Source organism: Rosa rugosa, chromosome 1 (genome assembly GCF_958449725.1).
Source record: "Rosa rugosa chromosome 1, drRosRugo1.1, whole genome shotgun sequence".
Taxonomy (NCBI): domain Eukaryota; kingdom Viridiplantae; phylum Streptophyta; class Magnoliopsida; order Rosales; family Rosaceae; genus Rosa; species Rosa rugosa.
Window position 1 is genome coordinate 32,817,544 of NC_084820.1, and position 69,216 is coordinate 32,886,759.

The window sequence follows — 69,216 nt, forward strand, 5'->3', positions numbered from 1 at the left end:
CCATTGTGGCAGATTGGCAGGAGAATGCCATGCGAAGCACTTTGAAGAAAATTTCAGATTTTAGCAGCGAGGTGGCCTGGTGTAACACAGTTGTCCGTCTGAGTTCAATTCTCAGTATCATGAGAAGCACTGCCACTGCCCACAAGGAGTCTGTATCACAAGTTTACTACCAATGTGAGTACAAGATTACTGTCTTCTTCTACTTTTTGTACTTGCATTTTCTGGCATTGCTCTTTTGTGTTCAATGGTAATACATCTTTAGCCAGGTTGTCCAGTTCTTTTGGCAATTACTGATATGAGGATGTCTTCCTCATTTTGTAGGCAATCAGCTCACTTTTGCACAGGTTGCATTTGGTTTAGAAGATCTTACCTCAGCATACAGGAATATCAGAAGTATCAAACATCCACAATATAGGAAATTCTTGATTTCGTCAATGACATCTGCCGACCACCTCTTCCTTTCTAGTCTGAGAATTTCTTTGTTTGATAATAAGTTAAGAATGTAGCATTCTTATTAAAGAGAGGTCAATTGCTAAATAAGGTTCTCTGTGATATACCTTTTACATTACAAATGATATTTAGTCTCGGGTAATGGGTATGTCCTAGGTAAATTGGTAAATCAAATTTGTTGGTCCAAAAAAATTCCTAGTCTTATTATAAAGGAATTTTTTTACAAGTCTTCGACTGGAGGGCAGTGAAGAAGTATAGCTTTCTTGGTAATGACTAATGGCCCAGTTTCTATCCATTCATTCTTAAAAAATGGTAATACCACTAGCTGGCTGTGGTTTCGGACTTTCTCGACTTTGGATAAGAAACAAGAAACTTGACACATCACGTAACCGACCAATGTGGTTGCTTGTTTCTATCAAAGCCAACAGGCATTTCTTCTTCAAGCGTGCCTGTACTGTGTGAAGCATTCTTATATAAATATCGACCATACCTTACCTAGTTCTTAACTTCAAAACAATCCCAAGTTTCAGAACAATATCTCACTCTCTAATTTCGGGAAGTACTTGAAGTTGAAGATTTCTCTATCTTTGATCTATACTTGTTGGAGATTTCGAGTCATGTCTGCGCTGGTGGAGATGTGGAGTAATGAGACCAAGGAGCAGAGCCAGAAGGATCAAACCCTTTCGTCGAATGCCTCGGCCTCATCAAGCACTAATGTTGGGGTTAACCAAGCGAAAGGAAGGATGAACTCGTCAACCTTGTTAGCTCCTGTTTTCGACAGAGTCGTGCGTGTCAACTCACTTTTGACACACTATTCGTCTGAAGCCTCAGTTTCCATGCTTCTAGAGTGGTTTAAGGGCTAAACGATGGGTACGTAGTTGTGTCAATTTATTTCTTGAGCTTTTTGCTTATTATCTTTTTCTTTGCTTGACTTTCAAATCAATGACAGTGCTAAGGTTTGTAACAATGAAAGTACATGTGGTAAATTTAAGACCCCATAGGACGTCTCAGTACGTGTACGTGATATTGTCGAATTATTGACTTGAGAAAACCATTCCGAACTGTGTAATTAAGCCAACACTAGCAAAAAATCTAACAAACAATTAAGCTAGCTAATTACTCGAATTATACAACTTCACTTGACAGAAAACAACAGTGTTGAGATAAGAAAAGTAAGGCAGAGGGGACCCAATGGTACATGGGAACGGGGAAAAAAAAGTTTGCAGCCATTCTTGACTTAGCTAATGTGAACGCTCATATGTATTCACACTGAAGTTTCCACTGATGTTCGGATGTTCCAGTGACTCGATTAGTTTCGTTGAAGGTAACAGGAAACTGCTCTGCACATTGCCAATCAAAAACCATCCTCCTGCAATCAAACCATCCTAAATACTTTCAATTCAGCCTCCTCACTCATCCTCCTGCAATCAAACACCATCGATCGATCTGCGCTGGTCCCTTCTTGGCCTGGTGGCCTTTGCTTTATTTGTGAAAATTACTAGGTCCAAGGATCAACCGGCATCACCAAACAACAAGAACAACATGGATATGAGCAAACCTCAATTCGGAGCCTCTTCCTCTTCTTCTTCTTCCAACCATTCATGCACATATGATGTTTTTCTGAGCTTCAGAGGTGCGGATACGCGCAACACTTTCACAGGCCATTTGTACAGCAATTTGGATAACAAGGGAATTGACACTTTCATAGATGATGGGCTTCCGAAAGGAGAAGATATATCACAAGAGCTTCTCGAATTAATTGAGAGATCAAAGATTTCCGTAGTTGTATTTTCTGCCAACTATGCATCTTCAAAGTGGTGCTTGGATGAACTTGTCAAGATCATTCAATGCAAAGAATCCAAGCACCAAATCGTTTACCCAATTTTCTACAAGGTAGATCCGTCGGAGATACGATACCAGAAGGGCCACGTTGGTGAGGCAATTGCTCGCCTTAGCAAACACAAGGATAACTTAGAGAAGGTGGAGAATTGGAAGGCAGCTCTTAGAAAAGCGGCAACTTTGTCTGGGTGGCCCATCTCGGATGGAGGGTACGTATTGCTCTATCTCAAGCATCTCAACTTTATAATGCAGATTTTAACATTCAACCATTAATAGATAGTTAACTTAATTAACAGATTACATAATGTTTAATCTTACCCATGCATCAATAGTTTCACTAACTAATGGACTAGAATTAGAGTATAATCTTGAATATGATTTAGTCCATCATTGATCCGTCCCCAAAAAAACTGAACATGTTGGAAAGTTTAAACTAATTATTTCATATGCATGCTTTTACATTTGCAGGCATGAAGCGAATGTCATTAATGAAATTGTTAAAGAGATATCAACCAAAATAATGAAATGTACCCCGTTAAATGTGGCAAAATATCCTGTTGGAATAGAATCTTGTGTAGAAGACATACGTAAGCAGTACTTACATGTAGGGCAAGACAATCGTCACATGGTAGGGATATGGGGAATTGGTGGAATAGGAAAGTCAACACTTGCAAAAGCTGTTTATAATTCAATTGGCCATGAGTTTGAACATGGCTGTTTCTTGAGTATTGGTAAAGAAGCATCATTTTCAGATGGAGGTCTTGTCCCGCTACAAAACGAATTTCTTTCTAAGATTATAGAGAGGAATCCACCTAAGGTGTTCAATGCTGATGAAGGAATCCGTGTGCTGGAGCAAAAACTACGCCAGAAAAGGGTTCTCTTAGTTCTTGATAATGTGAACCACTTGGATCAGTTAAAAGCACTTGCTGGAGAGTGTGATTGGTTTGGTCCAAGTAGTAGAATTATCATAACAACAAGAGATAAAAATTTGCTACATGCTCATGGATTCAATTCCAATTCAATATATGAGGTCAAGGAATTAAATCATCAAGATGCTTCAAAGCTCTTCAATTTAAATGCCTTCAAAAGTGATATATGTCCGGATGACTTTTTTGAACTTGCAACTGAGGTAATACATTATGCTAAAGGGATTCCATTAGTTTTGGAAGTTTTGGGGTCAGATCTATGTAGTAAAGATAAGGATGAGTGGAGAGATGCATTAGAGTATTACAGGAATTATCCTAACCAAGATGTTCAAAAAACTCTCCAAAGAAGTTACGATGGATTGCATGATAAGATACGAGAAGTTTTTCTTCATATTGCATGTTTCTTTAAATGTTACGAAAAAAGCTATGTGATTGATGTACTACAAAACTGTGACCTAAATCCCACGATTGCTCTCAAAGTCCTCGTAGAAAAGGCCTTAATAAAAATTGAGAAAGACAATAGGATTTGGATGCATGATCTTATAGAGGACATGGGAAAAGAAATTGTTCGGCAAGAGTCCCCTGATGAGATAGGAAAACGCAGTAGACTGTGGCTTTACGAGAATGTTCGCGAGGTCCTTGAGGAAAACACAGTAAGTGATATTTAAAATTATTTAGCTTTATGATATTTAATACATCCTTGCTTATAAATTCTTGAAGAATTTTAGAATTTAATGCAAATATTTATTATGAGAAGAAATTGCTTAATTTGACGCAATTGTTGTTTATTAGGGAACGGATAAAATTAAAGCCATCATGCCGGGAAGCGGAGTTTGGAATTCACAAAAGATACAGTTGAACGGCGGAAGCTTCACAAACTTGAAAAATCTTCAAATTTTTGAAGTCCGTGGTTGGAAACTTGATGGAGAGAGCGTGGATTATCTCTCCAACCAGTTGAGGGTCCTTGACTGGCCTGGTTGTTCATTACGATCGCTGCCAACGAATTTTAATCCGAAGAAACTTGGTATGCTGCGAATGGGTGGTCCCTGCACGACTCCTCTGGGATTGAAATTGAAGGTATTCGAAAGAAAGAATTCGATCGTTTTTTACACATATTATAACTTTATCATTTCAACCTTTTTTTTTTAATTTTAGTTTTTTTATTTCTCTTTCTCCCAAACAGGAAATGCCACACTTGAAATCTATCACATTGTGTGACTGTGATGGTCTAACCAGAATTCCCGACTTGTCTGGATTAACATGCTTAAAGGAGCTGGACCTGGCTCTCTGTAAAGATTTAGTTGAAGTTGACCCTTCGGTTGGCCGTCTCGATAAGCTCGTCTATTTGAGACTCAGCTATTGTAAAAAGCTCCAGAGGTTTCCGAAGGTGATCAACTTGAAATCTTTGGAAACTCTGAATCTCTCGTATTGCCCGCTTGAGTTCTTCCCCGAAATTGAGGGAGACATGAGGTCTTTGAAATACCTGGATCTAAGTGAGACTGCCATCAAAGAGTTACCTTGCTCAGTTGGAAATCTCACTGGCCTTGAATACTTGTCTCTAGGGGGCTGTGATAATCTTACAAATGTACCATCGAGCATTTTCTATGGATTGCAACGTCTGGAGGATCTTGATCTACAGGAGTGCTCTAACCTTGTTACATTTCCAACAAAGTCAGAATCACTTCCTCCACCGGTCTTTTCAACTAACCTCACTTCCAGATTACAAGTTCGTCTGGACTATTGCTACTCGCTTAAAGAAATTTCAGAATTTCCACTAGAAATAGATTTCTTATCTGTGAGTGGTTGTGAGTCATTGAAAAGAATTTCAAAGCTGTCAAATATTTTGGAGGGGAAAGATTCAAAAATGTTCGGCGACTTGTACTTGACTTCCTGCCGGAGACTCCGCGACAATCTGGCTCTGGCCATGAAGAGAACCAAAAAATTGATGAGAGAGGCAGACAAATTGACGGCTCTGTTGAGACTATTTTTCTCTTTTGCGAAATCTGAAGAATTCCAAGTAGAATTTCCTGCAGGAGCTCCGATTCCAAACTGGTTCACCTGCCGTCAGGATGTGAAATTGCATTGGGATGTGAAGGGTCAAGAGCATGAGTTTTGCATTGAACTTCCTCAAAACTTCAATTGGGACAACAAAGGGTTGGCTCTCTGTATTCAATCGGATTCTGATGGCGTCGCTCATTTTGTTTACATCAATGGAATAAAGTTTGAGGAGAGATTAACCGTGGGTTCGCATGAAGTGTGGGTGCATTATATTCCATTCGTTACAGTAAGAAAGAGGTTGAGTGAAAGTGGGATGCCGCAACCTGATATGTTTCGAGTTATGTTTCGTGTTGAAGAATATCTTGTGGGTATTATGGGTATTGAGGCGAGCTGGGGAGTCCACCTGATCGAAGATTTGGAAGGAGAAGGTCGACGATAGTCCAGCTGACTTCCAGCAGGTTCATTATCTTTTTCTTTTTGTGTGTTCTGAGGCTTCTTTTATAGCCTACTATCATTCTCAAAATCAATATCATATTTGAATCAGAAACGCATTCTGTTGTCCAGGTATGCTGATTCTGCTGCCACTGAGGATGACATTCACACACCCGAGTTACAAAACACTTACCTCGGAAGAACTACGTCTTTAAAAGCATGATGCTCAATCATCATAACACAGTGTTAAAGTAGGTTTTCCCTGTCTTTGAGATAATGGCACATGCATATGGTGTATATATATCATATATTGTTTCTAGTTCTGAACTTGCCCATGTGTAGTAGAACAGAACTAGTCTAGGTTGAACACTAAAACTTTTATGAATTTCCTCGACTTACTTCCTTCAGGAGTGTTCAATTTAGAGGAAATGGTCGAGTGAGTCTTTGGAATCAAACCTCGAGAGCATGATCAATGGAGTTGATAAGACCTACACCGAGGGCATCTATGTCTGAATTCCTTGTCTGTTCCAGAGCAGTAAAGACGCACACATTGATCAATATTTCAGAAATAAAAGGCCAGGTACACAAAAGGCCTTACACTTGAGCTGATCTTTTGGTTGAAATCACGTTTTAGCTTGGCTTAATTTAGATCTGCTAGTAACATCCAATAAGTGGGCTGCTTATAAATTGCTCGAGATTGTATTTGGTAATTGGACCTACTCTGCACTCATGTTTGTAGCCTTTGATTTTTGATTGTTTCTTTTTTTTTTTTGTAGGTAAAAATCCTTATCCAATGTCTGTATTAAGTTGAGTTGCGAAGGAACTCGATGCTCCAGATATGGCTGATACAACCGGTAATTGCTTTTTTTGGGTGAATTAGTTAGCTAGTTGCTAATAATGGATTTTATTAACAATGGAACTTTTGTGTGTATTCAGAGCAAGTGGATTATGTACTTCATTAGTAAGCAAGGTTGGGTATACCATGGATTTCATTCAGTTTTTCCATGCATAGTCAGACACACCTCAAGAGGGTTTGTCTCTTTGCAGCTTTGGTAGCACAGTGAATTCCGGTCCTGTTCTCCAGTCAATTGTCACTATCCCATTTGTGAGTGTAATGGATTCTGTTTCACAAGTTTACTTCCAATGTGAGTGCACAGTTGGTCTTTGCTCTGTTTATCTTTAAAAATAATACTGGGGAAGAAAAATTTGCCAACTAAAGGCAGCCTTTGTTCAACCAGGTTTTCCAGACCTTCTGGGTTCTGATGTCTACCTGAAATTAGTTCAGCACGCTTTTCGCTTGTTTTCATTTTCTTTTAGTATAGGAAATAATGTTTGTGAGTTAATTTACCTTTGTTACTGTGAAGTTCTTGATGAATAATCTGATTAAGATTTGAGGAAAACAGCATTTGGGCCTCCTAAGAAGAAGGCAATACATGCCTGTTGCAAGTTTGAGTCATCCTCGATAAAAAGGTTCAAAGGGGTAGAAGAGTTGAGGACAACAGCATGTGGGCCTCTTAAAAATGTCTGCCCAGATTGAGGAGGACATTGATGCAGAAGAGTTGCAGGCGGGTGGAAGCATTTCACCTAGAGCTTATATTGGAACAACTTGGTGATCGATCAACATATAGAAGATGCTGAGGTGAACTGTATATTCCCTTTGAATTAACAATTAGAGATGGTTTATGAGTTGCTATCATCTGATTAATTATGACTAAATTCTTATCTTTATCTATGCTAGTACAGATTTTTAAGGGCCCAGCAAGTGTAGGGTGATATGCTCAACTTGAGGAAGGAATTTTTCTGTTCAACTGTGGTACAGACTTCTCTGTTTATTTTGTAGACAGACTGATCTAATCATTGGGATGCCAAACTGATCGAGATTTAATTAGTTTAGTACTGGGTTCTACTCTACACTCATCTTTGCAACTCTTGATATTTGACAAGGTGAAAATCAGCAATGCTATCGTCTTAAGGCAAGCTAAGATGAATCTAGAGATCTGGTCGAGACAATAATGAGTCACTGAGTTTAGGTAACTTCTTTTTCTAGGAGCTACTAGTGCAGACAATCTTTGCAATATGTATTAAAGGTTGGTCTTATGGGATTTGAATTTTTGAAGGTGCTGTCTCCTAATTACATGCGCGCAATGATCTATGGCTCTATGCAGAATGCATTGTAAAGTTCTTGCAAGAAGATTTTGGATTCTTGGTAGCAGCCTTGCATGGTGTATTACATCCCTACTTTTCCGGTCAGTTCTCAGCATTACCAGAAGCAGTCTGGAAATGCCAACATGGATCCTGCATCGTGCATCTGAATACCAATGTGAGTGCACTGTTTTTCTTTGTTCTGTTGCAGTTTGTCATTGCAATTCTTTCTTCCACAATTACTGTAGGTGTTTGACAGTATATATGTTCAGCAAAGTTGTCCAGTCCTTTTGGCAATTGTTGATTTTTGCTGTCTACCTCATTGTGTAGGCAATCAGTTCGATTTTGCACAGCTGGTGTCTTAGAGAGACCATGATCCTACCTCTGCAGTAGGAATACGAGACCTGCATGACTACTTTATATACTCAATGTACCCCCAAATCTCCAACACAAATTGTCCCAACTGGTGCAAGGTTAACAACTGACAGAATGTTGCAGCTCTGTCTGGAAGAATTGGTGCGGGAGAATATTATGATGGAGTTTAGCAACTGGATCAAAGGTTTTTCTGTAAGCCTTGCTCTTGGTACAATCATGAAAGCTGAAGTCTAGGTTTATTCAAGGGTCTTCTTATTCCAGCTTAGTTAATCTGCAAAGAGCCTATTCTGTGACACTAGCTGGGACATCTCAGTGAGTCATGTCTAGGTACAAGGAAGTTGATGAAACAGCAGATAACTTGCCAAGCTCGAGCATCCTTAGCCATTGATTTGGAACTTTTGGCTAACGAAGTCTTGGATTTGTAAAGACTGGCGTTATGCAATATTGCAAATGCAATGCTAGTTTCTTTCACGCTTCGGTGCCAGACTTCAAAAAGAAAGAAAGAAAAAAGGAATTGCACCATATGTAGTTGAATTTCAGATACTTACAGCTTTGTGTGCCCCATGAACCGTTTTTGGCATGGGAAACTGATTTCTTTCTCTCCCTTCAAAATTTTTAGTTGTATTTTTGTAGTACATTTAGTTTTTATTTTTTTTTAACTCTTCTGTTCTAAGAGTAGTCTCATTTTTCCTTGATCGTTGTTGATCAAGTTTGGGAGCTATCTTTCCTTCATTGTAAGTTTGGATTCAGTTATTCCATCTTCTTGGGCTTGCTCTTTGTCTAAGTCCGGTATCCCAAAACAAAAACAAAAACAAAAAAAAAGAATTAGCACCACCTCACTAAACCTCCGAAGTTGAAACACAGCCGGCTAAAAGAATTACCCCCAGATCAGATGCATATATTTGTAATACCATTTGCTTCTTGTGGTTTTAGAAGTTTCTTGTTGTTACGGCGAGACAAAAAGTGAACATTCTTCTCAAAAACTGACCATTGTAGCTCTGCTTTTTTGTATCAAAAGCTCACAGATATACGTATCAAGTATTATTACAGTCGCACCTTACGAAAGTTCACATCTTTCAAAATATCCGACCTCCAGATCTTCTAAATATCCTTCATTGAAAGACAAAAGAATCCCTTCAAAATATTCCCGTCTAATTTCAGAAGCACTAGCGAGTCAGCCCGCGCCATGCTGCGGGTTTGTTATTTTTCTGAATTTTATACATAATAGAGTAACAATCATAATCCAAAAAGCGTTAGCTGAAGGGTTTAAAACATCATCTGAAGCAGAAAATCAACTAATAGCTCTAGCATACACGGCTGAATCTATTTAAGATTGCCAGCCACGGGGCCAACAAGAAGCAGATTCTAATATGTCACACAAACTCTTACAGTCCAATGTCTCAAAAGGAAACTAAATCAGCGAACTTGACATATATACTACTACCAATGCTATTTGACAACGTTCATAACAGTACATTTAAACATTACTTGACCATATATATGCATAATAACATAAATCCACTCCATTCTTCAGCATTTAGTGGTCTTCAGTCCTAGCAAATGATACTCAATCTCCTGGTTTCAACAAAAGCAAAGCATCAAGGACTGAGGAAATCATGCATTTTATAATTGATTCAACCAAATTGAAGCTACAACGGATGATGGAAAACTAACCTCTTCCTCTTCCTCTTCTTCTAACCTCTCTCTCCATCTTCTTTAGAAACATGTCAGGCTTCAAAATCTGAAAGAACACAGCTTTAAAAGGTCTCAGCCAATCACGCAGCTAGTAGTAACTATTTGATGTACTGGGGCAATTATCATACGTTCATGAAGTTTATTAGATGTCCCTTTTAAGATTGTTCAGAAATCATAAGATTAATTATTCAGTTTGATAGCCACATTCTTTCTAGTACTGCAAACATCAAAACATAAGCATAAGAGTAAAAAGCCACATTTTTTTCTGGTAAGATTCAGCCCCAATTATTCAGTTTCAGTTATTCAATAAAATATGAAAGAAAGAAATACAGTATTATTATTACCTCTATTGCAATAATCCATTGGGAGCAATTTGATCCATATATACCACAACGATCTCCCTGCAAGCATTGAAACATATAAAAATCCAATATTTTTCCCGTTGTTTACAAATGTGAGTAACTAGGGACTTGACTTACAGGACACAGAACACACATGTTCTTCTGAGGTTTGAGTATCAACTGGTTCATACATAGGCAACACGGCTACGTAGGTCTTTCCACAACCAGTTTCCAGATAGACAATTATGTTCTCCTCCAAAGCTTTCATACACAGTTCCAATTGATACCTTCAAAGCCAACGCATAAAAATCAATAAACAATTCAAAAAGACTCCACCTTTACTTCCATTTTCAGTAATCAAATTCCAAATGAACCCAACCCAATATCCAATTAATTGAGCCACACTTTTTGTCAATATCTAGTACCAGCTGTCCAGTGTGAATATAAAGTTCCAAATGATACCAAATCCTATCAGCATGCAATGTATATTCGTTCTCTTTGAACCATTTTGGCCCTTGAAATCAGGCATGACCGGGTTTTGCAACTAAAAGTACCTCCTCCTCATTGCCATAGAGTGGAGCCCAATCAATATGCCCATATCCTGCCCGCAATTAGAAGAATCACAAAAAGACTGAAATTTGATCTCAATTGGGTACAAAATTCAACAATCCTAAGGTTATTTTCTTCAATCTTTGAGAAGATTGAGTAAAAGGGGAAAGGAAAACCTTGATGGCAGCGGCAGCGTCACTGACCAAGCCAGGGCTGGACTGCGAAGTTCCTAAGCCCAAAGAAGGCATCTTAGCTCCGGTTTTCAGAGCAAGAGAGAATTATGAAACTCTGGTAGAGCGAAAGGGAAGAAAAAAATGGGGCGCAGACTGAGGATCGCCTCTTATACCTAGGGGAATGGCATGGGGACTCTGCTACAGGCCTTTCAACTGCATCGGACGATCATTCCAATCTGAAGCCAGTGGTGCACTCCTGTCAACTGAATGCTAAGGAGCTGCAGATAATGCAGGTTGTCCTTTAGCAACGCATAACTTTGAAGCATAGGTCTGCTTCTGGGGCTCTTAAATATGTTCCTCAACAGATGAAGGCAGGTGATCTTGTACAACATTCATTGCACTTTCAAATGAACCGGTTCTGCAGAAGGATCCTCCATGATATACTTAGATTCGACAACCTACGGCAATCTTTGCTCTGCATAGCTATAGTTGTCAACTGGACCATTTCCATTAGCATCAGGCACCACAGTCTCTAGTATGAGTTTCTCTACTCATCATAGAATTAGCCACTGCAAAAGCATGAGTATCATAAAATGATCAGTAAATGGAAAACACTAAATTTTACATTGTTGAAATGAAAGCTCGTCTACTCATCACAAATCAAGTTGCTAAGAACTTGGGAGAAAAAAAATGCCATTTTAACCAAAAATAGCTCAAAAGAGACCAAAAGAAAAAGGCATTGAGGGCTTTTTCTTATGAGACCATAAGCAAGTATGAACATAACAAAACCATAACAGTAACTGAAGCAACTGAATGTTGTGCATTATGAACCCCACCACTAGCAGTAACACTGAGGACTAAAGCAACTGAATGTTGTGCATTATGATCCCCACTACTAACAGTAACATCAAAACCCTTTATATCCCTTCGTATAAAAAATAAATAAATAAATAAACCTTTATTTCCCAATCTATCTAGAGACAGCAATATCAGAGTGCACCGAAACAAATGCATATAACAAATTCCAAGCATCAACAGCCATTTACAGAACTCACATCTTGAGACATTTGAGTAACACTATCTGCCAAGCTTGAAGCCAGCTCTTGTCGGAGAACTCCACTTAATCCAAAGAGGCTCTACACTTCGGAAGCAGCAATTCTCCACGAACCTAAAGCAACCAGACACACAATTCAAATATTCGATCCAAAAACTCCTCCATACATGTAAACACAATCACAATCTTATTGATAAAGAAAAAACCAAAGGCATTCTGAGCTTCTTTGCAACCAGATTATACAAGAAACACAGTAAATTATGAGCAAATTGAACAAAACACATCAAAACTATCAACCCTAATCAAGCTTCAAAGTTGTTAACATCTATATAATTGTTTTCAATCATAGACCCATATCAATTTTCATACTTAATTAAAAGTCGGAAGTTAATTGATACCATAGAAAAAATCAAAATTTCTTACCCAAGGTGGTGTTCTTTGTCAAGCCTCCGATGAATATCTTTCTGCACAAAAAGAATGATGGAGCAAATTGGATCATTCACAAAGAAAATAGTAAAGCACCAACCTTGCCGCATAGCAAACACTATGAGCTGCAATAACCAATGGTAATGCTCTTCAAGACCAACATGGTCAGTGGAGTGGAAATGGAGAAGGAAAAGCTCTTGGCAGAAAACAGAGGCCGTAAGCAATCCAACAACCCCAGATATGATTTGAAACGAGTTAATAAACTCAGCTGAAAGTGTAAACCCTGCAAATATGGCAAGGTGGAGGAACATGGTTGCATGCTCCAAATTATGGAGCTTGAAGGAGAAGTTAAGAAACGGGAAGTCTAGAACTTGCATAATAATTGCAAATACAGAGAAAGATAAGATGAAAATGAGTTCAAGGTGTTTAATTTTGGGAAAAGGGCAGTTCAATGGGTACCAAAACCTTACTCTAAAGTTACTAGGGCCTTTGAGAAAATAAGATCTGATAGTGTTGACGGTGTGCCATAAACCAAGAAGGGTGAGGGCAAAGCCAGGTACTATGTGCCCAATGAATGTGCCCATCGCAAGCTTTTCTCCACAGATCAGGGTTACTGGTACATGATCTGGAGATGCTTAATTCACAATCCCCGAATAAAGCTTAAATACATGAAGCCATTGCAGTGGCACTGAATGCTAAAAGCAGAAAACGTACATTCTGGTAATTTTTCAAAGCATTTGGTGCCTGATGCATGTATTTTCACACACATAATTGCACAAGACGACACTCAGCTATAAGTGACACTCCAAACAATGGATATCCTAAATGGAAGTGTCCCCTGACGAAGAAGATTAATGGTGTTACTGTTACTTTCAACTGTCAAGGCCATTAAATGGAGTTGTTTGGATTCCAGGCTGATTAATTTAATTTGTTTCCTATTATAACTTGGTTTTCTTTTCAAGCATGTAGACTATCCTCGATCTTTAGGAATTAGAGTTCCTGACTCTTCAACGGTGTAAGGACTATAGGAGTGCAAGTAGTGGAGAGTGAAGCTGTTTCAATATATGAGTGTGGCAAATACGATGTTCCCACTTGTTCGCGATATTTCATTATCTCGTGGACTTATTCAACAAAACAATAGTATAGTGATGGTAAAAGTCGTAAGATTCCCGGCATATTACCTTGCCACGAAATGAGTGTACCATAGATGATTGATTTCCGAGTCCAAATCACAATAAGCTAAACTACTTGGCACCTGAAAAAACAAAAAAATTTAAATATTGAGAGCATTATCGTTGAAAAAGTCGGGACAATTAAGAAAGCTGAACTAAAATCACGTTATTGAGTTCATTTTTAATAATGTTAAATTGTTAATGCTTGCATACATCCTTGATCCTAGTTCTTTTTATTGTTGGAAATGTTAGGATTCCCCTGTTTTTACCAGGTGACCATCTGGAGGCAATTAGAAATCATGATTGTCATTGAAATAGTTTAATTTGTTTCAAGTTATAACTTGATTCAGTCAATTTAAAGTAGTCTGACAAGAGTCATATACTCATCGCAATTAATCCAGATTATATTCTTTTTGAAGCAGTTATGTGTTATTAGAGTTAGAACTGAAAGGAAACAACTGACTGGATATGCCTGCTCTAAAGCATGTATCAAGATCTATAAAAGCTATTGAACTACAATTAAATAGCAAAAACACATTTACTGCAGAAAATGGCAGATTCTCCGGTTGTAATTAACTTGGTAAAATTACTGTCTTTATGGAGATTACCTTATTTTCATCAATTCCAATCATATGAAAACTCAAGTATAATGTGTGTACATGGTGTAGCTCAGTGCCAACAAAGAAATAAAGAACTACACAGAAGTGGTTACATAATCTTACAGTAAGACGTTCTGCATAAACCCGATCAGTTCATTCTGAATCAAGTTCAACAATACAATTGAATGCGATAGGTACCTGAGCTGAGCCATTAATAAGGATATTATACGTAATGGCATCAGGAACCATTCCCTTCTCTTCCATTTCTCTAACCATACAATCAGCTTCACTCGCCCTACCTTCCATAAACAATCCATGAATCAACAAATTGTACGTTGACACCGTCGGCATTATACCCTTCTTCACCATCTCATCTCTATAACCGAAAGCCCTGTCCAGGTCACCCTTATTGCAATAACCATCAATCAGGGTGTTATAAGTAACAGCACTCGGAAGCAGCCCAATTTCCAGCATTTTATCAAAAAGACCAGACGCTTCATCAAGCCTTCTCTCCTTACACATCCCACTAATAAGCAATCCATACGTGTAAGAATCCGGCTGAACTCCTCTCCCTTTCATAGCACCAAAAATCATCTGAGCCCCTCCAACTCTGCCTCTCAAACAAAACCCATGAATGATAGTATTATAAGTAACAACAGTAGGCTTAGTCCCCAAAATCTCCATAAACCCAAGAAACTCCTTTGCCTTGTTCAATTTGCCTTCTTTGCACAACACATTAATCATGATGTTAAAAGTACAAACACTGGACTTGATCTTCAACCCAAACATCTCATCATACAAAACCCAAGCCCTCTCGGTTCGATTCAATTTCGAAAACAAACTCAACAATTCATTACAAGTCTCAGTCTTAGGCATAACATTTCCACTCGTCATCAAGTTAAAGCACTCAAAAGCCTCATCGGCACTCTTCAATTCACAGCAAGCACTTACCAGCAAGTCTAAAACGACGCCGCTTTGCGCACTCAAGCACACTCGGGCACGAGCCAGCGAGTCGAAAACGTCTCAGATCGGAGCAATGCCGCTGCCGAGGCATTGGGTTTGGATTTCGAGGCGGGCAAAGTCGACGTGGGATGTGAATTGATGGACAAGGTGAGGGATTTGGTGGAGATGGAAGAGGGTTTGGGAGGTTGGGCGGAAGGTGTTGAATGAAATGGCAGTGAGAAGTTTGGATGGAGTTGAGGAGAGAGTGGTGGGTGATGGGTGGAGAGTCTGGTTCGGTGAGTGAAGAAATAGATTGGGTTGTGAGGAAAATGGGTGTGAGATTTTGGGGTTTAAGGGTCTGAGGGTTTTGGAGTCTGTAAGATTTTGTGAACGGGAGAGTAGAGTAATGAGGATTTGATTGAGGAGATGTGTAGGAAAGGGGGTTTATGGGCTTATGGCTCCATAGAGGTGATTTTTTTATTTTTTTATATTTAGAATACAAAAGTAAGACATCGTTTAATTTTAATTTATGACGTGAATACTAATTGTGAAAGCAGTGTCCATCGATCTTTCAAACATTTAGAACTAAAACTAAATTTGAGAAAAAAAGTTACAAGAAGAAATTGTGATCGCCGATCTTTCATATCATTCGTTGCCAAGTCTTTTTTTGCATTACATTGGAAGAAAATCGAATCCCCACTCCAACGAACTCCTATTCTAGCTTAATTCTAAGCTAATGAAGTACAAATGTCCCAACCAGTTTCACCACCAACCAAAAATGTGAGTTAAGTTCAGACAATCATGGAACAGGTTAGCTTTACTTTATTGATGACAGTTTCAAGAGATGAATTGAAGTCAAATATCTATACAATGTTCACCCATTAGCTTAGCCTTCTTATACTTCAGGGTCATCACTACTCTTTCCACCAGTGTTCTCCTCCAGGATTTCTATTGACTGCTAATCCACAATGATGAAAAAGTTCAGCAATTCCATTTTACATTGAGATCTAAAAACATTTGCAGAAAGTGACTAAAGTGATACCTTTTTTATATTAGCATCATTACATGTATTCAGTAAAAAATATGTCACACAATAAGGTTAATTAAGCTCAATAATGATTATAAGATTGCCCTCAATGTATCTCAAGTCAATTCATTTTCATGTTGAATACAAAAAATCTCACTCCCTACTTGCACGCCTAATATTGAGTTAAAATCTAACAAAACTTTGGACGAATCCTTCCACCACTTGGCCACCTCCATACAAGGCCATCTGCAATACACAAAGCATTCACAGAATCAGTAGTGTGCTTGTAGGTATACCAAAATTTGAACTTGCAGGAAATCTAATGAGTAGTGCACCAATGACCTAATTTATAAGTTTCCCCCGAGAAATAATGACTTCCAGTTTAGTCCCATTCTACATCAGCTTAAATTTTCCCACCAAACTCAATGCTGCAGCACAACTTAAAAGGGAAAAGAAGAAAGAAATGGCTACTTGGAGTGCTGAAAATGCTCACTCTTGCTTTGGTGCTGAAAATGCTTTAACAAATTATAATAATTTTTACCCAAACAACATTCTAAATCATTTTAGTTCTGATGAAGGACTTGGGGAAATGAAATACTGTTATAAAAGAATTCCCTTCCCAGAGTGCAAATCAACTATACTATCTAGCAAACCATCACATATATCGGTTAAAATTTATATCAAGTCCTACTGGCATCTCTAAATTATACCTACTAAAGCAATGCTAGAAGAAAGACTGCACAGAAGCATTACTTAAGTGTGTAATAATTAAGACAAAACACTGATAGTACGACAGAGGTTAGACACATACAATGACAGAAAACAGTTTTCCAGAAACAGGATCAAAGCACAGCTTGGAGGAGTCGGAGCTCATTATCTGCTGTTTCAACAACTCATCTTAGTGATAGTGAAGTTGCCATTCAAATATCCACAATTAATTCCACCCACAATTTCATATCTCGGATTTTGCAAAGTCTGGAGGAGGATGGGCTTGAAATACTGAATGCTTCTTCCTTTGAGTCCTCTGGCGGGAGGGTCGATCTTCTATAATTTACATCTCCAGGTACTCTAGTTTTTGTTTTTCTACTCTCATTTATTTGCTTATACAAACTAATAAGTAATCCAGCGTTTACATTTTTCATAGTTACATTGTCTTCAGGTAGATATGTTCTAGAGGTTGGAATGTGAGAATTTAAGTGAGAAGCTCATGTCCTTCTATGCATGAGAGAAAGTAATTCCAGAGGACTTTCTGATGAATTAATGTGTTATCACATACCACATTGGTGCTTCGTCTATTCACATTGAAGTGAAAAAGCACTTATATATGCAGAGAGAAGTTCATCCTCTACAATACCAACCATTAGCCGTGGCATGAATTCAGAGAGAGAATTATGACCTATTAAGCTATATGATGCAATTATTGCCAGAAAATCTGTTGATTAGTGCTTTTTCTCCAAGAAATTTTGTTGTAACATTGTTACGGAAACTATTAATGATACTGTTAACATTCTTCCGCACAATCTCAATCTTTCATATATCAACCCTGACCTTAAGGTTTCGTTAAGCTAGATTTCTAACAATGGGTCAGATCACAATCTAGTCATCCACAGGCTAAGAAGCACCGATACGGATACGATACGATCGGATACGTGGAAACGGCAAACCTTAAATATAATCAGATACGGGTACGTGAAGGATACGCCAATTAAATAAATAAATAAATAAATAAATATATATATATATATATGGGGTCGTGACCACGTACCCAATTTTAGAACAAAAATTGCCCACTTACTCCAGCAAGAGTTTTTTAACCCCATTTACCCAATCTAACCTCTAGAGACAGTTTTGCCCCTATAATAACTCTTTCCTCTCAGACTCTCTCTCTCACTCTATCTCTCTCTGTGCCGCGCACCACCTCAGGCTCCGGTCTCTCTCTATCTCTCTGCTCCGGCGCACCACACCAGGCTCCGGTCTCTCTCTATCTCTCTATCTCTCTGCTCCGGCGCCCCACCTCAGGCTCCGGGCCACCACCTCCATCCAGTCCCCACTGCCATCAGAAACGATCGTCAACCGTCATAGGTCCCTCAAGCCAGCCCCCAGATCGGAGCTCAACCCCTAAGCGCCGCCGTCACCGAACCAGACTCTCTCTCTCTCTCTCTTACTGCCATGGCTGTTCCGGCACCCCACTTTCAGCTTCAGGCCAACCTCGATCGATCCACCTCCGGCGTCACCAACAACCAAACCACAGATCCACCGATCCAAGGCCCACAGCCACAACTCAGCCCCCAACTCCGATCCGACTCCGAACCCAGGCCGAATCGACTCCGCTCCAACGTGAAACACGCTCCGACGACTCCTCACAGTCCGGTGGGTGCCCAGATCAATTCCTGGGTGCCCAGATGTTTTTTTTTTGTTTTTTTGGTATAATGAGATTTTTTTTATTTTTTTTTTGAATCTGTAATGGTTCATTTGAGGGAAATTATATGATTATTGGAGGGTAATAATATCATTATTGGGGCAATAACATGATTATTAGGAGGCAATAATATGATTATTGGGTGGCAATAATATGATTATTGGGAGACAATAATATGATTATAAATTGATCAATTGTGCCTGTAGTGTATTCATTTAGGTTTTGAGAGTTCATACAATTCACTGGACGACAATAATATGATTATTGGAGGAAATAATATGATTTTTGGGAGGCAATAATATGATTATTGGGGGGCAATAATATGATTACTAGGGGACAATAATATTGTTACTGGGTATTATTAGGGACCGGTAGCCTGATTCCTGTCCCCGGTCGCCGGATTCCGGTCACCGGTCCTCGGAGTCCGAGGCCGGCCACTAGTCACCGGAGTCCGGCAAGGTAACCAACGACTTCTCTCTCTAAGTGAGAAAGAAGGAGAGGGCAAAAAAGTCCCAAAAATAAATAAAAAGAATAAAAAAAGAATTAATTGGGTAATAGGGAAATAATCCCTTAGAGTGTTTTGGGTAAATGGAGTTTTTGAACTCTTCGTTGTGCAAGTGGGCAATTGTTAAGCAGAAATTGAGTAAATGATCATTTCCCCTATATATATATATATAGGGAAAAAAAATGAAACATAAACAAAGTACTAGTTTATGACAATCAAAAATTGAAACATAAACGAAGCGGCTAGAAATTGAAGCTCCAAGCTCCAAGCTTCAACGTCCAAGCGAATCGAAGATGAGGAGAAGTCTTGAGCAGAAAAGATTCCGACTTGCGAAGAAGAGCAGAAGAGCAGAAAAGGTCCGATGAAGCTAGAAGACCAGACGAGCGGCAGAGGAACTCCGAAGCGGCTGAGATTAGGTCCGAAGCGGAAGAGGTCCGACTTGCGAAGAAGACCAGACGAGCAGCAGAGGAACTCCGAAGCGGCTGAGATTAGGTCTCTCTCTCTCGATCTGAGATTAGGACTCTTTTGTTTTTGTTTTTTTTTTTTTCTGTTTTTTTTTCAGGGTAAAAAGTCAGGATTACCCCTACGTATCTGATTTATTTACATTCTTACGTATCCGAATAGGATACGGACGTATCCAAATCAGGAATCCAAAAAAAAAAAAAAAAATTGTGCACTTCTAACAAGTGGACTATCTACTTAAGCAAGCCACTAGTGTAGACAATCTTTGCAACATGTATGAAGGTTGGACACCATGGATTTGAACTTGTGAAGCTACTGCCTTCTATATGTATGAGGCGGATTAATTGAGAATGGGGTTGGTTACACCGGGCAAGGGATTAATTGCTTCAGCAATCCCGTCTCTTTTCGCATCATATCTCCTGATCATTTAAATGAGCAATGGTGATTATTTCATAAGAAATTGGCCGTCAATGTCTAATAGCTGCAGTTGTTGGTGATATCTGGTTCATTAGACCTTGCCTTTCTGCAATGGCCAGCTGTGTCTTTGGTGGAGGATAACTTGAAATTTTTCAAGTGTTATCTCCCTCTAAATTGTGGTGTCTTGGGTGAGATTATGCATGTCGCACGAGAAGTAGTCTCATGTGGAACACTGGAACTCGTGTTGGTTCGTATTTGGTGATTGCTAAGCAGTCTTCCCTGCTTTAATGCCCTATAAAGATGGTACAACTTCGCAGCCACCATTGTGGCAGATTGGCACTTTGGCAGGAGAATGCCATGTGAAGCACTTTGAAGAAAATTTCAGATTTTAGCAGCAAGGTGGCCTGGTGTAACACAGTTGTCCGTCTGAGTTCAATTCTCAGTATCATGAGAAGCACTGCCACTGCCCACAAGGAGTCTGTATCACAAGTTTACTACCAATGTGAGTACATGATTACTGTCTTCTTCTACTTTTTGTACTTGCATTTTCTGGCATTGCTCTTTTGTGTTCAATGGTAATACATCTTTAGCCAGGTTGTCCAGTTCTTTTGGCAATTACTGATATGAGGATGTCTTCCTCATTTTGTAGGCAATCAGCTCACTTTTGCACAGGTTGCATTTGGTTTAGAAGATCTTACCTCAGCATACAGGAATATCAGAAGTATCAAACATCCACAATATAGGAAATTCTTGATTTCGTCAATGACATCTGCCGACCACCTCTTCCTTTCTAGTCTGAGAATTTCTTTGTTTGATAATAAGTTAAGAATGTAGCATTCTTATTAAAGAGAGGTCAATTGCTAAATAAGGTTCTCTGTGATATACCTTTTACATTACAAATGATATTTAGTCTCGGGTAATGGGTATGTCCTAGGTAAATTGGTAAATCAAATTTGTTGGTCCAAAAAAATTCCTAGTCTTATTATAAAGGAATTTTTTTACAAGTCTTCGACTGGAGGGCAGTGAAGAAGTATAACTTTCTTGGTAATGACTAATGACCCAGTTTCTATCCATTCATTCTTAAAAAATGGTAATACCACTAGCTGGCTGTGGTTTCGGACTTTCTCGACTTTGGATAAGAAACAAGAAACTTGACACATCACGTAACCGACCAATGTGGTTGCTTGTTTCTATCAAAGCCAACAGGCATTTCTTCTTCAAGCGTGCCTGTACTGTGTGCATGCTTCTTATATAAATATCGACCATGCCTTACCTAGTTCCTATCTTAAAAACAATCCCAAGTTTCAGAACAATATCTCACTCTCTAATTTCGGGAAGTACTTGAAGTTGAAGATTTCTCTATCTTTGATCTATACTTGTTGGAGATTTCGAGTCATGTCTGCGCTGGTGGAGATGTGGAGTAATGAGACCAAGGAGCAGAGCGAGAAGGATCAAACCCTTTCGTCGAATGCCTCGGCCTCATCAAGCACTAATGTTGGGGTTAATCAAGCCAAAGGAAGGACTCGTTAGCTCCTGTTTTCGACAGAGTCTTGCGTGTCAACTCACTTTTGACACACTATTCGTCTGAAGCCTCAGTTTCCATACTTCTAGAGTGGTTTAAGGGCTAAACGATGGGTAATTGTGTCAATTTATTTCTTCAGCTTTTTGCTTATTATCTTTTTCTTTGCTTGACTTTCAAATCAATGACAATGCTAGGGTTTGTAACAATGAAAGTACATGTGATAAATTTAAGACCCCATAGGACGTCTCAGTACGTGTACGTGATATTGTCGAATTATTGACTTGAGAAAACCATTCACTACTAGCATAAGCCTCATAGGACACTGTTATTTTTCTGTATCTTTTGCTCTAGAGGATATGGATAACCGTATTTAAAATTCATTAGATACGGTGCAGTCACGGAATGAAAAATGGTATTCTCTATTGCAGGCTCCACTAACCAAAAGCCACGCTTATGACTTTGGTGTGTCCATTTTTTCTTTTTTTTAATATTGCATTAGTTTTATTTTATTTTCCTTTTTCTTTTTCCATTTTTCCATTCTTCCTTTTTTAATTTTTTTTATTTTTCCTTTTTTATTGCTTGTCTCCAGATTTTTTTTTTTTGGTATTAATTTCATATTTAGCAAACATTATTCACCGTATTTTTGTGTATTTTGCATACTTGTGTATTTTGTATCAAAATCCGTATATACTGCAGAGAATTTTCAATCGCCAATTCTAGAAAATCACGTCCTCTCCTTCCCTCCTCTCCTTTCTTATATTGAGAGGCCTGATCGAGCAACCAAAACTGATAGCAAAGAACGAGAGATCAAAAACTTATAACAAAGTCTTTCAATTTTCTCCCCGTACATTAGAACCTCTTAATCTCGATCATAAGATATTTAATAGTTGATCACTGCCGATGCTTGTCTTGCACTTCGATATTAACATTGCTGATGTTTCTGCACATTCAACACATATCAATCCGATTTGAAGTGAATAACTGGCTCAAAATCGTTTATAATTATTTTTCATATCTGAAGATGGCTAACTCAATTTGAGTTTGAGTTTGTTCCAATACCTGTTGATGAAGGAGATGCCATAATTCCTTTTGAGCAAAACGAGTGAAGTCAGGCTTGCTCTTCTCTGCAAAACAAAAACAAAAAGAAACTTCAGTAAGTAAAAAGAATAGATTGAAAGAAGAAGAAAGAAGAAAGAACTCTAAGAATACTGGAAATGAAAATCTTAAGTCAAGGAGGTAAAGGAAGAGATGGGGAGTGGTTATCCCCATATTTTGAATGAATCTGATGCATAATCGGATATTAAAGACTGAATATGCGTGAGAGAAAAATTTGGGATTGGATTAAAACTCTCTCTCTCTCTACACCTTATCTACAAGAAAAAGTTATTAATCTTTTCAAAAAAAAAAAAAAAAAGAAGCTATTAATTAATGTAATCTGCAATACGGCTAAAAGAGTTTTAATAACATTAACTTTTTTCTATTTATCTATTAATACAAAAAGCTCTAATAATGTTTTAAATAGAAAAAAAATTAAAAATATATAATTTTGTGCAATACGGTTGCAAGGAAGGGATAATTAATTTGTAAATTTAAATATATTAAATGTAAATAATTTGTTAGATAATGTTACTTCACACCTTTAATCGTATGCATCTATAAGATTTTTATCTGAATATTTAATATAATACATTAATTTAGTCTTTTATTTAGCAATGAATACGGATTTTTGTCTTTAATAAGTGTATTATATTATTTTGTTGATTATATTTTTTGTTTTGTCACGGTTATCAGTACCCATAGAGCAAAGAATACTAAAACTATAAAAGGGTGTTATTTGCTCTACTCAAATAGCACGGTTAGTAATGTGTATCCAAAGGAGGGTGGCTATTAGCCAATTTTCTAGTAGTGACATGTTGGAAAGTTTAAACTAATTATTTCATATGCATGCTTTTACATTTGCAGGCATGAAGCGAATGTCATTGATGAAATTGTTAAAGAGATATCAACCAAAATAATGAAATGCACCCCTTTAAATGTGGCAAAATATCCTGTTGGAATAGAATCTTGTGTAGAAGACATACGTAAGCAGTACTTAAATGTAGGGCAAGACAATAGTCACATGGTAGGGATATGGGGAATTGGCGGAATAGGAAAGTCAACACTTGCAAAAGCTATTTATAATTCAATTAGCCATAAGTTTGAACATAGCTGTTTCTTGAGTATTGTTAAAGAAGCGTCATTTTCAAATGGAGATCTTGTCCCGCTACAAAACGAATTTCTTTCTAAGATTATAGAGAGGAATCCACCTAAGGTGTCCAATGCTTCTGAAGGAATCAATGTGTTGGAGCAAAAACTACGCCAGAAAAGGGTTCTCTTAGTTCTTGATAATGTGAACCACTTGGATCAGTTAAAAGCACTTGCTGGAGAGTGTGATTGGTTTGGTCCAAGTAGTAGAATTATCATAACAACAAGAGATAAACATTTGCTACATGCTCATGTAGTCAATACCAATTCAATATATGAGGTCAAGGAATTAAATCATCAAGATGCTTCAAGGCTCTTCAATTTAAATGCCTTCAAAAGTGATATATGTCCGGATGGCTTCTTTGAACTTGCAACTGAGGTAATACATTATGCTAAAGGGATTCCGTTAGTTTTGGAAGTTTTGGGGTCAGACCTATGTAGTAAAAAGGATAAGGATGTGTGGAAAGCTGCATTAGAGTATTACAAGAGTTGTCCTAACAAAGAGATTCAAAAAACTCTCCAAAGAAGTTACGATGGATTGCATGATCAGATAAAAGAAATTTTTCTTCATATTGCATGTTTCTATAAAGGTAGCCAAAAAAGCTATGTGATTGATGTACTATAAAGCTGTGACCTCGATCCAATGTATGGTCTCAATGTCCTCGTAGAAAAGGCCTTAATAAAAATTGAGAAAGACAATGGGATTTGGATGCATGATCTTATAGAGGACATGGGAAAAGAAATTGTTCGGCAAGAGTCTCCTGAGATAGGAAAACGTAGTAGACTGTGGCTTTACGAGAATGTTCGCGAGGTCCTTGAGGAAAACACAGTAAGTGATATTTAAAATTATTTAGCTTTATGATATTTAATACATCCTTGCTTATAAAATCTTGAAGAATTTTAAAATTTAATGCAAATATTTATTATGAGAAGAAATTGTTTAATTTGACGCAATTGTTGTTTATTAGGGAACGGATAAAATTAAAGCCATTGTGTTGAGAAGCAGAGCTCGTAATTCACAAAAGATACAGTTGAACGGCGGAAGCTTCACAAACTTGAAAAATCTTCAAATTTTTCAAGATTGTGTTTGGATGCTTGATGGAAAGAGCGTGGATTATCTCTCCAACCAGTTGAGGGTCCTTGACTGGCGTTGTTGTTCATTACAATCGCTGCCAACGAATTTTAATCCGAAGAAACTTGGTATGCTGCGAATGAGTGGTCCCTGCACGACTCCTCTGGGATTGAAATTGAAGGTATTCGAAAGAAAGAATTCGATCGTTTTTTACACATATTATAACTTTATCATTTCAACCTTTTTTTTTAATTTTATTTTTTTATTTCTCTTTCTCCCAAACAGGAAATGCCACACTTGAAATCTATCAGATTGTGGCGCTGTGATGGTCTAACCAGAATTCCCGACTTGTCTGGATTAACATGCTTAAAGAACCTGGACCTGTCTGGCTGTGAAGATTTAGTTGAAGTTGACCCTTCGGTGGGCCGTCTCGATAAGCTCGTCTATTTGAGACTCAAGTATTGTAAAAAGCTCCAGAGGTTTCCGAAGGTGATCAACTTGAAATCTTTGGAAACTCTGAATCTCTCGTATTGGCCGCTTGAGTTCTTCCCCGAAATTGAGGGAGACATGAGGTCTTTGAAACACCTGAATCTAAGTAGGACTGCCATCAAAGAGTTACCTTGCTCAGTTGGAAATCTCACTGGCCTTGAATCCTTGGATCTAGATGGCTGTTATAATCTTACAAATGTACCATCGAGCATTTTCTATGGATTGCAACGTCTGGAGGATCTTGATCTACAGTACTGCTCTAAGCTTGTTACATTTCCAACAAAGTCAGAATCACTTCCTCCACCGGTCTTTTCAACTAACCTCACTTCCAGATTAAAAGTTAATCTGAGGGAATGCTCGGAGCTTAAAGAAATTTCAGAATTTCCACGAGAAATAGATAGCTTATATGTGAGTGGTTGTGAGTCATTGAAAAGAATTTCGAAGCTGTCAAATATTTTGGAGGGGAAAGATTCAAAAATGTTCGGTGAGTTGTCCTTCACTTCCTGCCTGAGACTCCGCGACAATCTGGTTCTGGCCATGAAGAGCACCAAAAAATTGATGAGTGAGGCAGACAAATTGACGGCTCTGTTGAGACTATTTTTCTCTTGTGCGAAATCTGAAGAATTCCAAGTAGAATTTCCTGCAAGTGCTCCGATTCCAAACTGGTTCACCTGCCGTCAGGATGTGAAATTGGATTGGGATGAGGATGTGAATAGTGAAGAGCATGAGTTTTGCATTGAACTTCCTCAAAACTTCAATTGGGACAACAAAGGGTTGGCTCTCTGTATTCAATCGTATCCTGGTAGGCTCACTCATTTTGTTTACATCAATGGAATAAAGTTTGATGTGAGATTATCCGCGGGTTCGCATAAAGTGTGGGTGCATTATATTCCATTCGTTACAGTAAGAAAGAGGTTGAGTGAAAGTGGGATGCCGCAACCTGATATGTTTCGAGTTAAGTTTCGTCTTGAAGCAGATTATTTGAGTAGAGGAGAACCGCCTTTTGAGGCAAGCTGGGGAGTCCACCTGATCGAAGATTTGGAAGGAGAAGGTCGACGATAGTCCAGCTGACTTCCAGCAGGTTCATTATCTTTTTCTTTTTGTGTGTTCTGAGGCTTCTTTTATAGCCTACTATCATTCTCAAAATCAATATCATATTTGAATCTGAAACGCATTCTGTCGTCCAGTTATGCTGATTCTGCTGCCACTGAGGATGACATTCACACACCCGAGTTACAAAACACTTACCTCAGAAGAACTACGTCTTTAAAAGCATGATGCTCAATCATCATAACACAGTGTTAAAGTAGGTTTTCCCTGTCTTTGAGATAATGGCACATGCATATGGTGTATATATATCATATATTGTTTCTAGTTCTGAACTTGCCCATGTGTAGTAGAGCAGAACTAGTCTAGGTTGAACACTAAAACTTTTATGAATTTCCTCGACTTACTTCCTTCAGGAGTGTTCAATTTAGAGGAAATGGTCGAGTGAGTCTTTGGAATCAAACCTCGAGAGCATGATCAATGGAGTTGATAAGACCTACACCGAGGGTATCTATGTCTGAATGCCTTGTCTGTTCCAGAGCAGTAAAGACGCACACATTGATCAATATTTCAGAAATAAAAGGACAGGTACACAAAAAGCCTTACACTTGAACTGATCTTTTGGTTGAAATCACGTTTTAGCTTGGCTTAATTTAGATCTGCTAGTAACATCCAATAAGTGGGCTGCTTATAAATTGCTCGAGATTGTATTTGGTAATTGGACCTACTCTGCACTCATGTTTGTAGCCTTTGATTTTTGATTGTTTCTTTTTTTTTTTGTAGGTAAAAATCCTTATCCAATGTCTGTATTAAGTTGAGTTGCGAAGGAACTCGATGCTCCAGATATGGCTGATACAATAGGTAATTGCTTTTTTTGGGTGAATTAGTTAGCTAGTTGCTAATAATGGATTTTATTAACGATGGAACTTTTGTGTGTATTCAGAGCAAGTGGATTATGTACTTCATTAGTAAGCAAGGTTGGGTATACCATGGATTTCATTCAGTTTTTCCATGCATAGTCAGACACACCTCAAGAGGGTTTGGTCTCTTTGCAGCTTTGGTAGCATAGTGAATTCCGGTCCTGTTCTCCAGTCAATTGTCACTATCCCATTTGCGAGTGTAATGGATTCTGTTTCACAAGTTTACTTCCAATGTGAGTGCACAGTAGGTCTTTGCTCTGTTTATCTTTAAAAATAATACTGGGGAAGAAAAATTTGCCAACTAAAGACAGCCTTTGTTCAACCAGGTTTTCCAGACCTTCTGGGTTCTGATGTCTACCTGAAATTAGTTCAGCACGCTTTTCGCTTGTTTTCATTTTCTTTTAGTATAGGAAATAATGTTTGTGAGTTAATTTACCTTTGTTACTGTGAAGTTCTTGATGAATAATCTGATTAAGATTTGAGGAAAACAGCATTTGGGCCTCCTAAGAAGAAGGCAATACATGCCTGTTGCAAGTTTGAGCCATCCTCGATAAAAAGGTTCAAAGGGGTAGAAGAGTTGAGGACAACAGCATGTGGGCCTCTTAAAAATGTCTGCCCAGATTGAGGAGGACATTGATGCAGAAGAGTTGCAGGCGGGTGGAAGCATTTCACCTAGAGCTTATATTGGAACAACTTGGTGATCGATCAACATATAGAAGATGCTGAGGTGAACTGTATATTCCCTTTGAATTAACAATTAGAGATGGTTTATGAGTTGCTATCATCTGATTAATTATGACTAAATTCTTATCTTTATCTATGCTAGTACAGATTTTTAAGGGCCCAGCAAGTGTAGGGTGATATGCTCAACTTGAGGAAGGAATTTTTCTGTTCAACTGTGGTACAGACTTCTCTGTTTATTTTGTAGACAGACTGATCTAATCATTGGGATGCCAAACTGATCGAGATTTAATTAGTTTAGTACTGGGTTCTACTCTACACTCATCTTTGCAACTCTTGATATTTGACAAGGTGAAAATCAGCAATGCTATCGTCTTAAGGCAAGCTAAGATGAATCTAGAGATCTGGTCGAGACAATAATGAGTCACTGAGTTTAGGTAACTTCTTTTTCTAGGAGCTACTAGTGCAGACAATCTTTGCAATATGTATTAAAGGTTGGTCTTATGGGATTTGAATTTTTGAAGGTGCTGTCTCCTAATTACATGCGCGCAATGATCTATGGCTCTATGCAGAATGCATTGTAAAGTTCTTGCAAGAAGATTTTGGATTCTTGGTAGCAGCCTTGCATGGTGTATTACATCCCTACTTTTCCGGTCAGTTCTCAGCATTACCAGAAGCAGTCTGGAAATGCCAACATGGATCCTGCATCGTGCATCTGAATACCAATGTGAGTGCACTGTTTTTCTTTGTTCTGTTGCAGTTTGTCATTGCAATTCTTTCTTCCACAATTACTGTAGGTGTTTGACAGTATATATGTTCAGCAAAGTTGTCCAGTCCTTTTGGCAATCGTTGATTTTTGCTGTCTACCTCATTGTGTAGGCAATCAGTTCGATTTTGCACAGCTGGTGTCTTAGAGAGACCATGATCCTACCTCTGCAGTAGGAATACAAGACCTGTATGACTACTTTATATACTCAATGTACCCCCAAATCTCCAACACAAATTGTCCCAACTGGTGCAAGGTTAACAACTGACAGAATGTTGCAGCTCTGTCTCTGGAAGAATTGGTGCGGGAGAATATTATGATGGAGTTTAGCAACTGGATCAAAGGTTTTTCTGTAAGCCTTGCTCTTGGTACAATCATGAAAGCTGAAGTCTAGGTTTATTCAAGGGTCTTCTTATTCCAGCTTAGTTAATCTGCAAAGAGCCTATTCTGTGACACTAGCTGGGACATCTCAGTGACTCATGTCCAGGTACAAGGAAGTTGATGAAACAGCAGATAACTTGCCAAGCTCGAGCATCCTTAGCCACTGATTTGGAACTTTTGGCTAACGAAGTCTTATGGATTTGTAAAGACTGGGGTTATGCAATATTGCAAATGCAATGCTAGTTTCTTTCACGCTTCGGTGCCAGACTTCAAAAAGAAAGAAAGAAAAAGGGAATTGCACCCTATGTAGTTGAATTTCAGATACTTACGGCTTTGTGTGCCCTATGAACCTTTTTTGGCATGGGAAACTGATTTCTTTCTCTCCCTTCAAAATTTTTAGTTGTATTTTTGTAGTACATTTAGTTTTTATTTTTTTATTTTTATTTTTTTTTAACTCTTCTGTTCTAAGAGTAGTCTCATTTTTCCTTGATCGTTGTTGATCAAGTTTGGGAGCTATCTTTCCTTCATTGTAAGTTTGGGTTCAGTTATTCCATCTTCTTGGGCTTGCTCTTTGTCTAAGTCCGGTATCCCAAAAAAAAAAAAAAAAAAAAGAATTAGCACCACCTCACTAAACCTCCGAAGTTGAAACACAGCCGGCTAAAAGAATTACCCCCAGATCAGATGCATATATTTGTAATACCATTTGCTTCTTGTGGTTTTAGAAGTTTCTTGTTGTTACGGCGAGACAAAAAAGAATGTTCACTCTCAAAAACTGACCACTGTAGCTCTGCTTTTTTGTATCAAATGCTCACAGATATACGTATCAAGTATTATTACAGTCGCACCTTACGAAAGTTCTCATCTTTCAAAATATCCCACCTCCAGATCTTCTTTTGAAAGACAAAAGAATCCCTTCAAAATATTCCCGTCTAATTTCAGAAGCACTAGCGAGTCAGCCCGCACCATGCTGCGGGTTTGTTATTTTTCTGAATTTTATACATAATAGAGTAACAATCATAATCCAAAAAGCGTTAGCTGAAGGGTTTAAAACATCATCTGAAGCAGAAAATCAACTAATAGCTCAAGCATACACGGCTGAATCTATTTAAGATTGCCAGCCACGGGGCCAAGAAGAAGCAGATTCTAATATGTCACACAAACTCTTACAGTCCAATGTCTCAAAAGGAAACTAAATCAGCGAACTTGACATATATACTACTACCAATGCTATTTGACAACGTTCATAACAGTACATTTAAACATTACTTGACCATATATATGCATAATAACATAAATCCACTCCATTCTTCAGCATTTAGTGGTCTTCAGTCCTAGCAAATGATACTCAATCTCCTGGTTTCAACAAAAGCAAAGCATCAAGGACTGAGGAAATCATGCATTTTATAATTGATTCAACCAAATTGAAGCTACAACGGATGATGGAAAACAAACCTCTTCCTCTTCCTCTTCTTCTAACCTCTCTCTCCATCTTCTTTAGAAACATGTCAGGCTTCAAAATCTGAAAGAACACAGCTTTAAAAGGTCTCAGCCAATCACGCAGCTAGTAGTAACCATTTGATGTACTGGGGCAATTATCATACGTTCATGAAGTTTATTAGATGTCCCTTTTAAGATAGTTCAGAAATCATAAGATTAATTATTCAGTTTGATAGCCACATTCTTTCTAGTACTGCAAACATCAAAACATAAGCATAAGAGTAAAAAGCCACATTTTTTCTGGTAAGATTCAGCCCCAATTATTCAGTTTCAGTTATTCAATAAAATATGAAAGAAAGAAATACAGTATTATTATTACCTCTATTGCAATAATCCATTGGGAGCAATTTGATCCATATATACCACAACGATCTCCCTGCAAGCATTGAAACATATAAAAATCCAATATTTTTCCCTTTGTTTACAAATGTGAGTAACTAGGGACTTGACTTACAGGACACAGAACACACATGTTCTTCTGAGGTTTGAGTATCAACTGGTTCATACATAGGCAACACGGCTATGTGGGTCTTTCCACAACCAGTTTCCAGATAGACAATTATGTTCTTCTCCAAAGCTTTCATACACAGTTCCAATTGATACCTTCAAAACCAACACATAAAAATCAATAAACAAAACAAAACGACTCCACCTTTACTTCCATTTTCAGTAATCAAATTCCAAATGAACCCAACCCAATATCCAATTAATTGAGCCACACTTTTTGTCAATATCTAGTACCAGCTGTCCAGTGTGAATATAAAGTTCCAAATGATACCAAATCCTATCAGCATGTAATGTATATTCGTTCTCTTTGAACCATTTTGGCCCTTGAAATCAGGCATGACCGGGTTTTGCAACTAAAAGCAACTAAAATTACCTCCTCCTCATTTCCATAGAGTGGAGCCCAATCAATATGCCCATATCCTGCCCGCAATTAGAAGAATCACAAAAAGACTGAAATTTGATCTCAATTGGGTACAAAATTCAACAATCCTAAGGTTATTTTCTTCAATCTTTGAGAAGATTGAGTAAAAGGGGAAAGGAAAACCTTGATGGCAGCGGCAGCGTCACTGACCAAGCCAGGGCTGGACTGCGAGGTTCCTAAGCCCAAAGAAGGCATCTTAGCTCCGGTTTTCAGAGCAAGAGAGAATTATGAAACTCTGGTAGAGCGAAAGGGAAGAAAAAAATGGGGCACAGACTTAGGATCGCCTCTTATACCTAGGGGAATGGCATGGGGACTCTGCTACAGGCCTTTCAACTGCATCGGACGATCATTCCAATCTGAAGCCAGTGGTGCACTCCTGTCAACTGAATGCTGAGGAGCTGCAGATAATGCAGGTTGTCCTTTAGCAACGCATAACTTTGAAGCATAGGTCTGCTTCTGGGGCTCTTAAATATGTTCCTCAACAGATGAAGGCAGGTGATCTTGTACAACATTCATTGCACGTTCAAATGAACCGGTTCTGCAGAAGGATCCTCCATGATAAACTTAGATTCGACAACCTACGGCAATCTTTGCTCTGCATAGCTATAGTTGTCAACTGGACCATTTCCATTAGCATCAGGCACCACAGTCTCTACTAGAGACTCTCTAGTATGAGTTTCTCTACTCATCATAGAATTAGCCACTGCAAAAGCATGAGTATCATAAAATGATCAGTAAATGGAAAACACTAAATTTTACATTGTTGAAATGAAAGCTCGTCTACTCATCACAAATCAAGTTGCTAAGAACTTGGGAGACAAAAAATGCCATTTAAACCAAAAATAGCTCAAAAGAGACCAAAAGAAAAAGGCATTGAGGGCTTTTTCTTATGAGACCATAAGCAAGTATGAACATAACAAAACCATAACAGTAACTGAAGCAACTGAATGTTGTGCATTATGAACCCCACCACTAGCAGTAACATCGAGGACTAAAGCAACTGAATGTTGTGCATTATGATCCCCACCACTAACAGTAACATCAAAACCCTTTATATCCCTTCGTATAAAAAATAAATAAATAAATAAATAAAAAACCTTTATTTCCCAATCTATCTAGAGACAGCAATATCAGAGTTCGCCGAAACAAATGCATATAACAAATTCCAAGCATCAACAGCCATTTACAGAACTCACATCTTGAGACATTTGAGTAACACTATCTGCCAAGCTTGAAGCCAGCTCTTGTCGGAGAACTCCACTTAATCCAAAGAGGCTCTACACTTCGGAAGCGGCAATTCTCCACGAACCTAAAGCAACCAGACACACAATTCAAATATTCGATCCAAAAACTCCTCCATACATGTAAACACAATCACAATCTTATTGATAAAGAAAAAACCAAAGGCATTCTGAGCTTCTTTGCAACCAGATTATACAAGAAACACAGTAAATTATGAGCAAATTGAACAAAACACATCAAAACTATCAACCCTAATCAAGCTTCAAAGTTGTTAACATCTATATAATTGTTTTCAATCATAGACCCATATCAATTTTCATACTTAATTAAAAGTCGGAAGTTAATTGATACCATAGAAAAAATCAAAATTTCTTACCCAAGGTGGTGTTCTTTGTCAAGCCTCCGATGAATATCTTTCTGCACAAAAAGAATGATGGAGCAAATTGGATCATTCACAAAGAAAATAGTAAAGCACCAACCTTGCCGCATAGCAAACACTATGAGCTGCAATAACCAATGGTAATGCTCTTCAAGACCAACATGGTCAGTGGAGTGGAAATGGAGAAGGAAAAGCTCTTGGCAGAAAACAGAGGCCGTAAGCAATCCAACGACCCCAGATATGATTTGAAACGAATTAATAAACTCAGCTGAAAGTGTAAACCCTGCAAATATGGCAAGGTGGAGGAACATGGTTGCATGCTCCAAATTATGGAGCTTGAAGGAGAAGTTAAAAAACAGGAAGTCTAGAACTTGCATAATAATTGCAAATACAGAGAAAGATAAGATGAAAATGACTTCAAGGTGTTTAATTTTGGGAAAAGGGCAGTTCAATGGGTACCAAAACCTTACTCTAAAGTTACTAGGGCCTTTGAGAAAATAAGATCTGATAGTGTTGACGGTGTGCCATAAACCAAGAAGGGTGAGGGCAAAGCCAGGTACTACGTGCCCAATGAATGTGCCCATCGCAAGCTTTTCTCCACAGATCAGGGTTACTGGTACATGATCTGGAGATGCTTAATTCACAATCCCCAAATAAAGCTTAAATACATGAAGGCTTTTCTCCACTGTTCATGATGAAGCCATTGCAGTGGCACTGAATACTAAAAGCAGAAAACGTACATTCTGGTAATTTTTCAAGCATTTGGTGCCTGATGCATGTATTTTCACACACATAATTGCACAAGACGACACTCAGCTATAAGTGACACTCCAAACAATGGATATCCTAAATGGAAGTGTCCCCTGACGAAGAAGATTAATGGTGTTACTGTTACCTTCAACTGTCAAGGCCATTAAATGGAGTTGTTTGGATTCCAGGCTGATTAATTTAATTTGTTTCTTATTATAACTTGGTTTTCTTTTCAAGCATGTAGACTATCCTCGATCTTTAGGAATTAGAGTTCCTGACTCTTCAACGGTGTAAGGACTATAGGAGTGCAAGTAGTGGAGAGTGAAGCTGTTTCAATATATGAGTGTGGCAAATACGATGTTCCCACTTGTTCACGATATTTCATTATCTCGTGGACTTATTCAACAAAACATAGTATAGTGATGGTAAAAGTCGTAAGATTCCCGGCATATTACCTTGCCACGAAATGAGTGTACCATAGATGATTGATTTCCGAGTCCAAATCACAATAAGCTAAACTACTTAGCACCTGAAAAAACAAAAAAATTTAAATATTGAGAGCATTATCGTTGAAAAAGTCGGGACAATTAAGAAAGCTGAACTAAAATCACGATATTGAGTTCATTTTTAATAATGTTAAATTGTTAATGCTTGCATACATCTTTGATCCTAGTTTTTTTTATTGTTGGAAATGTTAGGATTCCCCTGTTTTTACCAGGTGACCATCTGGAGGCAATTAGAAATCATGATTGTCATTGAAATAGTTTAATTTGTTTCAAGTTATAACTTGATTCAGTCAAATTAAAGTAGTCTGACAAGAGTCATATACTCATCGCAATTAATCCAGATTATATTCTTTTTGAAGCAGTTATGTGTTATTAGAGTTAGAACTGAAAGGAAACAACTGACTGGATATGCCTTCTCTAAAGCATGTATCAAGATCTATAAAAGCTATTGAACTACAATTAAATAGCAAAAACACATTTACTGCAGAAAATGGCAGATTCTCCGGTTGTAATTAACTTGGTAAAATTACTGTCTTTATGGAGATTACCTTATTTTCATCAATTCCAATCATATGAAAACTCAAGTATAATGTGTGTACATGGTGTAGCTCAGTGCCAACAAAGAAATAAAGAACTACACAGAAGTGGTTACATAATCTTACAGTAAGACGTTCTGCATAAACCCGATCAGTTCATTCTGAATCAAGTTCAACAATACAATTGAATGCGATAGGTACCTGAGCTGAGCCATTAATCAGGATATTATACGAAATGGCATCAGGAACCATTCCCGTCTCTTCCATTTCTCTAACCATACAATCAGCTTCACTCACCCTAGATTGAATACACCCTCCTAAAGACACTCATATATACCACATATACAAGTAAAGATATGCAGAATTAGCACATACAAAATATGTGAAAATTTTCGCATAAATCTTATGATATATGTAAAAAATTTAAGATCGACGGGCCTAAGTTCAATCATGTCTCTTCTAATTGCAGATACGCATATGGTACGCACAATAATTGAACTTCAAAGCAATGCTGTTGTGACAATGAATGTTTATTAGGTAAAAGAACTAATAAATATACCAAACTTCTTTCCATGGAATAGAATTAATCGGTTGACAAAATTAACTGCAAAAATGAAAGGAGCAATAACAAGCAAAGAAGTTTTACCCTGGGCTCAAAATGGAGAGCTGGGATGTCTCTTTGAACGCCCCCCGACAACTCTTCTCATGTCTTCTCCATTGAAATCCGCAATGGCCGCCCACCGGTCTTTCCCATGCCATCCAATTCTATCAAGTACTAAATCTCTATGAGTGATGTTACAATATCCCATATGCGCTCAAGACCAGAACTGTGTTTGCATTTCTGCATTTGATCGAGTTCCGATGAGAGCAAAAAGATGGTAACCATGAGCAAATGGTTTATTCAAACAAAGGATACTTAACCTTTACTTACTTGGAATGGAATGATTACGGAGTAAAAACACTCATGTGTTTACTAACACATAAAGGAATCAGAATGATTCCGGGTAAAAGAATTCATGTGTTTACTAACACATGAAGGAATCGGAATGAGTGTAGGTTCCACCTATTTATCAGGAATCGATTCCTGAATATTCAGGAATTTGATTACGAAGGAGGGAGATGAGTTTAGGAATCAATCCTCCGGAATCAATACCGATTCATTTCTTTTCCTATTCCACTTGTCTCCGATTCATGATTATTTTCCATTCCAAGTAAGTAAACGTGCCAAATTATGAAGGTTGAGTTACTAGACGGCAAAACCAATAGTAAGACTAGAGTTTGTTTCACTAAATTCATGTGACCTTCATAGAAATTGCGTGTATCCGTTTTCAAAATAAATAGATAGTCAACAGTGACATTGAAGCTGGTTGAACTAAAGACAAGCTTTTCACTAATTTTATGTGACCTTCACAGAAAATGCGTGCATTCGTTTTAATAATTAATAGCTAACCAAGAGTGACATTGAAATGGGTTGAACTGCAGATATAGTTTTCACAATTTTCACAGGAGTGTTAGAGGATACACATGCTTAATTTACAAAAATTAATAGCTAGCAACAATATTTCCACAAAATTTCACACAAACGTTAGAAGAATTGATATATAAGTCACAAAAGTTAACTCCACATTAGTGTTAGAGGAACTCATTTAAGTTGAGAATTACATAGCTAGAGACATTAGTATTTGTTGAACTATAGATAAGCTTCCGTACTAAATTCAGGGAAGCGTCAAAGAAACTCATGTACATCTTATAAAAGTTAAGAGCTAGGGGACACTACATATATAGTTTGTTAAACCACTAGCAAAAATTAAATTAAATTCACACCAGTGTTAGAAGAAACTAACTATTAGACTGCAAATGAAAAATATAAATGCATACTATGACTTTGAAGTTGCACATTATAAGCGACTTTGAAATCAAATTACAGTACACAAATGTATAATTGACCATGGAGATGTCAATTCAAGTCACTCTAATATCAGGCCAAAGAAGAAATAAATAACTAGAAATAGAGCTACACTAATATACTTTACCTATTTGTTTAACCACATTCCCTATTACAGAAGCTATCCAAGTATATGTTGCACAGTTTGTTGCATATCCCACCATATGATGTTGCATATCCCACCATATGAATAAGCTTCACTTAGACTTTTCGCTGGTACTGGAAATTGAGTTCGTAGTCATGCTTCAAGGTTGCCAAGGTGTTTCTGCGAAGGACATGAAGTAAATCAGAGCCACGAACAAAATTCTGATCATATGTTTTATCCCTAATAAGCCTAAAGTGTTTACCTCTAAATTAGGATTGTAGACGTTGAAGATCATCTGCTGAGCAGACATCTATCAAAGCATATATATACTCCAGGTCTTAGAGCTTCATCTATTTCCCTATAAAATTCAATTAACCAAATTAGTGAAAAGCTTGTATAATTTTATGTGACCTTCATCTAATAGACAAGCTTTTCACTAATTTGGATTCTATTAATTCAAAACATGTATAATCAATTCATCTGTTCTACTTTCACGTGTAAGCATTTTATTAGTTTTTTCACCTTTACTCGCATAGAGTCGCACTTGAGACGAGACACGTGAGGCACGTGTGCTTTTAAAACATTTGTTATAGGAATCCCACATCGAGAAACAGTGGCAACCTAATGCTCTTCATATACGAATGCTTCGCAGTAGAGGCGTAGAGCTCGTCCCTTCGGGGACATCTGATAAAATTGGAACGATACAGAGAAGATTAGCATGGCCCTGCGCAAGGATGACACGCATAAATCGAGAAATGTGCTATATATGAATGCACATGAAAAATTGAGATGTTGCCCACCACCTGTTTGATGAAATGCGTCTGAAAACCTCTTCTCTTTCTGATGCTTACTTGAACTCAATATTCCTTATTCTTGGGTTTGAAGAATGGTAATCAGAAAAACTTTTTTTTTTTGTTTTAATGCATTTGACTGAGCTACTTGAACAACATCACTATTTGTTCTTGCTGGGTTTATATTCCTGGGTTTAAAAGGTTAGTTCAACTTGTTGCATTCATACTCTTCCTATTCATATTGTAAAACCTGCAAGTAGTCCTCTTTTTTTGGTTATGAATATCAGAAACACACCAGTTCGGTCTTGGATGTTGCACATGTATGTTAATGAAGAAGTATTTCTCGTTGTTGATTTTGGATGATTTGGATGTCAAAATTTACTGTAGGCTGCAAGAGGCTGTAAGCCATTAGACATTATTTGTTGTGAAAGTCTGCTGCAAGTTACTAACTAATGGTAATGGTGTCGCAAAAATAAGACTAGTTGATGAGAATTGGACTACATTATTTGTTCCCAGAGTGTTATCCTGGAAGAGCTAAGTTTACATGGGTTGCATACAGAATTTAACTTTCTTTTAGTTCAATATTGGAACCGAGATTTTTGCAGAAATTGTTGTACAAGATTCATACAATACCGCCATTTGTCTGCTTCATTGCTTTTCTATCTTTCAGTTCAGCTCCTTTGCCGCTTAAATGCCACAGAAGCTTCCTCTCAGCAGAAGAGGTGAGTTGATTCAGTTGATGACAATCATGGCCATGTCTCTTCTTCATCATGACTCAGCAGCATGTCCGAAATTCGGATTCTTTTTTAATATGAAGTTGGATCCCATTTTCATTTCATCGTTCAGTCACACACTTAAGCTGGAAGTGAGATCAAGGAAAGTGTCCTCACTGCAAGGGATTGTGATACCGCCCATGGGATGATTGTATCCAAATTCTTCTTCAGCTTGACTCAGCAAATCCATGAATGAAGGTTGGTTCAAGTAAGATATTGGAATCACAAATCGCTTCTTCTGGCTCTCTCCAACATAGACCGCAAAGTAGCCTTTTGGGATATCTAAGGTCTTTGATGCTGTCTTGTTCGCATTCGATGAAGATCGGGTAAGACTTCTCTTGGGGCTAACAATTCCAGGCAGCCGGAAACCCATGGCTTCTATATTCCCGAGTGGATAAACAATAAAAAGACTTGAAAGGATCTGGGAAAGAGAGAAAGCTTTGATGTTTACTGAATGAGAGGAGTTGAGTTACTGATCATGAATTCATATGTGTATATATAGATGAAGAAAGGGTATGTGGAAGATCATTTGCTACATGAAATGAGTGGTTAACATTGGCATCAATGAGGGACACTAGCTTGTTTCAAATCAAGAAATCACATGGGTTTGCCTTGCCATTTACTTAACTCATACCCCAGCAGATGCATATGCTGCTGTCTTTTTTTTTTTTCAAACATCTTTCCCTACTTCCTTGTGAAGACGCACAAGATTGACAAGAAGGGTCGCAGGGACCAGAAGTGAGGTATCTGTCTAATAAAACCTATTAGATAAGGACTCATAATAGCCATGATACAGAGTTGCACTGGACCACTGGTGAATAATGTTTCTTTACAGACAAGAAATGGTGGATGATCAAGCCAACCTAGCATGTGGTTTTGCCGCGTCATGTATGATATCTCTGATCTCCACTTCCAACAATCTGAGGAATAATTTCATTTTGTCTAGTCAAACAAAAAAAGTCGGTTGATGGTCAACCATGATGAGAGAACATCCCTAGTATTGATTTAAAAATGAGTTTCAAGCTATTTATTTGACTCTTTTTACCCTGCCATTAAAAAATTTGGACCATTACAGGTACAAATCCACACACACACACACATTTGTACTTTTTCCTTGTTTGAACTGGAAATTCTTTAATCTTTTGATTACTTGGGTTTCAAGAGTGGTATTCAGATAATCCTTTTTCTACTCCTATTTGAACTGATATTTAGTGTATAATGGTTTATATCTTCCCTTATTTATAGATGTGTTGCTGCACTTTTTATTCATTTTGTTACCAACCAACTTCATAACCAACTTTCCCTAACCAGTCATTCTGAGCTGCTTGTATCCTTTACAAAGAATTCATCTATGTAAACCGAGCCTTGTCATATTTGTGTTTCTTTGGGAGAATGTGAAGTCCTTTTATGTGACCAAACGCTTACTAGTATAGGTTTCGTAAACTTCAAAGATGTTGATAATCTCATCAAAAAGGAAAGATTGGGCTTCCCAGCCATGTATTCAACTCCAAAATTCCAGAACAGACTTCAAATTAGTCGTCTATTTAATACTGAACCTTCTAGATATTATCGCAGTTTCTTTTTTCCAACTCAGCTGTGAAATTTGACTAAAGTAGAACAATTAGTCATTTCTGTGCGGCTAGTATCATATCTAAAACTTTACCAATACTCATATGTATTACAGTAATATACTAATATATCAATGTGGATACTTGTTGCATTTATTTTCTTTAGTTTACATCATCAATGTAAATTGTAGTACCATTACCTTACTAGCATTTTAATTCTGAGAGATTGTCATGCAGCTGATCTGTACTTGAAAATGCTATCAAAGATGAATTGCCCAACTTGATCAATGGAAACCGCTCCATACTCGCTTCTTTTTGTATTTCTAGGTTTGGTTTTCTCTTTTCTTTACCGGGAAAATAGAAAGCTATTGTATTCTTTACTTTTCTTAACTTATTTTTTCATCTTCTGCGATATTATCCTGTACCATATTGACAGTTTCTGGCTCTATCTGCAGACATTTTATTGGTAATGGTAATTTTGATGTGCCTAATCGAAGACACCATCTGATATTAGGCATGCCATTATCAAAAATCATATAAGCCATTATATCATCAAGTATTATTTCCTTTTCAACATATGCTATGATTGGGTAATTATCGCTACAAGAAGATAAATGATAGAATGAAAAATAAGACAAGAAAGTTTATCCTCAATTGAAATATATTCTTTCACATTCCCATATATTGTAGAGAACAAGAAAGTTTTACATAGGATAAAAAATACAGCACTTGACTGTCATTGAGTTCAAAATTTGGAGTCTCATGGACTTTAGACTAATAGCTTAGAGTGTATATACAATGTTCGTATTTGCCTGCTTCATAAGATGTGATTTGATTCTTCTTCAAAATTTGGAAATCTTTCTTCAGCTCAGAAGCAGCTTCAAGAATACAGCAGGTCGGTTTCCCGTCAACACAAGAGTGATTTGATTCAGTGGATGATCAAATATCAACTGAAGCCTCTTCTTCATCTTGACTCAGCAGCGAGTTTCAAAATGAGGTTGTTTTGGATCCAAGATCCGCTTCATTAGAGTTTACTCACACACTTAAGCGGGAAGTGAGATCAATGAAGGTGTCTTCACTGCAAGGAATTGTGATACCGCCCATTGGATGATGGTATCCAAATTCTTCTTCAGCTTGACTCAGCAAATCCTGAAACAAAGGTTGGTTCAAATATGATATTGGAACCACAAATCGTTTCTTCTGGCTCTCTCCAACATAGACTGCAAAGTAGCCTTTTGGGATATCTGATGTCTTTGTGCTAGCAATTCCAGGTAATCGAAAACCCATGGTTTATGTATATTGAAGTGATCAAAGAAGGAAGAAAAGAATTCAAAGGACTTGAGAAACAGAGAAATCTTAATTTGATGTTTGCAAGGAGAGGAGTTGATGAGTTTGCTCATAAACCTGATTATGTGTGTATATATAGAGAAATGGTATGCGGAAAATCATCTGCTACATGAAATTAGTGGTGAAGGGAAATTGACATGGGCTCCAGTAGGAACGTTAGCTTGTGAGAAACCGCATGGGCTTGTCTTCCTACTGAAATGACATATAAAGCAGACAAGAAGAGGGCTACCACCGGTTTCAATCCATCTACCAAACTACTTTGAATGATAAGCCAGGGCTATGATAAAAGGTTGCGATCATCTGCCACATGCATGAAGCATGCAAGTGGTGAAGAAGGTATATGAAATGAGTGGTCGAATGAGGGTCACTAGCTTTTGAGAAATCATGAAATCACATGGTTTGTCTTGCCATTCTCGTAAGTTAGTATCCTCCCATCAATTTCACATATATATGCTACTGATGAAACTCTGTCCAATATTGTAGAAACATGCCGTCCCAACACTCTATACAGAAAATACAACAAAGCGACTAGCAGAAGTAAAATTTCTATCCAGGAAATAAGTGGCAGGCTCTAGACACACAGTTCTGTCCAACATTGATAATTAATGCTGGTCACAAGTCACAACAAGAATTTGTGGTGCTAAGATATGTAGTCATGCTATATATCTTGAATGGGAGTATGGAGCCAGCTTAGCATTATGTTGTTGTTTTATCTACAATTTATGAACTCTGGTTTCAACAACCTGGGAAAGTATTGGTTTTGTTTGGTCAGTCTAGAAAGTTCATTTTGATGGTCCAGCATGAGAAGAAAATCGGACAGGTACTGGTTTAAATACTTCAGAATCAGTAGGGAAAATGAGGAGCATTGATTCTTTAATGATTAGAATGAACTCCATCTATTAGATTCTTTTGAAAGAATCACCCAATAACTAATGAAAACTATAGTTCTATTTGTTTTCACTAATTGCTTGCTTATTGTCTGGTTATATGGAGTTGCTGTGACCTCTGTTTTGTTGTATATGTCCTTTAACACAACCTGGGAACTAATGTTTTTTTATTTTTTTTATTTAGTGCTTCTGATTTGTTTGTTTCTTCATCATCTAGGATTATTGATTACTCAATATTCCTAAAAATTAGAACATGTTTTTGAATCAGTCCCATCTTCTTTATGACAGGATGAGTTATTTTATACATTTTATTATGCAGAGAGGCTTTACACCCTTGACCTCAGATAATCAGTTTTTAAGGGATTAATATGATGTCTTGGTTAATGTAAGGTTACTAGAGACTAGGAGTTGGCTACCATATTGATGTATGTAAATTGAGAAAGGTATAAGCCATTTTGATATGTTGAAATTTATGTCTCTTCAGACATAGAACATAGTATGTTAGAATTGAGAAGATACTAAAAGATGTAGAAATATCTCCTTGAATCAGCATAAGGATTAATTGCTGTTGTCCTTTTTAATTCAGGGTGCTTTTTTTATTACTTTTAATTTTGTTGATTTCTGTTTTTTTCTCTCGTTTCCTATCCGGATTAGAATGTTTTAGTAGTCAGGATACTCACATGATTAGTCACATACCAATATTACCAGTGATCTTTTGTTGTTATTATCCATTGCAATCATTTCAGTTCACAAGAGTGACCACTCTGATTGAATTTTAGTTGAATATTCTATTAACTAATCTATTCAGATCTCCTAGAAGTTCATGATAGTTTTAGTTTGTACCGGCTAAAAGTTCACTTGAACCATGAATCCTATCAAGGCCAATGCAGGACATAACTGGAACTGTTTGATTTTAGGGTTCAAACAAATCGAAAGGCGTGGTACTAATGATTTTCTTGTAGTAGAAATATGTTCATAACCAATGGCTGTGCAAAGAAGTTTTACGTTTAAGAAATACAGGTAAAAATAGATAATAAAACTGATGTCTATTATCTGATGCAAATTGAATGCATTACTACACTTTGTGTTTACCACCCTGGTCTCAGTTAAATTATCTATTGTATCATTTCACTTCAGCTGCCCGTAGCAAGGCAAAGTCATTCTTTTCATGGTTTGGCAGGTTACTCCATACGTTTCTGTATGTATGTTATGCTTTGCTTGGATTTTTAATAGGGGCCGTAGAATGTATGGTTTGCAAGAGCAAGGATGTAGAATAGGTCAAGTGGGGGAGGCCCTAGGTATCACCGAGGACGTAGTTGCAAAACGTGCTTTTTTGTGATGATGAAATGTCTTTTGGAGGCTATATAGTTCATCTTAATGGTGATTGTTATCTTGTTAATGATGTGTTACACAATTTTAATTCTATAAGTTGGTTAATATTTATAGTTGGTTTATGAAAGGGATATGTTAAGTATCCATCTTGTTTGATTGTCTTTAGTCAATTGGATGATTTAGTGGAGTACAAAGTGGGATTATTCCTTGAATTATGTGTTATTGAAACTACAATGATATTGAGTTAACTCCTTTGCTTTCGGTTTCTGTTCTTCTTTCTGGTATTTTCACTGTACCTGTTTCTGTTTTCCATTACCTGATTTCACAATTTTTCTTTTCTTTTTTGGAAAAACTTTACTGTCTCTGAAAAAGCCACATGCAACAGTCTCTAGAACCCCCAGGAATCTGGAGTGTCCTTCCAAACTATCAATTAAACCGCTTCTACATGACCCGAGAATCAGTTTCAAAAATGTCATGATTGAATTGACTGACCTAGTTTGTTCAATTTGAACCCAGAAAACCCGTTTGTATAAGCGTTAAGGTTCACTCTTTACCACTCATTTGGCACTCAAACCTTTTGTTTTCATCTCCTGGGTTTCGCTATTAAACCCACCTCAAGTTTCTCCAGTTCCTCACATTCACTCAAAGCACTCTGTTTTCATTCTCTGTTTTCAGTACTCTGCTTTCAAGTACTTCCCTTTCCTCTGTTTTACCAAAGTGGCCAAATTTCTGAGCATTTTCACAATGAGGAATTTGCTAGCGCTCAATCTGAGCTTGAGTATGAGGGTATTTTTCGATGGTGAGAAGCAGGGCTTCTTCTTTGTGAAGCAGGCCAGGAAGATCACACAACCCAAAGGACCCTGGTTTCTACAAGGAGACGAACAAATGACAGAAATTACAAGTGGTGCCCTCCAACAACTGGTTTCTACAAACTAAATACAGATGTAGCAAGTAAAAGGAGTGGCTTTGGGATGGTGATTAGGAATGAATTGGGAGAATTGATGGGTGCTTATGGAACGTCGATCAATTGCTCTTCTTCTTTCCCCTCTTTGCAGCGCAATTGCAGGCATTAAAAGCCGGCATTGGTTTTGCTCTTGATATGAATTTATTCCCTCTGGAAATTGAAGTTGATAGTACCTAGATTGGTTAACTCACCTACCACTAGCTAGGCAGAAGAAGGAGCCTTAATGCACGCGGTTGGTACCACCTCAGTTCGTTCCCAGCCTAGCTAGGGAATACCATATAGTTGCTCATCAAATGGCAGAACACACTGTAAAAGAGAATTCTACTCTTTTGTATTGAAGTTTAGCCACCATGGCTTATGGAATTGTTAGACAATGATTCCTCTGTTTGTAACCCTTTCCATTTAATCAATGAAAGATTACTGAAGTTGTTTGTAACCCTGCACACAGTGATGTTGCATGTGTTCATGCATGTGCCTATTTGGATGATATCAAACTAGTAAAATGGAAATATCTAGCTTTCCATTTTTCATATAATACCGACTCAGATTAACTCTATAACACTAGAGCACGAATTAAAGAATATATCCTGTCTATAGAACATTAGAACATGTTGGTGTACATGGTTTGTGCTTGATGAGTTCTCTCTTTCACAATCTTCTCTCATTTCAAATTCATGAAGATTGGGCCTGTCTTGATGCAATGATAGTTGTGCATTTTCATAGCGAGTTAAAAATATAGTACATCACATGTTAGCATGTTACAACTATATTAAAGTTGCATTCTACTGGAAGTATAAGAGCAGGAAAATGAATCTTCATATTTTGCTGGCTATCTCCCTTGTCTAAGATTTGGAGCCTTACGCTTGTTCTTGATAATCTCTCTGCAGTCGTATCCCGTGATGACCAACTACCTCAAGATGGGCTACAAGTGCCAAAAATTTCACAGAAGAAGGCGCGTACATCGAGTTCGTCACCTCTCTGAACAACCCTGATGGTTTTGTCTGGCGCACTACGGTGAATCGAAGTGAAGGCATACTACTGGCCACAATATACCCCCATTTCCTCACCTGCAGATCATGATCTGACATATATACCTAACCACAGAATAGATGAATTAAAAATGCAATGTCATTTCTGCTCCTGTTGTAGGAGAATGGAATTGTGTCTATTATTGATAATAGGAGCCCTTTAAATAGGGAGTTACAAGGTACCCAAAAAGGTAATAGAATCCGATTACAATTGAATACCTATAACACATTCCTATTACAACTCTAAACCCTAGTTTGTAGAGGCACACATTATGTCGATATCCTTCAACACTCCCCCTTGTGCCGCTCAAACTTGGTGATGACGCTTTGATTGTTGCCTCGTTAAAAACCTTGCCAGGTAACAAAAACCTTGTGGGACAAAAATAACCCTGGTCGAAGGACAAAAAGAGCACAACACGTCATTCACTCTTCGAGATCTAACATGTAGACATCATACCTCCCCCTGATGTCCATATCTCCCCCTGATTGCTACAATCATGGGAGTTCGGATAACTTCCTTAATCCGATGCTCTTCACATGTTTCTCGAAGGTGGATTTTGGTAACGACTTAGTAAATAAGTCCGCTACATTATCCTCAGATCGGATTTGGTTCACTTCAATATTTAGAAGTGCCTGTTGTCATTTTGATGGAGGGGAGGAGGAGCACGGAAGGTGGCATTTTGCCTTGTGGGGTCCGATCCCACACTTCCGTTATCTCTTTTCTCTGTAGGGATAGAACAAGCCCATATCAATCGTACCTCTCAAATATCGAAAGATTGTCTTTATGCCAATCCAATGGCGTTGCGTTGGCGCGGGGCTATATCTAGCCAACAAGTTCATAATAATTGAGGTGTCCGGTCTTGTATTGTGCTAAGTACAATAATGCGCCTATTGTACATAAGTAAGCACTTCTGTTATTAACACGTCTTCATCATCATCCCTGGGACGAAACGGATCCCTTTTAGGGCCAAGACTACGGACGACCATGGGAGTGCATCTTTGACTTTATCAAAATGCCTAAGCATCTATTGACACGGTATACAAAACCGTGTTCTCCCAAGGTCCTTCCTCTCAAACTCGGATTTCAGGTGTTCAGCGGTTTTCCTTAACTTACAAGGGTTCCAATTATGTTTATCAACATAAACCGCGACAATTGCAAATCCGGAACTTGTCATGGAAACGCGTGGGCATAGTTCATCATATCCCTTCCCAATCAAGTAGTCACTTTAGTGAGCGTTTCAACCTCGTTGCAAACGTGCTCCGTGGTCTAGAGCCACTTGACTTGGGTAAATGAAGTTCACAAGAACCTTCATTATATTCTGTATCTAGATCCCCATAAAGATATGTAGTGACCACATTTGTAAGCTGCATGTTCAGTTATTTGGAAACTACCAAACTGACAAGGTAGTGGAGTGCAATGACATCCATTACGAGAGAATATGTCTTCTCGTAGTCGATTCCAGGGCGTTGTGAGAAACCTTGCGCCATAAGGTGAGATTACCATATCTTTTTCTCGTCACGCTATCTAACGAAGACCTATTAATGTCAACAGGTTTTATGCTAGGAGGTGTTGGCATCTCAGGCCCGAAATCCTTCCTCTTCGTTAGTGAATCCAATTCAACCTGGATTGCATCTTTCCATTTAGGCCAATTTTCTCTACGTTGGCATTCTTCAACGGAGTAAGGTTCGATGTCATTGGTCTCAATAATTCCACGTCCTCATGTACACTAGTGTAGTTCGTAGAGATCTCTATATTCTCAGGAATTGGTTCTAACATTGAGGCGTCCCCCAACGATGTCTCTTGGACATAACCACAATCCAAAATATTCTCATGAGACGGATTTTGAGTATCAATGATCAATGGATCAAGTTGTGCCAAACTCGCTTTCTTCTTAAGGCGAGAATCCATCGAACCTATGGGTCTCCTACTCTCTCTAGCGGAACCCATGGCCTATGACGCCATTATGCCACCTTTGTGGCGTCACCATACCACCATCCATGGTAGTGGTGCCGTACCCATCTCCTCTGGGTGGCACCATGTCCTCTTGTGAGGACATTAATCCTTGCAGACATGTTTGCAGCAGGTATATGTGATCTCGTCACTTTTAGGGGATCAAGATGAGACATAGTGGGAACAGATAGACCACGACAATTCCTGTCGTTCCTGTATGCATACACACGCTTTTGCATTTCTATCGGCAAAATTTCACAAAATTTCACGCAAGTGTTAGAAGAGCTGGTGTATATATCAGAAAAAGTTAGTAGATAGCGACACTCTGGTTTGTTTAACTGTAGATTGATTTCAGTAAATTAATGTGAGTGTCAAAAGAAGCTCATTTATAAGTTATGAAAATAAATAGTTAGAGACATTACAAGTTGTTAGACTACTTATAAGTTTCATTAAATTTACATGCAGAAGACTCATATTTAATTGTAAAAAGTAATAGTTAGAGGACATTATAGTATGTTTACACTAGTGATATTTACGTAAATTCACATGATTGTAAGAAGAACTCATCTAAGTTGAGAAATAAATGTTACAAGTTGTTGAACCACAAATAAACTTCACCAAAGTCAAGAGAGCATCAAAGAGAGGACAAAATAGTTTGTTTACGCTAACGAGTCCTTAAATTTGCATGAGTGTTAAAGGAACTCATTTAAGTTGAGAAATAAATAGCTAGAAACGTTGTTGAACTACTAATAATTAAGCTTCACTAAATTCAAGGGAGTTCAAAGAAACTCATGTATATGTTAAAAAAAGTTAAGAGCTAGGGACACTACATATTAGTTTGTTTAACCACAAGAAAAATTTCATTAAACTCACACGAGTTTTATAAGAAACTAATTTATAAGTTACAAAATTTAATCATCACGACACTATAGTATGTTTTAATAACATACGAACTTTCACTAAATTCACGCAACGTGTTAAGCAAAACTTATTTATAAGTTATTATTATTATTTTTTAAGCTAGCAATGCCAACAAAAGAAAAGTGCAAGGAGGAACTCAAAAGTAATGAGCCCAAAATAATACAAAACTAAGATGATCCATAGAGAACTGTTGCGGATAAATCATGAACAACCAAGTATTTGATAGAAGACGGGATGTTAATTAAGCCACCAAATTGCCCCCTCATAGTTTGCAAGTTTGTCGGCAACTGCATTACCTTCTCGATAGATATGAGAAACACGGAAATTGAGTTGATGAGCCTGATGAAGACGACTTAACCATTGATTACAGAGCCTCCAAGGAATTAAATTTGGAGAGTCAAAATAATTCACCACGAGCATGGAGTCAGTTTCTTGTTAGAACCGATTGGAATAGCTAGTGCTCCCTTATCCCACATAGGAGATAAGGCCATACTTTGATCTCTTTATATATGTTTCCACAAGAAACATATTAAATAGACAAAGTGAAGGTGGAGGCCCATTGAGTGGGAATCAAGACCTTTGCATTGACAATATTGGAAAATTTGATATATATATATATATATATATATATATATATTCAATATATCAAAGAGGGCCTTGGGCCTTGGGGCACTTGGGCCTTGGGCCGAAATTAAAATTCCAATAAAACCATTTCTTTTATAAATTCGGATAAAGATAATATTTTTTGGAAAATCTGATCCAAAAACAGTTTTTGGAAAAACTGATCCCAAAACGGTTGTAACTGTTCAAATCAAATTCAAATTGATTGAACAGTTACGTCTCCTTCTTCTTGTCCGCTCTTTATAAAAGAGGCATGCATGTTCATTGGAGAATAAGAAAAAATCGTTTTCTGACATCTCTTCTCATAAAACACTCGAGAGAAACACAAGTGAAGTTCGCTAGGTTTCAAGGCAACGGTGCCACGCCTTGGAACGAGAGTTGTATCCTGCAGGGCAGTCGTCTACGATCAACCACAGCACCTGTGTGGGGACGAAATTCTGTCTTAGGACATTGCGTTGCATACGCAAGCCTCTCTCAACCAACCAAGTCAGTGATTGCATTTTTGTTAATTCAATTTGTTTTAGTATTGTGATCTTTGGATATATATTATAGTTGCGATTCTTTCATTTAGTTCTTAAATATATATTGTGTATTTGCGATAAAAGATTGATCAGGAGGGTACTCATACCCCACGTGGTTTAACAATCTAAGACAGAATTTCTTTTGTACGATTCTGTATTTCAGATGGATCAATCGGCGGTGGTCGCTAAAACCTCTCATGCTGAGAAACCAGAAAAGTTCAAGGGTGTCGATTTTAAGAGATGGCAACAGAAGATGTTGTTCTATCTCACAACCTTGAACTTGGCACATGTGGTCACGCAAGAGAAACCAGTGGCAGAACTTCCAGCAACTATGGAGACACTGAATGCCATAGACGCATGGGTCCATAGCGAATTTCTGTGCAGGAACTACATCCTTAATGGACTAGAAAATACGCTTTATGATGTGTATGTAACCTGCAAATCTGCAAAGGAACTATGGGAGTCCTTGGAAAAGAAATATCTGTCACAGGCTGCAAGTGCCAGCAAGTTCATCATCGGCAAGTTTATGCACTATAGGATGGTGGATCACAAATCAGTTCTCAACCAAGTTGAAGAATTGCAGATCATTATCCACGAATTGCACACTGAAGGCATGGATTTAGATGACAAATTCCAAGTGGGTGCGATCATTGAAAAGCTTCCTCCATCCTGGAAGGACTTCAAACAACAATTGAAGCATATGACGGAAGACATGTCGGTGGAGAAACTGGTTTTAAAGCTTCGAGTGGAAGAGGGCAACCGAGTGAATGAGAAGAATGATGTCTCATCTATGGAGGCCAAGGCCAACATTATTGAAGGAGACAACTCAAAGTTCAACCCCAACTTTCAAAAGAAATTCAAAGGCAAAGCCAAAGCCAAAGGCAAGGCAGCCTCCATTGCTCCAAAGGGAAAACATTTCAAACCTAAAGGAGGCTGCTGGGTATGTGGAAAACCAGGTCACAAGGCACAAGTGTGTCGCCACAAGAAAGAACATAATGCTGCTGGAAACCAAGGTAATAATAACCATGCAAATGTTGCTGTTGCTACTGAATTTGTTGGTATGGTTTCAGAAATTAACTTGGTGGGTGATACAAATGATTGGTGGGTGGATACTGGTGCAACAAGGCATATTTGTGCAGATAGAAATCTATTCACCACTTACCAAGAGATTAATGGCGAAAATCTGTATATGGGGAATGCCTCTACATCTACTGTAAAGGGGAAGGGCAAAGTGATACTCTCACTTACTTCTGAAAAGCAATTGGCCCTCCTTGATGTACTCCACGTACCTGATATTCGCAAAAACCTTGTGTCTGGTCCTGTTCTCGTTTCAAAAGGGTTTAAGCTTGTCTTTGAGTCTGACAAAGTTGTAATAACTAAGGGAGGACAATATGTAGGGAAGGGATACCTCACTAATGGTCTCTTCAAACTGAACATTAAGCCTATTGATGCTTGTACTACTATTACTACTACTATGAATAAAATATCTAATGCTTCTACCTACTTGCTTGAGTCTATTGATCTATGGCATGCTAGATTAGGGCATGTGAATTATCGCTCTTTAACTAGAATGGTAAACTTAGGATTGATATCAAAGTGCAATCCTAATAAAGCTGCTGCACACAAATGTGAAGTTTGTACAGAATCCAAATTTAAAAGACAATCTTTCAAATCTGTGGAAAGATCAAAAGAAGTATTGGGATTAATACATACTGACCTTTGTGACTTCAAGGCAACACCATCTCGTGGAGGGAAAAATTATTACATTTCCTTTATAGATGATTGCAGCAAATACTGCTATGTATATTTAATATATAGCAAAGATGAAGCCTTGGATATGTTTAAAAATTACAAGGCAGAAGTAGAGAATCAACTTGACAGAAAAATTAAGATCATAAGATCTGATAGAGGTGGAGAATACGAATCCAATGCATTTTTGGATTTCTGTTCTTCACATGGAATTGTTCATCAAACGACTGCACCTTACACTCCACAACAAAATGGAGTTGCAGAGCGTAAAAATCGAACTTTTAGAGAAATGATCAATTCCATGTTAAATAGTTCTGGAGTTCCACACAATTTGTGGGGTGATTGTCTCTTTGCTGCAAATGAAATATTGAATCGAGTTCCTCACAAGAACACAAATCAGTCACCATATGAAGTTTGGAAAGAAAGAAAACCTTCATATAAAAAGCTGAAAGTGTGGGGTTGTCTTGCTAAAGTTCGAGTTCCTCTTCCAAAGAGAACAAAACTTGGACCTAAAACTATAGATTGTGTATTTATTGGATATGCAAAGAATAGTGCAGCTTATCGTTTTCTAGTATTCAAATCTGAGATTTGTGACATAAATGTCAATACAATAATAGAGAGTGATGATGCTGAGTTCTTTGAACATATTTTCCCATACAAGGAAGAAAGAATCAGCTTCACAAACAAAAGAGCACGTGATATAAATCAAAATTCATCTACAAGTGTTCAACAAAATGAACAAGGCTCATCGTCTAGTGCTCAACAAAATGAAGATAATGAGGAGATTGAACCTAGAAGAGCAAGTAAGAGGGCAAGAGTTGCTAAAGACTTTGGACCTGATTTCCTTACTTATATCACCGAAGGAGAACCACAAACTTATAAGGAAGCTATGGCATCTCCGGAATCTCCTTTTTGGAAGGAAGCAATTAATAATGAGATGGAATCCATTATGTATAATAATACATGGCAATTGGTAGACTTACCTCCTGGAAGTAAACCAATTGGTTTTAAATGGATTTTTAAGAAGAAATTAAAACCCGATGGTACTATAGATAAATATAAGGCTCGCCTAGTAGCCAAAGGATACCGTCAAAAGGAAGGGTTAGATTTCTTTGATACATATGCACCTGTTTCTCGAATTACTTCCATTAGAATGCTAATAGCAATAGCATCTGTATTTAATTTGGAAATACACCAAATGGATGTAAAAACTGCATTTTTAAATGGTGAACTAGAGGAAGAAGTGTATATGGAACAACCAGAAGGCTTTGTGGTTAAAGGTCAAGAGCACAAAGTTTGTAAACTTGTGAAGTCTTTATATGGGTTAAAACAAGCACCCAAACAATGGCACGAAAAATTTGATTATACACTATTGTCACATGGATTCAAAATAAATGAATGTGACAAATGTGTGTATGTCAAAAACTATCGAAATAATTCGTGTGTGATCATCTGTTTGTATGTTGATGATATGCTCATCATGGGTACAAACAAGGATGTAATTAATTCCACAAAGAGTTTTTTGAGCTCATGCTTTGACATGAAAGATTTGGGTAAGGCGGAAGTAATACTTGGAATTCAAATTCATAGAGGTAATAATGGTTATATCCTTACTCAATCTCACTATGTGGAAAAGGTGTTAAAGAAATTTGGACACTTCGATGATAGACCAATCACTACTCCCTTTGATCCCAACACTAGACTGGTCAAAAATGAAGGAGATGGAATTTCTCAATTAAGGTACTCTCAAGTGATTGGGAGCTTAATGTATATCATGAATAGTACTAGACCGGATATTGCATTCTCGGTTAGCAAACTAAGTCGATATACAAGTAATCCCGGAAAGGATCATTGGAATGCCTTAGTTAGATTATTAAGATATTTAAAGCATACCATAAACTATGATCTACATTATAATCAATATCCAGCTGTGTTAGAAGGATATAGTGATGCTAATTGGATTTCCAATAGCACCGGATCAAGATCCACGAGTGGATATGTGTTTACACTTGGAGGTGGCGCCGTGTCATGGAGGTCGTCCAAGCAAACGTGTATTGCACGATCAACAATGGAATCGGAATTTATTGCTTTAGACAAGGCTGGAGAGGAAGCGGAATGGCTTCGAAATTTCCTAGAAGATATTCCATTGTGGCCTAAGCCTTTGACAACAATATGTGTATATTGTGATAATAAAGCTACCGAAGCTAGAGCCAAAAATAAAATTTACAATGGGAAGTCAAGGCATATAAGGCGAAGACATAATACTATAAAACAATTGCTCCATAATGGAACCATTTCCATTGATTATGTGAAGTCAAAGGACAATATAGCAGATCCTTTGACAAAAGGCCTACCAAAGGAGCAAATTGTTTCAACATCGAGGGGAATGGGTTTAAAGCCAATTCAATGAACTCACTCGGCGGAAACCTAACCTAGTTGATTGGAGATCCCATGGTCTAGGTTCAATAGGCAAACTGGTTGAGAAGGTTCAAGAGTTTAAGAACACACTATTTATTCATTCCTTTGATGTACCACGTGTGTTACCTGTCGACGTATAGGGTGAATACTATATTCTTAATGATACTAATATCCTTTGATTAGGAGGAATATGGCAGGATATTCTTAATTAGTGTCACCTATATGAGAGTGATGTGGGTCGCATCTATGAGAATTACATGGCTACATTCTCTAGAGCTCTCATGAATTCGGGATATGTTCAGGACCAAAATGAACACAACCGTAAGAACCGAAATGTGCTAGGTTCGGTAGGTGTGACATTTGTTGTCTTGGTTTACTATAAACGCGAATAGTTCAAGAAGTCATTTCACTACCTCGCAAAGTAAATCCGACAAGTGATCCCTAAGGAAGGTTCAAGTCCAAAAGACACCTCTCCTGATACCTATCGAGTCTTCCTTTCTCTCGGGTTACCAAAAGAGCTGTTATTATTTGTTCTTATTTTCTATTCAAATGTGGGGTATTCTCGGTGTTTGAATAGAAAATGTGGGGTATTGTTAGAACCGATTGGAATAGCTAGTGCTCCCTTATCCCACATAGGAGATAAGGCCATACTTTGATCTCTTTATATATGTTTCCACAAGAAACATATTAAATAGACAAAGTGAAGGTGGAGGCCCATTGAGTGGGAATCAAGACCTTTGCATTGACAATATTGGAAAATTTGATATATATATATATATATATATATATATTCAATATATCAAAGAGGGCCTTGGGCCTTGGGGCACTTGGGCCTTGGGCCGAAATTAAAATTCCAATAAAACCATTTCTTTTATAAATTCGGATAAAGATAATATTTTTTGGAAAATCTGATCCAAAAACAGTTTTTGGAAAAACTGATCCCAAAACGGTTGTAACTGTTCAAATCAAATTCAAATTGATTGAACAGTTACGTCTCCTTCTTCTTGTCCGCTCTTTATAAAAGAGGCATGCATGTTCATTGGAGAATAAGAAAAAATCGTTTTCTGACATCTCTTCTCATAAAACACTCGAGAGAAACACAAGTGAAGTTCGCTAGGTTTCAAGGCAACGGTGCCACGCCTTGGAACGAGAGTTGTATCCTGCAGGGCAGTCGTCTACGATCAACCACAGCACCTGTGTGGGGACGAAATTCTGTCTTAGGACATTGCGTTGCATACGCAAGCCTCTCTCAACCAACCAAGTCAGTGATTGCATTTTTGTTAATTCAATTTGTTTTAGTATTGTGATCTTTGGATATATATTATAGTTGCGATTCTTTCATTTAGTTCTTAAATATATATTGTGTATTTGCGATAAAAGATTGATCAGGAGGGTACTCATACCCCACGTGGTTTAACATTTCTAACCATACGTGAGTCCAATTCCTCACCCATGCCACACAGATTGCTTCAATTATAGCCAAATCTCAGCATCAACTGCACTGGGCACATTAACTTTAAAAGAAAAGGCACCAATAAATTGACCATTAGCATATTTGAAAATACCTCCAGAACCACCCGAACTCGGGTTTCTAAGCAACCCCACAATTTGTTAAACTACATAAAACTTTCACTGAATTCATCGGAGATATATAAGTAGAATGAATCATATTTCTCAAATTTGGTGTGTACAGTACAACAACTACGAACTCTTTACATAGCATGGTGTGTTGGGATTTCTACCTCAAGAAGATGACGATGAGAGTTGAATATACTACCATAACCATTGCCAACAAGACCAGGACTGGCCGACTGGGTATGTGGATGAAGTTCTCTTCTACAGCAATGATGATCCATGCAGGCACCAACTCTAGAGTCTAGAACTTTCTCTTAAAAAAAATAAAAATTGTCCGAGACCCTGATTTTCTACAAAAAAAAACTGTGGACTGTACACTGTTCTTTGGCTAAAATCGCATATTCTCACCAAATCTTTCCGCTCCTAACTCATGATTTCTAGGTGATTCTAGAACTAGCTGAACTAAGAAATCTAGACCTGATTTTTTTTTTTTTGACGGTTGGAAAGCTGAAAAAAATCAGTTCAACATTTTTGCGGTCCATCACTTGAAACAACTCTTAAAACTCATGTTTTACCAAAGATGAGGTTATGGCATAAGAGAATTTCAATAAAAAATAGTGTTGACAAGGTTTGACATGTTACGAATGCAACGAATGTTAGAATATGTTAAGACCACTTTTATTCATTTTGTGTCAAAAAAAAAAAAAAAGCAACCCGGCCATTAAATAGCGACACGGGACTACATATTTTGTCATGATTGAGTTCCTGTTCTCGTAGAACACATGCATGTCTAACCAAATTCATTCAACTATATTCTAGATTCAGACTGCAAATGAAAAATATAAATGCATACTATGACTTTGAAGTTGCACTTTATAAGCAATTTTGATTATGTATAGTTGACCACGGTGATGTAAATTCAAGTCACTCTAAATATCAGACCAATTAAAGAAGAAATAAATAACTGGAAAATAGAGCTACATTAACCCATTTCACCTATATGTTTGACCAAATATATTCCCTATTATAAAAAAAAAAAAAAAAACTGAGGATGGTCTCGATTTTCGGGATGTAGAAATAGTCGCGGAAAATTATATGCTGCAACTCGCAGCGCATTGGAATTTCTATTTTCTAATGGTGTTTGACATCAAATTGAATGGGGGCGCTAGACCCACATTTTATGTATCGAATCATATATTTTCAGCAGAGAGAAAAAACCCTAGAGAGAGAAAAAATCTTGGGAGCCGCGTGGTCTTTCTTGCCTGTCCGGCTGTGCCTCGGCGCTGGCGCTGGCCTCTGGCCTCGCCGGTGCACGGTGCGTGCGGCCGGACGGGTGGTCTGGTTCGTTGGCATGTTTGTGGCTCAGTGGCTGGGGTTGGGAAGCTGCTTTTCTCGTCGTGCTCATGTGCAGGAGGCGGCTAAACGTGGATCGGGTTGGTGGCTGCTAGGTGGGATCGATGTTGTTTGGCTCTATGGCGCTGCAGTGGGACTGACTGTTGAAACTCAATATACTAAATGCAGACAACGTACTGCACTCTCACTCAATTCAAGGAAACCATAAGGTATGGCTTATAAAGCCTTACAAAGAAAACTGAAAAGCAAACAGCCTTACATAGAAAACTGAAAAGCAAACAGCACTCTAGAAACATGGAGCATGAAACAAGGAAAAGCAAACAGCACATGGAATGAAAAAGTTCAAACCCACCGCACTACCCTATTTAAGGGAATATTGACATAAAGCAATAACACAAAACATATTTTAATAACCTTGACAGCTCCAACAAATCCTCCCTTAAACTGATGTTCATTGCATCGCATCAGTTTATACCTGGCACCAGACACATTCCAAGCAAGTCTCGAATTTTTTCGAACACCTCTAGCTTCAGTGGTTTAATCATAGCATCTGCAATTTGATCTTGTGTGTTGCAATAAACCAGCTCCACAGTTCCATCCTTGGTAAGCTGTCGAAGAAAGTGAAAACGTACATCAATGTGTTTACTTCTCCCATGCATTACTGGGTTCTTCGAAAGTTTTATGGTTGAGCTATTGTCACAATACACTGTAGTACACCCTCTTTGTGCATGACCAAGCCTTTCAAAAATTCTGCGCATCCACACTCCTTGACAAGCACAGTAAGCAGCAGCAATGAACTCTGCTTCGGTGGTAGATAAAGTAACCACAGGTTGCTTTTTGGAAGACCATGAGACTGCTCCATCACTAAACATGAAAATATACCCTGATGTACTTTTTCGATCATCCACATCACCTGCATAATCACTATCAGTGAATGCCTCAAGCTTCTCTTCACCATTCCTTCTATATAGAACTCCCAAATTGATAGTGCCTTTAAGATACCTGAGCACCCTCTTAGCAGCTTGCATATGTAACTCAGTTGGACTTGACATAAACCTACTAATTAAGCTTACCACATACATGAGGTCAGGCCTAGTTGCGGTCAAGTACATGAGACTCCCCACTATTTGCTTGTACATGGTGGCATCTACCTTCACACCCCCTTCATCCTTCATTAATTTGAACCCAGGAACAATTGGATTCCTCACTGAGTTGGCTTTCTCCATTCCGAACCTTTCCAAAATCTCACTTGCATATTTCTTTTGGCAGATATAAATACCAGCTTCATTTTGAACAACTTCAACACCAAGAAAATAACGCATCATTCCAAGATCAGACATATCAAATTCGTCCTTCATCGACTTCTTGAATTCCTCAAACATATATTCATCATTGCCAGTAAATATAAGATCATCAACATATAAACTAACAATGAGAATTTTACCTCCTTCACTCGACTTCACAAATAGAGTGTGCTCATGAGGACATCTTTCAAACCCTTCTTTGATGAAATATGCTTCAATACGACTGTACCATGCACGTGGAGCCTGCTTGAGTCCGTACAGGGCTTTATTTAGCTTGTATACCTTTAATTCATCTCCTTCCTTCACATAGCCTTGCGGTTGATCAATGAATACTGCCTCAGTAAGCTCCCCATGTAAAAACGCACTCTTGACATCTAGTTGATATACCTTCCAACCTTTTTGAGCAGCAAGAGCAATTACCATTCTAATGGTGTCCCATCTAGCCACTGGTGCAAAAACTTCAGTGTAGTCAATCCCATATTGTTGTGCATACCCTTTTGCCACAAGTCTGGCCTTACATTTATCAACTTCACCATTTTCATTCAACTTAGTCTTAAAGATCCACTTCACCCCAATTGTTTTTGCTCCAGCCGGCAAGATTGTTAACTCCCAAGTATGATTCCTTTCAATTGCCTCAATCTCTTGATCCATTGCAGCCTTCCACTTAGCACTCTTGAAAGCTTCTTCAAATGTGGTTGGATCAGTGACAGAAGTAAACATGACAACGTTGTTTGTTTCTTCTTCTTCAGATAACCCTTCTCCGCTCACATAATCTTGCATCCACCCAGGTTGCATTCTTGTCCTCCCTTCTTCTAGAATTTCTTCTTCTTCTGCATCATCATTATTCACGTTTTCCTCTTCACTTTGAGCAGACTCATTTTCTTCTTCACTTTGAGCAGACTCATTTTCTTCTTCTTCACCATCACTCCAATCTAACACATCAAGCCTCACCTCTTCAGCAGTCCTTCCCCAATTCCAACTTTCATCCTCTTCGAAAACCACATCTCTACTTACCACAATACGTTCAGATATAGGATCATAAAGCCTGTAAGCTTTTGATTCTTTGCTCACACCCAACAACACACACTTGTAGCTCTTATCATCCAGCTTCTTTCTCTTAGCCTCTGGAATGTGAACATGTGCAATGCAACCAAAAACCTTGAAATAGTGAACAGCTGGTTTGATCCCACTCCATGCCTCTTCAGGGGTCATATCCTTCACTACCAAGGTAGGGCTCCTGTTGAGAATGTGGATTGACCAATTTACTGCTTCGGGCCAGAATACTTTTGGAACTTTTTTCTCCGACAACATGCTCCGAACCATATTCATAATGGTTCGATTTTTCCTCTCGGCTACCCCGTTTTGTTGAGGGGTGTAGGCTGCAGTCAATTGCCTACTAATGCCATGTGTGCTACAGAAAGTGTTAAACTCTTGAGAGGTGAACTCTCCTCCTCTATCAGTTCGTAAACATTGAATATAATCTCCTGTTTCCTTCTCAACGAGGCACTTAAAACTCTTGAATGTTGTAAAAGCTTGGGACTTCTCATACAAGAAATATACCCAGGTTTTTCGACTATAATCATCTATAAAACTGATTAGGTACCTTTTTCTGCTATTTGACAATGGCTTGATAGGTCCGCATATATCTGAGTGTATGAGCTGAAGTCTGTGTGAGGCTCTCCACATGCTCTTCCTTGGAATTGATTCCATGTGCTGCTTCCCTACCATACAATCTTTGCATAGCTTGGATGGCATCTTGAAGTCTGGTAAACCCTTCACCATCTTTCTGTATTGAAGAGTTCTTAGCCCTTTGAAGCTTAGATGGCCATATCGACAATGCCACAAGTGAGTGTTGACTTCAGACACTGTTTGGAAGCAAGCTGAGGCTTGAGGCAACATGTTTGCACGTATTACGAACATCCTGTTAGCTGACATCTTAGTTTGCATGATCAAACCTTTTCTTGGATGATAAATCTGGCACATTCCATTTTGGATTAGAATTGTAACTCCCTTTTCTTGCAATTGTCCAATGCTAAGCAAGTTATTCTTCAGCTCCGGGATGTAGTACACATCTGTGAATACTTGTGTGACTCCATTGGCTTGTAGTCTTACATTACCCTTCCCCATGACTGCCATTTTGGAGTTGTTGCCTAGTTTTACAGACTGTCGAAATTGCTCATTTAGATCAGTGAACCATTGCTTGTTGCCACTCATGTGGTTGCTGCAGCCGGAATCAAGAAACCAAACCTCCTCCATCTTAGAATTGTTGAGCTCAACGTATGCCATAAGTAACATCTCCTCATTCTCATCGTGCTCTGCATAGTTTGCACCTTTCTCCCATTCAGGGCACTCATGCTGAAAGTGCCCTAATTTGTGACATTTGTAACATTCAACCAATGCCTTATTAAACTGTTGTCTGCCCCTTCCTCTTCCTCTTCCTCTAAAGCCTCCTCTTCCTCTTCCTCTTCCACCAGTTCTGTCTTCATATGTGACTTTCAATGCTTGTTCCTCTCCTCCATGGCTTCGCATTCTCTGCTCGTGTACAAGAAGGCTGCTTTGCAGTTCATCGATGGTCATTGTAGATAGATTATTGGATTCTTCAATGGAGCACACCACATAATCAAACTTGGCAGTCATCGATCTCAGGATCTTCTCAACAATAACCAGCTCTGTCATATTTTCACCGTGAGCCTTCATCTTATTTGCAATTGTGAGGGTACGAGCAAAGTATTCATCGACTATTTCTCCTTCTTTCATTTGAAGCACCTCGAACTCCCTTCGAAGTGCTTGCAATTGAGCACGTTTCACCTTTGTAGAGCCCTGGTACTTCTGCCTCATTGAATCCCATATGTGCTTTGCTGTTTCTTTGTTGAGAATTGTCTCCATAATTGTTCTGTCAATGGCTTGAAATAAATAATTTTTCACCTTCAAGTCTTTCAGCTTTGCATCTTCAATTTGCTTGCGTTGGCCCTCTGTAAGTTCAGCTCCTTCTGCTGTAGTAGGTATCCCATTCTCCACTAAACTCCAGTACTCTTTCGATCTCAGAAAGTTCTCCATGAGCATAGACCAGTGGTCATAATGCCCATCAAATCTTGGTATGGCAGGTTGCACAAAGTTGCTCTCAGTTGCCATGTTTCACTCACTCTCTATCTCTAAGAAAACTGTGGTTTCTTAGCTTTGAAACTTTCAATCAGGCCCCGTGAAGGGCTCTGATACCAAATTTGTTGAAACTCAATATACTAAATGCAGACAACGTACTGCACTCTCACTCAATTCAAGGAAACCATAAGGTATGGCTTATAAAGCCTTACAAAGAAAACTGAAAAGCAAACAGCCTTACATAGAAAACTGAAAAGCAAACAGCACTCTAGAAACATGGAGCATGAAACAAGGAAAAGCAAACAGCACATGGAATGAAAAAGTTCAAACCCACCGCACTACCCTATTTAAGGGAATATTGACATAAAGCAATAACACAAAACATATTTTAATAACCTTGACAGCTCCAACACTGACGGCGACGCTACCATGGATAGGTGGGAGATCGGAGATGGGAGGCGGAAGGACAGGCTGGCTGGGACCGGTTGGGATCGGAGGTCGGTCCGGTTTGGTTCTGATATCCGGAGTGAGGATGTGTGGGGCTGGGGTGGTGGAGTGGGTGGGTAGTCTTGGCCGGTGGTTCGACGGCGGAGATGGCTCGCAGATGGTTGAGGTCCGACATCGGGGGCGGAGCGGCGAGTATGGTGGCGTGTTGGTTCAGGTGCCTTCCTGGACTGGGCTAACGAGGTGGGGCTTGGCTGCCTTAGCTCTCTGGGCCTGGGCTTGTTATTTACTTATAGTTGGTGGTTTTTGGTTAGGTTTTTTCCGTTTTGGTTTTTGTTTAGGTATAATAAGTCCCTCCTCAATTGAGCGAGGGTTAGTTTGTTTTGGGTTCATGGGTGTGTCGTGGTCTGGACTTTTGTCGGTGCTTTTTGGTTATCAACGTGATGGTGAATCACCCTTACACGTGGTCTGGCAGTTTTGGATCGCGGTGTCCGAACGGGTGGAAACAGTTCATCGTAATGTTGGCGACCGGGTTGTATCGGTATATGTTAGGTGGTTCCTCATTGTAGCTCGAGGGTATGAGCGTAAAATTTGGTTAGGGGTTGAGCCTTTTTGGCTCATGGAAGTCACTTATGTTGACGGTCCCGTAACTATGGATCTAATGTTATGTAATCTGTTTGGTTATTAATGGAATTATTTATTCTCAAAAAAAAAAAAAAAAATTGAATGGGGGCGTTCCTGCTACACAGCTGAAAGGTTAGTTATGCATTACCGTAGTGATGGTGGGAGAATACTTATTGACTATAGGATCTACTCTCGGACTTGGTAGCTGGTGAAGGATTTTGAATCACATGAGCTGTTTCTTATTTTGCGTAACACCACTCTAGCACTGGTGACTGAAGGATTTCAAGTGTTGAAGTTGGAGTACTGTAATAGTAGTGGTGGTGCTTGCTGGGTGTAGTCAGATATTGTTTTTGTGCATGCTTAACAACAAATGCATCTCTTCCGAGGGAGGTCTTAGTGGTTCCGATGATATGACACTTGAAAGAAATTGCATCTATTTTGCTTTTGATTGGCATAGAATTGAAACATCACCTATAGTCGACTTTGGGGTGTTTTCCCTGACAAAGAGGAGCGTCAAACCCTTGAGTTGTCCAATAAATCATTTGAGTCGAGAGTTGAATCAAAATGTGTGGTTTGCACCAAATCTTTGGTAGCCAGGTTAGTTTAGTAAGATTTTGTTTTGCAGTATAATCTATCTGTACATTTGGGTACACTTTGACCTTGGTTTACACAATTACACTCAACTTATGTCGTCTGTTCCTTCTGCAAATTGGTTTCAATCCACTACTTTTCTTTATACGTACTGCTGAACAAGGTCATTGCTTTTCATGTCTTGGTCTATATGTCTTCCATTATGCCCAAAGATCGATCTTCAGTTTCATCACTCTGGGAAGTCCAGATCGAAACAACAAAATCAAGGCTTACGATTGAAAGCTCCCACCAGTGGGATGGTTAAGACTTAAGAGTGAATGTTGATGGAGAGCTTTTGGTAACACCTACAAGGGTGGTGTTAGATTTACAGTGAGAGATTCTGAAGGTATAATTTGTATGGGGTGGGGCAAATGTACTAAAAACAGAGAACACACCGAAGCATTGGCTGGTAGGGAGTCAGTGGAGTTAGTTCTTGCTTAACCCTCAGTCCAGTAATTAAGTTTCAAGAAGGATTCCTTGCTCCCAGAAAACACAGTGCACCACACCGACTGGGAATGCTTCGTAAGGTATTTTGGAGATTGCAAGAGGTGAAATGCTTGTGCTTAGAACTGAATAGCAAGTTACGAATGTAGGATCTACATCACCAACTTGATTTGGATTCTATTAATTCAAAACAAATACAATAGTAGTGTCACATGTATAATCAATTCTACTTTCACGGATAAGCAGCCAAAGTTTATTAGTTTTTGACTTTTTTCACCTTTACTCGCATAGAGTCGCACTTGAGACGGGACACGTGAGGCACGTGCGCTTTTAAAACATTTGTGATAGGAATCCCACATCGAGAAACAGTGGCAACCTAATGCTCTTCATATACGAATGCTTCGCAATAGAGCTCGTCCCTTCGGGGACATCCGATAAAATTGGAACGATACAGAGAAGATTAGCATGGCCCCTGCGCAAGGATGACACGCATAAATCGAGAAATGGTCCAAATATTTTTTGGGAATTTTTTGCATGTTTTTGATTCCAGGTAGTCGTCTGGGTCTTTGTTTTTCTTCGTTTCTGTTTGCTGTTTATGACTTTGAACTATCAGTGACTCGGTCCTTGGCTATATATGAATGCACATGAAAAATTGAGATGTTGCCCACCACCTGTTTGATGAAATGCGTCTCAAAACCTCTTCTCTTTCTGATGCTTACTTGAACTCAATATTCCTTATTCTTGGGTTTGAAGAATGGTAATCAGATAAACTTTTTTTTTTTTGTTTTAATGCATTTGACTGAGCTACTTGAACAACATCACTATTTGTTCTTGCTGGTTTATACATGCCCCCATATATTCCTGGGTTTAAAAGGTTAGCTCAACTTGTTACATTCATACTCTTCCTATTCATATTGTAAAACCGGTAAGTAGTCCTCTTTATTTGGTTTTGAATATCACATGCATGAGAAGCACACAAGCTCGGTCTTCGGTCTTGACTCTTGATTCAAATAATACTGCAGAGGCAATGAGGCTAAAATATTAAATACCTTTCTGCACATGTATTAATGAGGAAGTATTCCCCATTGTTGATTTTGGATGATTGGATGCCAGATAATAATGTAAGACAAGTTAGTGACTAATGGTAATGGTGTGGTAAAAAATAAGACAAGTAAGTTGATAAGAATTGTAGTATATTCTTTGTTCCCAGAATGTTATCCTGGAAGAGCTAAGTTTACATGCGTTGAATACATAATTTCACTGTTTTTTAGTTCAAAATTGGAACCCTGTGATTTTTGCACCAATCGTTGTTGAAGATGCATACAATATTCTCATATGTCTGCTTCATAACTTGTGTATCTTTCAGTTCAGCTCCATTGCAGCTTGAAACTAGCAGAAGCTTCCCCTCGGCAGAAGCAGTGAGTCGATTCAGTTGATGATCAATCATGGCCTCGCCTCTTCTTCATTTTGACTCAGCAGCATGTTCTGAAATTCTGAAGCCTTTTGAATATCCATTTTCATTTCATTCAGACACACACTTAAGTTGGAAGTGAGATCAAGGAAGGTGTCCTCACTGCATGGAATTGTGATACCGCCCATGGGATGATGGTATCCAAATTCTTCTTCAGCTTGACTCAGCAAATCCATGAATGAAGGTTGGTTCAAGTATGATATTGGAATCACAAATCGCTTCTTCTGGCTCTCTCCAACATAGACCGCAAAATAGCCTTTTGGGATATCTAAGGTCTTTGAAGCGGTCTTGTTTGCATTAGATGAAGATCGGGTAAGACTTCTTTTGGGGCTAACAATTCCAGGCAGCTTGAAACCAATGGCTTCTATATCCCAAGTGGATAAACAATAAAAAGACTTGAAAGGATCTGGGAAAATGAGAAAGTTTGAATGTTTAATGAATGAGAGGAGTTGAGTTACTGATCATGAATTGGTATGTCTATATATAGATGATGAAAGGGTATGTGGAAGATCATCTGCTACATGAAATGAGTGGTTAACATTGGCACCAATGAGGGACACTAGGTTGTTTCAAATCAAGAAATCACATGGGTTTGTCTTGTCCTTCACATAACTCATCCCCCAGCAGATACATATGCTACTGTCGTCTGGTACTTCCTCGAGTTGACAGACAACAGGGACCACCCAAAGTGAGATATCTTCCCTCTTCAGACTTGAAGTTCTACTCTAAGATGGTGTGTAGGGTTTCTTTGCAGACAAGTATTGGTGGATAACCAAGCCAACCTAGCATGTGGTTTTGCTGCTTCATGTATGATATCTATGATCTCCAGTTCCAACAAGCTGAGGAATTATTTCATTTTTTCTACTCAACTTCTTTTACCCTGCCACTAAGAAATTTGGAAATTACAGGTACATATCCAGATATGCGCGTGGTCGCGGACACGCACACACACACGTATATAATATACTGTTTCCTTGTTCGAACTGGAAATTCTCTAATCTTTTGATTACTTGGGTATCAAGAATGGTATTCAGATAATCCTTTTTCAACTCCTACTTGAACTGATATGTAGTGTACAATGGTTTATATCTTCCCTTATTTCTAGATGTTTACTGCACTTTTTTATTCATTTTGAAACTCACTGCACTTTAGTTTACATCATTATTGTATATTATGGCACCATTACCTTACTGGTATTTAATTCTCAGAGATTGTAATGCTGCTGATCTGTGCTTGAAAATTCCTCCACATGCACTTCTATATTTTTTTTCTAGGTTTGGTTTTTTCTCTTTCTTTACCCGCAAAATGGAAAGCTATTGTATTCCTCACTTTTCTTTTCCTATTTTTCATCTGCTAAGATATCATCCTTTACCATATTGACAGTTTCAGGCTCTATCTGCAGATATTTTAGTGGTAATGTTAATATTGATGTGTCTAATCAAAGACACCATCTGATATTAGGCATGCCATTGTGAAAAATCAGATGAGCCATTATATCAAGTATTATTTCCTTTTCAACATATGCTGTGATTAGGTAATTATATCGCTACAAGAAAATAAATGAGATCATGAAAAATAAGACAAGAAAGTTTATCCGCAATTGAAATATATTCTTTTACATTCCCATATATTGTACATAGGATTAAAAAGACAGCACTTGACTGTCATTGAGTTCAAAATTTGGAGTCTCATGGACTTTAGACTAATTGCTTAGAGAGTATATCCAATGTTCATATTTGCCTGCTTCATAAGATGTGATTTGATTCTTCTTCAAAATTTGGAAATCTTTCTTCAGCTCAGAAGCAGCTTCAAGAGTACAGCAGGCTGGTTTCCCGTCAACACAAGAGTGATTTGATTCAGTGGATGATCAAATTATCAACTGAAGCCTCTTCTTCATCTTGACTCAGAAGTGAGTTTCAAAATGAGGATGTTTTGGATCCAAGATCCGCTTCATTTGTGTTTACTCACACACTTAAGCGGGAAGTGAGATCAATGAAGGTGTCTTCACTACAAGGAATTGTGATACCACCCATTGGATGATGGTATCCAAATTCTTCTTCAGCTTGACTCAGCAAATTCTGAAACAAAGGTTGGTTCAAATATGATATTGGAACCACAAATCGTTTCTTCTGGCTCTCTCCAACATAGACTGCAAAGTAGCCTTTTGGGATATCTGGTGTCTTTGTGCTAGCAATTCGAGGCAATTGAAAACCCATGGTTTATGTATATTGAAGTGATCAAAGAAGGAAGAAAAGAATTCAAAGGACTTGAAAAAAAGAGAAAGCTTAATTTGATTCTTGCAAGTAGAGGAGTTGATGAGTTTGCTCATGAACCTGATTACGTGTGTATATATAGAGAAATGGTATGTGGAAAATCATCTGCTACATGAAATTAGTGGTGAAGAGAAACTGACATGGGCTCCAGTAGAACATTAGCTTGTGAAAAACCACATGGGTTTGTCTTCCTACTGAAATGACATATAAAGCAGACAAGAAGAGGGCTACCACAGGTTTCAATCCATCTACCAAACGATTTTGAAAGATAAGCCAGGGAAATGATAAGTGGTTGTGATCATCTGCTACATGCATGTGAAGCATGCAAGTGGTGAAGAAGGTACATGAAATGAGTTGTCGAATGAGGGTCACTAGCTTCTGAGAAATCATGAAATCACATGGTTTGTCTTGCCATTCTCTTAAGTTAGTATCCTCCCATCAATTTCCCATATATGTGCTACTGATGAAACTCTGTCCAAGATTGTAGAATCATGCCGTCCCAACACCCTATACAGAAAACACAACAATGCGACTAGCAGAAGTTACATTTCTATCCAACAAATAAATGGCAGGCTATAGACACAGAGTCCTGTCCAACTTTGATAATTAATGCTGGTCACAAGTCACAACAAGAATTGGTGGTACTAAGAAATGTAGTCATGCTATATATCTTGAATGGGAGTGTGGAGCCAGCCTCGCATTATGTTATTGTTTTATCTACTATCTACGGTCTCTAGTTTCAACAACCTGGGGAAGTATTGGTTTTGTTTGGTCGGTCTAGAAAGTTCATTTTGATGGTCAAGCATGAGGAGAAAATCGGACAGGTACTGATTTAAATACTTCAGAATCAGTAGGCAAGATGAGGAACTTTGATTCTTTAATGATTAGAATGAACTCCATCTATTAGATTCTTTTGAAAGAATCACCCAATAACTAATGAAAACTATAATTCTATTTGTTTTCACTAATTGCATACTTATGGTCTGGTTATCTGGGGTTGCTGTGACCTCTGTTTACTGATTGTTGTACATGTCCTTTAACACAACCTGGGAACTAAGGTCTTCTTTCACTTCTTTAATTATATAGCAATCCGTTATTAGTTAATAGGATTCTGAATTGCCTCATACAAGTTTAGGCCAGCTGATGTTCATGAGACATGGAAAACACTGCAAGCTATGATTGATTGATTTTCACACATTTTTATGTTTTAATTCTCAAATATTGCATCTAAGTCCAGATTAATCATGCGAGAAAGACTAAATAGGCATCAAGTATCAACTGGAGATCGACTGCACATCATGTCAGATCGATATAAGTTATAAACTGAATCAACCGTACCAAATCTAGGAGATGTACTTTTGCAGAACCTTGCCTAACATCAAATTAACGACAGTGATTACAAAGGAGAAGACCATGATCAGCCCTGAGCATTTACAGATAACCAATACTGGATCCAACAATAACAGATTTTTAAGATCCTACTCCCATTTCATTCTCAAATTAAGTGATGTTTGATGAAATACTAGCTGTATCTCCAAAATACCCCCCTCTCTATCGTCTTCACCCAAAAACACATTTTTCTACTTTGGCATCCGAGGATACTTGAGAGGCATTGCTTCCATGTCTTTCCCATCACTACTATGCTAAGGAACTTCAAGTCGAATTGAATGCATAAACGAAGATATCAACAAACCACTAATAGTAAAAGCTAATTCATTCACAAGTGAAAGGACTACAAACATTGAACCCACAAATATTATTATTCCCACACGACAAAAGCATTACAACTAAAAACATATCGAGCAAACTAATGTACCCATATTACATCAGGGGATGTAAGTGCACTAAAAAAAATTTGTCTTTACAGTTTGTTAACATGGAAATAAACTATTGGAGTCTAACTAAATGATAACTATATATCTCCAAAGGGAAGCTGTTGAACAAAAGAATTTGAATCATCACCCCGTGACTTGGTCTTGCTTCTGCTTTCTCCAGAAAGATTTGATTACTGAAATCAAAGGACTCTGCACAATCGAACCAACTATCAGTCTCACCTTCAGACCAGCTGGGGTGGGGTTATCTTATTTTCCTTGAAATTGTTGAGGCTTTTGGTAAGCATCAGAGCAGTAGCATAACACTCGTCCTGAGGAATTTCGAAGCTTCAAGTCAGTAGCAGTATGAGTAGTTGATGACAT

The 69,216-nt window shown here is 38.2% G+C and overlaps 6 protein-coding genes, 2 long non-coding RNA genes and 2 other non-coding genes across 44 annotated transcripts in view; 7 read left to right on the top strand and 3 right to left on the bottom strand.

Annotated features, from left to right (window-relative positions):
* Positions 1–1,448, top strand: part of LOC133724699 (uncharacterized) — a 3,606-nt gene extending 2,158 nt beyond the window's left edge. The window contains exons 2-3 of the long non-coding RNA XR_009853919.1: positions 1–174; positions 322–1,448. The exon at positions 1–174 is cut by the window's left edge and continues 535 nt beyond it. This is a non-coding gene — a long non-coding RNA (uncharacterized LOC133724699). The remainder of the gene's footprint in view (positions 175–321) is intronic.
* A 206-nt stretch (positions 1,449–1,654) lies between these two features.
* Positions 1,655–8,946, top strand: LOC133724692 (disease resistance protein Roq1-like). Of its 9 annotated transcripts, none has more exons than XM_062151498.1 (14): positions 1,655–2,498; positions 2,758–3,868; positions 4,008–4,292; positions 4,399–5,671; positions 5,778–5,896; positions 6,054–6,225; positions 6,422–6,499; positions 6,582–6,615; positions 6,693–6,790; positions 7,010–7,284; positions 7,389–7,458; positions 7,590–7,675; positions 7,763–7,965; positions 8,118–8,946. In XM_062151498.1, exons 1-4 carry the CDS (start codon positions 1,993–1,995, stop codon positions 5,650–5,652), a joined length of 3,156 nt encoding a protein of 1,051 aa, XP_062007482.1. In that variant the 5' UTR covers positions 1,655–1,992; the 3' UTR covers positions 5,653–5,671; positions 5,778–5,896; positions 6,054–6,225; positions 6,422–6,499; positions 6,582–6,615; positions 6,693–6,790; positions 7,010–7,284; positions 7,389–7,458; positions 7,590–7,675; positions 7,763–7,965; positions 8,118–8,946. The 9 variants fall into 9 exon arrangements, with proteins under 9 accessions (XP_062007482.1, XP_062007487.1, XP_062007485.1 ...); XM_062151503.1 differs by having other exon boundaries at positions 7,049–7,284; XM_062151501.1 differs by having other exon boundaries at positions 6,693–6,750.
* A 488-nt stretch (positions 8,947–9,434) lies between these two features.
* Positions 9,435–15,524, bottom strand: LOC133724689 (pentatricopeptide repeat-containing protein At2g15630, mitochondrial-like). Of its 9 annotated transcripts, none has more exons than XM_062151483.1 (9): positions 14,370–15,524; positions 13,582–13,655; positions 12,398–12,438; positions 11,976–12,088; positions 11,094–11,489; positions 10,337–10,485; positions 10,202–10,258; positions 9,837–9,903; positions 9,435–9,737 (listed from the first exon to the last, which is right to left on the bottom strand). In XM_062151483.1, exons 1-4 carry the CDS (start codon positions 15,063–15,065, stop codon positions 12,057–12,059), a joined length of 843 nt encoding a protein of 280 aa, XP_062007467.1. In that variant the 5' UTR covers positions 15,066–15,524; the 3' UTR covers positions 9,435–9,737; positions 9,837–9,903; positions 10,202–10,258; positions 10,337–10,485; positions 11,094–11,489; positions 11,976–12,056. The 9 variants fall into 9 exon arrangements, with proteins under 9 accessions (XP_062007467.1, XP_062007466.1, XP_062007465.1 ...); XM_062151482.1 differs by having other exon boundaries at positions 10,924–11,489; XM_062151481.1 differs by having other exon boundaries at positions 10,753–11,489.
* A 4,760-nt stretch (positions 15,525–20,284) lies between these two features.
* Positions 20,285–21,767, top strand: LOC133735621 (uncharacterized). The gene is made up of 2 exons (XR_009859188.1): positions 20,285–20,445; positions 20,593–21,767. It is a non-coding gene; the product is annotated as an uncharacterized LOC133735621 (long non-coding RNA).
* Positions 21,768–23,327: 1,560 nt separating this feature from the next.
* Positions 23,328–24,334, top strand: LOC133726367 (TMV resistance protein N-like). The gene is made up of 2 exons (XM_062153900.1): positions 23,328–23,377; positions 23,428–24,334. Exons 1-2 carry the CDS (start codon positions 23,328–23,330, stop codon positions 24,332–24,334), a joined length of 957 nt encoding a protein of 318 aa, XP_062009884.1.
* LOC133724693 (disease resistance protein Roq1-like) lies at positions 24,216–29,644 on the top strand. 6 transcript variants are annotated; one of them, XM_062151510.1, is made up of 13 exons: positions 24,216–24,538; positions 24,678–24,962; positions 25,067–26,351; positions 26,458–26,576; positions 26,734–26,905; positions 27,101–27,178; positions 27,261–27,294; positions 27,373–27,470; positions 27,690–27,964; positions 28,069–28,138; positions 28,270–28,355; positions 28,443–28,645; positions 28,798–29,644. In XM_062151510.1, the coding sequence occupies exons 1-3, from the start codon at positions 24,353–24,355 to the stop codon at positions 26,330–26,332; spliced, it is 1,737 nt and encodes a 578-aa protein (XP_062007494.1). In that variant the 5' UTR covers positions 24,216–24,352; the 3' UTR covers positions 26,333–26,351; positions 26,458–26,576; positions 26,734–26,905; positions 27,101–27,178; positions 27,261–27,294; positions 27,373–27,470; positions 27,690–27,964; positions 28,069–28,138; positions 28,270–28,355; positions 28,443–28,645; positions 28,798–29,644. The 6 variants fall into 6 exon arrangements, with proteins under 6 accessions (XP_062007494.1, XP_062007495.1, XP_062007490.1 ...); XM_062151511.1 differs by having other exon boundaries at positions 27,729–27,964; XM_062151506.1 differs by having other exon boundaries at positions 27,261–27,470.
* Positions 29,645–30,108: 464 nt separating this feature from the next.
* Positions 30,109–35,753, bottom strand: LOC133724690 (uncharacterized). 14 transcript variants are annotated; one of them, XR_009853910.1, is made up of 9 exons: positions 33,109–33,798; positions 32,687–32,799; positions 31,784–32,193; positions 31,614–31,666; positions 31,443–31,489; positions 31,017–31,165; positions 30,882–30,938; positions 30,518–30,584; positions 30,109–30,418 (listed from the first exon to the last, which is right to left on the bottom strand). XR_009853910.1 is itself a non-coding variant. In XM_062151492.1 (7 exons), the coding sequence occupies exons 3-7, from the start codon at positions 31,484–31,486 to the stop codon at positions 30,411–30,413; spliced, it is 339 nt and encodes a 112-aa protein (XP_062007476.1). In that variant the 5' UTR covers positions 31,487–31,489; positions 31,614–31,666; positions 31,784–32,168; the 3' UTR covers positions 30,109–30,410. The 14 variants fall into 14 exon arrangements, 6 of the variants coding, with proteins under 6 accessions (XP_062007476.1, XP_062007474.1, XP_062007477.1 ...); XR_009853912.1 differs by lacking the exon at positions 31,443–31,489; XR_009853908.1 differs by having other exon boundaries at positions 31,614–32,193.
* Positions 35,754–37,601: 1,848 nt separating this feature from the next.
* Positions 37,602–37,703, top strand: LOC133727621 (U6 spliceosomal RNA). The gene has a single exon (XR_009855300.1). It is a non-coding gene; the product is annotated as a U6 spliceosomal RNA (small nuclear RNA).
* Positions 37,704–63,692: 25,989 nt separating this feature from the next.
* LOC133727620 (U6 spliceosomal RNA) lies at positions 63,693–63,795 on the top strand. Its single transcript, XR_009855299.1, has one exon. It is a non-coding gene; the product is annotated as a U6 spliceosomal RNA (small nuclear RNA).
* A 925-nt stretch (positions 63,796–64,720) lies between these two features.
* Positions 64,721–66,964, bottom strand: LOC133726393 (uncharacterized). Its single transcript, XM_062153931.1, has 2 exons — positions 66,721–66,964; positions 64,721–65,154 (listed from the first exon to the last, which is right to left on the bottom strand). Exons 1-2 carry the CDS (start codon positions 66,962–66,964, stop codon positions 64,721–64,723), a joined length of 678 nt encoding a protein of 225 aa, XP_062009915.1.
* Positions 66,965–69,216: the final 2,252 nt, after the last annotated feature.

Bases quoted from the DNA above. Each gene is read 5' to 3' on its own strand.
- LOC133724692 (XM_062151497.1), top strand. From the start codon at position 1,993: ATGGATATGAGCAAACCTCAATTCGGAGCCTCTTCCTCTTCTTCTTCT. The intron at 3,869-4,007 runs GTAAGTGATATT...GTTGTTTATTAG, and splicing joins AGGTCCTTGAGGAAAACACA to GGAACGGATAAAATTAAAGC. The intron at 4,293-4,398 runs GTATTCGAAAGA...TCTCCCAAACAG, and splicing joins CTCTGGGATTGAAATTGAAG to GAAATGCCACACTTGAAATC.
- LOC133724689 (XM_062151483.1), bottom strand. From the start codon at position 15,065: ATGACGAGTGGAAATGTTATGCCTAAGACTGAGACTTGTAATGAATTG. The intron at 12,439-13,581 runs GTAATATGCCGG...CTTTTTGTGCAG, and splicing joins TACACTCATTTCGTGGCAAG to AAAGATATTCATCGGAGGCT. The intron at 12,089-12,397 runs GTAAGAAATTTT...TGGTTGCTTTAG, and splicing joins GACAAAGAACACCACCTTGG to GTTCGTGGAGAATTGCTGCT.
- LOC133726367 (XM_062153900.1), top strand. From the start codon at position 23,328: ATGTGTATCCAAAGGAGGGTGGCTATTAGCCAATTTTCTAGTAGTGAC. The intron at 23,378-23,427 runs GTTGGAAAGTTT...TTACATTTGCAG, and splicing joins CAATTTTCTAGTAGTGACAT to GCATGAAGCGAATGTCATTG.
- LOC133724693 (XM_062151506.1), top strand. From the start codon at position 24,353: ATGTATGGTCTCAATGTCCTCGTAGAAAAGGCCTTAATAAAAATTGAG. The intron at 24,539-24,677 runs GTAAGTGATATT...GTTGTTTATTAG, and splicing joins AGGTCCTTGAGGAAAACACA to GGAACGGATAAAATTAAAGC. The intron at 24,963-25,066 runs GTATTCGAAAGA...TCTCCCAAACAG, and splicing joins CTCTGGGATTGAAATTGAAG to GAAATGCCACACTTGAAATC.
- LOC133724690 (XM_062151490.1), bottom strand. From the start codon at position 31,685: ATGCCTTCTTTGGGCTTAGGAACCTCGCAGTCCAGCCCTGGCTTGGTC. The intron at 31,490-31,613 runs GTTTTCCTTTCC...AATTGCGGGCAG, and splicing joins ACGCTGCCGCTGCCATCAAG to GATATGGGCATATTGATTGG. The intron at 30,939-31,016 runs GTAAGTCAAGTC...CAATGCTTGCAG, and splicing joins ACATGTGTGTTCTGTGTCCT to GGAGATCGTTGTGGTATATA.
- LOC133726393 (XM_062153931.1), bottom strand. From the start codon at position 66,964: ATGGGTTTTCAATTGCCTCGAATTGCTAGCACAAAGACACCAGATATC. The intron at 65,155-66,720 runs GTGTGTGAGTAA...TCATTTTCCCAG, and splicing joins TGATCTCACTTCCCGCTTAA to ATCCTTTCAAGTCTTTTTAT.